Source organism: Rhyacophila brunnea, unplaced genomic scaffold (genome assembly GCF_057557595.1).
Source record: "Rhyacophila brunnea isolate RB1 unplaced genomic scaffold, BYU_Rbru_1.0 scaffold_20, whole genome shotgun sequence".
Lineage (NCBI taxonomy): Eukaryota > Metazoa > Arthropoda > Insecta > Trichoptera > Rhyacophilidae > Rhyacophila > Rhyacophila brunnea.
In genome coordinates, this window is record NW_028232860.1 from 25,963,495 (window position 1) to 26,024,442 (window position 60,948).

The following is a 60,948-nucleotide window of genomic DNA, read 5'->3' on the forward strand; positions in this document are numbered from 1 at the left end:
TAAAATATGACGATATTGTCAAGATCGGACCATACATAAAATGTACCGACATTCTCCATTTCACAAGACACTCTTGCAAACATGCCTTACAAATTACCGCTTATAGAATGAAAATTAAGAAAATACGTGATAATCTAACGATAATTTAAGCATAAACATAACCATACAATTTATTGTAAATATTATGTTAAATAAGGTAATATTCTCTCACCCCATTGGCATTGGAGGCCCCCATCGTAAGCGTGCTAACCTATCGACGTGTAACAAATAGCTGGAATGCAAATTTCTATTCGAACATTATTTGACATTGACAACTTGTTATCATTTCAATTTTCTACGGTACGGAAATATGGTACGAAAGACAACTTTCACCTGTGCGAATTGCTAATATAATGTTGCCATACGGGAAACGAACTCACGCATAGAGATACTTGAAGCAATAGTTATACTCAGACATAAATTTAAAATGTCATTTTCATAATGAAAGGAGTTTTACCTACCAATAAAACACTTATTATTCATGTTGACTTTGAAGTCCTTGAGATAGGGTTTGCTCTTCCTTCTTCGCGTGAGGTGTTATTCTAATTATGTAGGATGGTAGGATGCGAAGTTAAGTCGACCCAAAAGGGATTGAACATGTGCCTATCTGAGGGACCAACTGCCTTTTTGTACCTGTATTGTCGTCGCTATAGGATTTGTTTCCCGAATATCCATTTTTGTCGAAATCGACATTTCAAAACAATCACGCCCACTTTCATAATATGTTTCGGCCGTCCGGAGACTTCTTTCAAATTTCGTCTTATTGATATTGTTTTTAACGTTACTATTGTTTTAATAGTGAATTCATCAAATTTGAAGAGATCATTCATAGCTGATACATCACCAGTTTGCCCTGAACTTACAGTAGAGTTGTGGAAGTGACTATTTTAACCTAAATAACTGCATTTTGTTTTGATAAATGACACAAAATCCCAACGGTTATATGAATTCTACAGTATGACCCGGCAACTACTATGACGTAAAAAATAATTATTATTTCAAATTATTATTAATCAAACATTGTTTGTCTTTATTTTACTTTTAATCTAGGTATTTCTATGAAAATAAAGGCGATGCTATTATTTATTTTTGAATGCGCTGATAGTTAATTTAATTTAATATGTATGTTAGTAACTATTTATTTGGTGGATATTATATACTAAGGATATTGGTACCTACCTAATATTAGCAGCTAATGGTAATTAATTTATACATGCTATTATTTTGTGTTGTTATTCCTTGCAATAGTAAATATATAATATTTATTTGGTGGTTTGTAATAAGTTTAATTGTCAATTATAGAAATATATAGATATAATAATATACAGATATATATAAATAGATTTTTTTTTTTTTGGAAAAAGTATTAATATAAAATTGTTAGCAAGTACGAGTAAGTACCATCATAAAATATTGGAGAAATGACCGTGACGGCGGTTAATAATTGAAGTAGTAGATACCTTATAATATATTTTCTCAGAAGTTATTTTAAAAAATTATGTAAGTATGTTCAATTATTAGAATGGTACATTCTTAAATCTTGTGAATTATTCGTTCAATAAAAAAATAGTTAATTACTTAAAAACTATTTTATTACTTAATCCGAAAAAAACCGAAAAAGCGATTACCGCATGTTATTATTACATACGAACTTGGGTAATTACGATCATTAAGTATTTAAATAGTAGAGGTAATTATTAACAATTATCGTGTAAATATATATAACATTTGAGGCGCGTACTTTTTGACCACTCAGTAATCTGTGGGCCGTGCAGCAATACGCTACGGTTTTAAATCCCGAACGTCCATGTTTTGTCCCGAATATCCATTATTCTGAGAGAGCGCTAAAAATTTCCCGAATATCCACAGTGAATACTTGTAAATAAAACGCATTTTCTGTGCATTTAATGATTTATACCAGTATATTACTCTTGGAATCTATTCTTAGATAATTTTGCAATCATACAGTATTGAAAGAATGATTGATACATCTACTGATATTAAAATATACGACAATGAAATTTGTTTTTCGTCTCCTGTAAAATTGACATTTGGTCTATTCGGGAAACAAATCCTATAGCGACGTTGTGTCAAATCTGAGGATCTTATCGCCTAGAGCCACCACATGATGTCCTGTTGGGTCTGTGGTGGGATTGTCATCAAATGGCGAGGATGGGACCTCTGCCATATTGATGACTGGAACGTTGTAGCCGTCGGCAATACAACCTTCCTCGTGGAGGTAGGATGTGAAGTTGAGTTGCCCCAGAAGGGATTGGATATGTGCCTGTCTGAGGGACCAACTGCCTTTTTGTACCTGCGTTGTGTCAATTCTGAGGATCCTATCGCCTAGAGCCACCACATGATGAAGACAAAGGAGTCCCAAACTCCCTACATAAAAAATGAACGCGCGGGTATGACCAGTAAACAAAAAAGGAGGAATGACCAATGACAAGAAAAGGGAAATTAAATTAGTAGAATAACACCTCACGCGAAGAAGGAAGAGCAAGCCCTATCTCAAGGACTTCAAAGTCAAATTCGAATAATATAATATTATTGAAGGTTATAACAATAAAAAAATATATAACTATGCCAACTTTTACAAACTTAATTATTGCATCTATCCAGAATAAGTATGTAGGTTGGTAGGTAGGTACTGTCATTTCCCTCCATTTTCGAAAGTGAGAAGCACGCTGTCACTTTTATTTTGGTATGGTTTTTCGTCTGGATTCGAGATGTGGAGGTGGACAATTAACACACCGGAATTGTAATGGAAGCGGGGAGGTTTATTTAAGTTAATATTATATTATAATTGTTACATTTTTAGTAATCTATTTTACGGAGGACGAAATGTGCGTGTTTACTGTTTGGCTGTTTGAAGCGGATTACCCGCCATCTTGTGTTTCGCTTTCAACGAGAGCGTTGTCGAAAAACGGCGACGTTGCAAATATTTTCAACGGTCGTAATCTACGGCATTGTCGGCTCTATTATTATTTATTTTCATAATCAGCCATTACTATTTGTTGGATTTGATACCGACTCGGGCCTCTCCAGATACACAGAGACATCCCCAAATGGGGACCATTCGGGGGTGTAACAGTACCTAGTTAGTTTATAATACCTATGAGAATATTTTTTACGGCGACGTCGGACTGGTCATGGTCGCAACAAGTATTCGTCTGCTTCCTTTCTCAACGTCCAACATTGTCAAACCATAAGCATCCCGTTATAATGGGATTGTTTCGTTGATTGGCATAATATCCTAAAGAGATTGACCTAGGTACCGTTCAACTTAGGTATTCTTAATTTAATATGACAACAAGCATGTTCACACCGTTCATACAATGAAACAGGGGCATATGTTTTGATGAAAAGTTTATGAAGGCCCACTCACATTGAGGTGCATGTCACGGTGCTTGTCGCCTGCTGTCAAGGGCTGCCGCTACGGGGAAAAGTGTGTAATGTCGTAGTTCTTGGTGATTAAAATATTATCAGACTGATGCTACCATCCCGTAGCACATTTTGAAGTGAAGTGCGCTCATTCTTATGAAGGCCCACTCACATTGAGGTGCATGTCACGGTGCTTGTCGCCTGCTGTCAAGGGCTGCCGCTACGGGAAAAAGTGTGTAATGTCGTAGTTCTTGATGTTTAAAATATTATCAGACTGTTGCTACCATCCCGTAGCACATTTTGAAGTGAAGTGCGCTCATTCTTGTTTTAATGATTACGGCAGATTTTTCCAACTGACAATGTTCGTTTAAAGGTTCAAATATGCTACGAGATGGGAACATCAGTTTGATAAGATTTTAAACATCAGGAACAACGACATTACACACTTTTTTCCCCACTCTATGACGAAAAACCCATTTCTTATGTTGGCGTCCAGTGTCACAGAGTGTAAATACGATGTCATAGCTGTCATACAATATGTATGTATAATATGTCGGAATAGCGGCCTTTACACACACATTCTTTATCGCATGCTCAGGAGCATACGCGCCAGAACTCGGTATTGAGCGCGTAATATCACACGTGTCAGATGTCTGCTGCCACAATTTACATTACGTGATTACGGAGTGATCGTGGAAATCGTTGGAGCGTACAACAATAATTCAACGGTTTTAGTAAGAGTGTATGTGTGAGTGTGTTATTTAGACACACTGCATTTTGACATATAGCTCATAATACAGTTTCGTAAACAAACCATTCTTGTGATAAAACAATTCAATCAAATCCTCCGCACACCACATAACCAACATATAACGAGTGAACAAGTTTAGCTTTATTTTTATACTTTTGTACACACTTAATTTGTACATTATAAATGGATATACAAAGAAGAAATATTCTACTAGCTGAGCTTGTGCAGGCGCAAGTATAAGTTTAAGGCAATTTAAGTCAAAACAAAAAGTCTGGGTTAAAGACTATAGACTAGGTATATAAGGTAAATGTACCAGTAGTTGACCATGCACCAGTAGTTGACCTTGTTTCAATAAAATGCTCAAAATAAGAAACGTAGACATGGGATTGCTCTAAATTGTAAAGTTGAGACAAGTGAAGCCATCTGTGGTCGGATTGAAGAACTAACACATCACCATATGTCATAGGAGCGTCATAGCAGCTATTTGAAAACAACACATCACGCCGTAAGCATTTTATTTTTAATTTCTTAAGTAAATTGTTAAGGATATCAGTGGATGTAAGCATATGGCAATTTAATATTTTTAACTTCATAATATCAAGTTAATGGATTACGGGCAGTCATAATATTGAAGTATCGATATCATTTGTAATTTTTAAGTTATATTTACAAGGAAGCAAGTTTGTGGGGGGGTCAACTACTCAAACTTTTTTTTATACTTTTTCAGTAGTTGACCAGGGTGGTCAACTACTAGATAAATTAAATAAAATTATTTCACTTAGTTTTGAACAATTTTTACATTCATAAGTATGGAACGATGATTATTTATTAATTAGAAGTGTCTAGGGTGGTTCTGTCCAGTAGATGACCTAGGCGTCAACTTTTTTTTTTGGTTTGTGTATTTTTTCTTCGGAAAACAAAAATTTCTTGAATTATAGCCCTGAATATATAGCAACTGAATGAAGCAGGCCAACAATAACCGACAGCCTACGAGAAATAGCGACGCGATAAAAAAAATGCAGGGCATCACGGAGGATTTACTTTGGTCATTATAACGTACCCATATAATTAATAATGTTAACGTTAGTTTTGCCGCAAATTGTTTATCAGCCTACCTCACCATACTTTTTTATATAACCTGCCTGCTTCACCATACTTTCATACAACCTGCCGCCCCTAGGGGAGCAGGGTCTTAGCCAAAAAAGGAATGGAGACAGTGTACCAGCAGGTAAATGCCGACGATAAAGAATGCATAACATAGTAACAGGGAGTGTCGGTGGGGCTGTCACACCAACGACAGTCCTCTACAAGTACAAAAGAATTCCTCAAGAAATTTCCGAAAATGTGGACTTTGTCCATGGAGCCCTTATGCTGTAACAGCACCAGGAGAATCGTAAAGGTTGCCTTCAATGGTTACATCAGAGGAACCCAAGCGGTATTTAGAGAGAGTTTCTGAGTAAAAACATTGATGAGGAAAATCTTGAATCATTCCGCAAAAACAACGAACCTGATAAAGATGATAAGTCACTGTTCGCACTGTGATGAAAAGTAAAAAATGAGTTGGAAAATATCACTCCACCTGACCCGGTCAGACTGATCGATGAGGCATTGCAAGAAGAGGAATCCGATGATATGATGTCTTTGGCCGCCTGGAATACTATAATTATTATGATGTTTCATCTCCAATTGCTAGGGCACCTGTGGCTGGTCTAACGACTTGTGATAGTGATTCGTCTCCAATCGCCAGTGCACCCAAGGCTGGTATAAGGATTTGTAATGATACTTCGTCTCCAATCGCCAGTGAACCCGTGGCTGGTCCATCAAATATTCTTAGTCCATTCAAGAGAAATTTTTTCTTCCCCGGTGAAGGGGAAGAAAAATTCAAGAAGAAAGCAAAAAAGGGAAAAAACCCCCGCCCCACTTGCCAGGAGTATTTCCTAAACAAAAAGAGGAAGAAAAAAGAAATGGAACGGTTGAAAAAAGAACGAGCTGCAGAGAGGCAAAGAAAGAAAGAACTAAATGAGCAAGCAAAGGAAGAAAAAAAATTGGGGAATTGAAAGCAGTCAAGAAGAAAATGCGTTTTTCTTCTGAGTCTTCTAACCCAAGTGTTGACATTTCAGACTCAGCGGAGAGTGAATGGCATAAGTCTAGTGATGAAAGCTTTAAGCCTAAAACTCGATGGCTGCCCGTTATGAAAGTCATTAATGAACATTATATTATAATACTTCCCGGGGAAAATCGTCCATATTTCTTAAGTAAAAGCTACTATTTCATCGATGCAAAAGTACGGGAGACTATAGAAATGGCCAGATCGACCCGATGTACTTAGCCATGAATGGAAGGCGGTAGTATCCCACATAAATGACCCGACACAAGTAAGCAAAACTCGTAATGTTTATTTAGTTCCAGAATTGGACTTTATTTGGAATATCTAAGGATTTTTATGTTAAGTTTTATTTTGGTAAGTACTGAGCCTATGCATTACTATGCAGTATGTATGTACTTAGTTGCTAAAATAAATATATTTTTGTATTTTTAGTTTGAAGTAACTAATTTTGCACCTTTTGTTACCCGAACATAGCTGATGATTGGCTGTCAAACAAAATCCTCTCCTATGTAACTTGTTACTGAACCGGCCATTGCTACCAAGTTGATTCAAGTAGCTATGTGTTAGAGTGGTCTGACAGGAAGCCCTGAGGCAACTCTGATGAATACTTCCCGGGGAAAATCGTCCATATTTCTTAAGTAAAAGCTACTATTTCATCGATGCAAAAGTACGGGAGACTATAGAAATGGCCAGATCGACCCGATGTACTTAGCCATGAATGGAAGGCGGTAGTATCCCACATAAATGACCCGACACAAGTAAGCAAAACTCGTAATGTTTATTTAGTTCCAGAATTGGACTTTATTTGGAATATCTAAGGATTTTTATGTTAAGTTTTATTTTGGTAAGTACTGAGCCTATGCATTACTATGCAGTATGTATGTACTTAGTTGCTAAAATAAATATATTTTTGTATTTTTAGTTTGAAGTAACTAATTTTGCACCTTTTGTTACCCGAACATAGCTGATGATTGGCTATCAAACAAAATCCTCTCCTATGTAACTTGTTACTGAACCGCCCATTGCTACCAAGTTGATTCAAGTAGCTATGGGCTAGAGTGGTCTGACAGGAAGCCCTGAGGCAACTCTGATGACAGATTTGCCATAAAGCCTTCTGATTAGACATGGTCAACTACTGAAAAATATAGTGGTCAACTACTGGAACCCCTGATTAGACATGGTCAACTACTGAAACATATAGTGGTCAACTACTGGAACTCTCAATTTTTTGGATGGTCAACTACTGGAACAAAAACATGGTCTTGAAAAATTGAACACAATTTTTTTGTAACAGACCCTTTCTTAATTTTTGTCTTGTCATATTAATTAAGACATTTGATCCATTATGAGTAGACTTGCTTTGCCAACATTCGGTGTAATGCTAAACATTAATCGTTATTTTTGTTGAATTTTTTTCTTAAATGGTCAACTACTGGTACGTTTACCTTAGGTGTTATGGTCACCTATCCGTAATTCGTGACTATCCCGATGATTTTAAAAATTATTTAAGAATGAACAGTAGTTCGTCATTCGATTACAGATTCATCCTCAATATCCCCGATCTCCTAATCCATATTTGACATGTTTGCCGTTGGAAGCTCTTGATCCTTCGTGAAGAACAGCAGATCGTAATACCACAATGATACCTACCTATACCTACTTCATCTCTTCCGCTACCGCTACGTCGACTTTCCTCTACTTTTTTAAACTCTTTCCGAAAAGAACCCCTAAGGCTTTGATTTTTTTTTTACTACAAAGTCTCTATTAGCCTCAGGAAATCATCTCTCTTTGAAGAAATTAATTATTTTTGCATACCCCACATCGCGTAGGTAAATTTATATTTTCATATGCCGCCGATTTGATTCTCCACAAACATGGGAATATTAAATTTTATACACGTCCATAAGGTCCGTAATAAATTGGCGAGAGAAATTGCGAACTTCCATTTATTTTGTGACGAACGTAGTAAAACGATTTGACGTACGGCACACGTGAAAGATTAAACGTGGTAAAATGTGTTCAAAAGCGACTTGACGTACGGCACGCGTGAAATATTGGACGCGACCAACCTCACTCTTTCCGCTGTTCGCTACGCGACTAGACACACGATCATTCCCGTGCGACATCGCGCACATGAGGCTTTCACGCAGACAAGATTGTGTGTAGACACCGCTCTTATGCCAGCGCTCCATTGTCGAGCCAAAATTCCGAGGACAATAAATCGTCCGATTTGTCTATGCTCTGCTACTGATCCACGAACGAATAAAAAGTCGAGATGTCAAAGTCAAAAGTTGCGATTATCGTAATGTCTTCCGATAATCCTAAAATTTTGTGTTATTTATATGTAGACTTGCATAAAATAATATTGCAGTGAAAACAACACAAGTTTAACGTTTTCTTTTATGAATTTCATCAATACAAATAAAAAAATAATTGGTAAATCTCTCATTTTCTAATGTGTAAAATAACAAATTAATCCATGAAAATGTTTAAACCAATTACAGATTTTTTTCGGTCCGAATGGTCGCGTATTAAATGTCACATTTAACTAGCATAGGGTTCGACGGACGAAGTCTGGCAACTCGGAGAGTAAAATATCAAACATGTTTTGCCAGCGCTCCATTGGCGAGCCAAAAGTCCGACGACAATAAGTCTTCAGATTTTTCTACGTTCTGCTACTGGCCAATAGACGTTCAACGAAACGAGTATATAATTAATTTGACGAGTAAAACAGTCGACTTTGACAGCATAGATAATATACGTATATCTGACAGTTAAATCGTGATGGCGTTAAATGATACCGACGTTTTATGTTTTTTGGGTTATTGGGTGGCAGATAATGTAATAACGAAGCAAAGGGTACACAAATACTGGGTGAAACATTGGATAAGGAAACGAACGACATTATCCCACACAAATTTAATACGAGAATTGCGTTTGCAACCGAGCGATTTCCGCAATTATTTACGAATGTCGGAGGATGTATACACAGAACTGTATAATTTGGTCTCCCCATTTATTAAAAAAAAAAATACTATGATGAGGGAAGCTATTTCTCCTCATGATAGATTATGTGCAACCCTGCGATTTTTGGCTGCCGGCGGAACATTCACTGACTTGCATTATAGAACTGCGATTGGAAGACAAACTCTGGGCAAGATAATTCCCGAAACTTGCCAAGTCATCATTGACGTTTTGAAAGGAGAATATTTCAAGGTGTGTATTATATTATACGTCATCTAATAAAGTTGGGCAAATTTACAAATATATCATTAACAAGTAGACATTGGTTGGTCTTATAAAGTGAACGTTTAGTGGATTGTTTTACCTATATAAATCATAGACGGCAACATCATAAGAATGGCAGACAAGATGCATTTGAGATAGGTATATATATAGTCACAAATAAGGCCATCGTTGACATGCTAAATATTCAATAGACCATTAGAATGCTGTACCTAGCCAGGACTCTCCATATAGGCTGTAAGCAAGCTGCTTAATTATTCCTGTTGAATGTATTGTAATACTAGTCATATTCTTCGAAAAGCAAGCATGGAATTTGATTTCTAAATGAGGCCACATAATAATATAGGTTTGCTAACATAGCTCAAATACTTACCATTTGTTGTATCGCTTAAGCTAAGGTTTATAGGCATAAAAACAAACAAAAAAACAAATATTTTTACAAGATATTTATTCATACAAAAAACATTAATTTATTATACCGGCTTTTGTACATTTTTGCTTAATATACGATAAACTGGTTGAGTATGAACAGTAGTTGCTGGCATTATTTTGTCACTTTGTCCCATAAAGGCAACTTCATGCATCAGCTTCTCGGCCAGCAATCTTTGTCCCTGTGACATCGATCGTAGTTTCATGGCCATCATTTTGCCAAAAACATCAAATTCATCTTCAGTCTTGCTTAGTTTGTCGGTGATTAATTCTAACACTTTGTTGGCGCTATCATTCGATTTTTTTCGTTTGAACGATGGGGGTTCTGGTGCTCTATTGAGATTCTACCTTGGAGTAGTCGACAACGTGGATGTTGAAGGCGAATATTCTATCTGTAAATAAAATGTTGATTATTTTTTGTTGCAGTTCCCTGATACGCACGAAGAAATGGAGACGATTGCAGAAGAATTTAATAGTAAATGGCAATTTCCAAATTGCCTGGGCGCAGTTGATGGGAAACACATTGCAATCGTGCCACCTGCAGGCGCCGGCTCCCACTTTTATAATTACAAACATTTCCACAGCATTGTTTTGATGGCGATTGCAAATGCTAATTATGAATTTATTTATGTTGATGTTGGAACAAATGGACGTATTTCTGATGGAGGCGTACTGAGAAAATCTGATTTTTTCAAACGTTTAGACGAAGGCAGATTAAAAATACCTGCACCAAAAAAACCTACTGCTAATTCTGATGCACTGCCATTTGTTTATATTGGCGATGAAGCCTTTGCATTACGTAACGATTTCATAAAGCCGTATTCACAAAGGCAATTAAATCACAGTAAAAGAATATATAATTATCGGACATGCAGAGCCAGGCGAATTATAGAAAATGTTTTTGGCATTTTAGCTGCTAGATTCCGCATTTTTCAAGCTCCAATAAACATGAAAATTGAAAATATCAATACAGTTGTATTAAATTGCTGTGTGCTGCACAACTTTCTTCGTCGCAAATCAACACATACTTATACTCCTTCTCATGACCTTGATAGGGAAAATCCTGAGACAGGTTTAATAGAGCTCGGACTGAGGTTACAGGACACCTTAGCGCCTTTGGAAGCAACGACTAATCGGAACTCGACTGCCAATGCTAAGAAAGCGCGAGGAGATTTCGAAAAATATTTTAATACTACCGGGGCTGTCACATGGCAAGAAAGTATGATAAGCAATAGATAAATTAAACCAATGTAACAATTTAGTTAAAATGTTTTACCTCAATACAATCTTCGTTGTTTAACGAGTTGGAGTAACTCTCATCAGGAGACATGTTTTCCAAATCGTCCACCATGCTGGATATTGAGCTCGATTCTGTAAAACAAAATGTAAATTGTTAAAATACAACATAATACTCAAACTTGTTTTTTATTATCTCTCCCCTAAGTACCCATTCCTTCATACGGTTAATATTGATATTGGTATAATTGGTGTAATCCAGTATATCGGGTATTTTCAAAATGTGTTTTCCGCTGTATTCCTCATAACCAAACTGTACCATTAATTTTGATTGATGATTGACGATTTATTGATTGTCTCTGAAGGAACCTAACTCGAGCGATTTTTGATTTTATGATCATTTCTTTTCTTCTTCTTTCGACCATGTCCGATCATAATATGGACCTCCACGGAGTGGAGGTTTGTATTGACAGATTTTGTTTTTACGAGAAATGGATGTCAGCCACTTGCTCAACATATTAGGTCCATACTCTGACTCATACACAAATTCAATGTGTACTTGTCAGACCCAGGATTTGAACCTGGGACCCGACCACGACTCAATAAGCCGCGCTTCCACCGCCATGATCGTACCTATATATTATTATTTCTTACCTACCTCAGCAAAGAATAAATAATTTTATTGTGACTAGAAATGATTCATAGCTGTATGTTTTAATTGCTTAATAGTAGTTAATCTAATGCGATGTCACTTTCAGAGATACGACAATGTCATAGTCTGCACGTGTATAATAAATAGCTTTAAAGCATTCCCTCGTACCTATATATTATTATTATTTATTACCTACCTCGGCAAAGAATAAGAAATTTTATTGTGACTAGAAATGATTCATAGCTGTATGTTTTAATTGCTTAATAGTAGCTAATCTAATGCGATGTCACTTTCAGAGCTAGGTACGACAATTTCATAATCTGCACGTGTATAATAAATAGCTTTAAAGCATTCCTACGTACCTTCCATTTGGTCGTTCAAGAACTCCAAATTTTTATAGTACCACAGTTTGGGTAGATAAACTGCGTCTGTGCCGGCTCCGCTTCGATATGATGTCCTTACTTTATTTCTCTCCTTTCTGTAACCCGACCTCAATGTCTGTATTTTCTTTTTAACATCGTCGACCCTTGCCTGCGGCTCCACCTTGATTAAAATCTCCAAAAGTTCCGCATACGCCAAGGACTTGGCATCACGATTCTTGTATAGTGGGCTGGTCGTCTTCCACAACGATGGGTTGTCTTTAAAACAACTAATAAAATCTTCCAAGAAACTTTTCGAATGCACTCGTAGATCTACCATTGTTGTTATCGATGTGAGATGTCCGAACACTTTGAATGACAGTAAAATAATGATGGCGCTGTCGTCCGTCGGCATAGATATAAATAATGTGACGGTAAAGCGTGGTGAACGTACGAATTTCAGCGGCTCGGCGAGTAAAATATCAAACATGTTTGAAATCCAACGAGCCTGGTCTGCGGATTAAAAAGTCCGCAGACCTGGGGTGCTCCACGCGAAAAAAAAGTCCGAAGACTGTAAATCGTCTGACTTGCGTGCCAATGGAGCGCCGGCATTCGAAATCCAACGAGCCTGGTCTGCGGATTAAAAAGTCCGCAGATCTGAGGTGCTCCACGCGAAAAAAAAGTCCGAAGACTGTAAATCGTCTGACTTGCGTGTCAATGGAGCGCCGGCATAAGCGTATGTGGGACGTTGGATCGCGTCAAGATTTCTCCATACAAAATCTCATCTTTTTCCAATCTTGTGGCGGCTGAGTAGTACACGTCTACCTCCCGCTACCCCCTTTAATAATTTCAAATACCTAAACTTTGACTTAGCTAATTCCACGAGAATTTTTTGAGATAAATACCTACCTGGTACTAAGCATTTGGAACGCGAAAGTTTTAGTTTTGTACAGCGGTTCTTCAACGGAGGCCCCGAAATTTTCCGGACTTTTATTTCTATTGATCATCGGTTTCTAAAGCTCATTAGTGGCGACTCCGCGTGCTCCTTAAGAATAATTGTGTATTTTCAATAATAATTTATTTTGAATTACCTACGTGAGCTTTTGATTGATTGTGAACTTTGTGGATTTTGACATTTGTTTTGACGTTGTGTAATAATATAGGTAATAATTAATTCTGTGAACTATAAACATACTTTCTGACTATAAATAAACTAAATTGTGAACCAAGTGTAATGAGAACAATATATGGACCTATTTTAAATTTTCGAAGAATTTTATTTTGAAGACCTATATGGTCGCCCCCTTCTACGAGACCATGGCCTGCTACTCCTCAATGATGGACCTCCACTTCCAAACCCCAGAGCTAGCCGAGGAATTCGGAGGCACCTCATCTGGCATCTGGCCATTTTCAGCTAATTCTATGGGTACCTACAAAAATTACATCTAATCTATGTCTAGATTCATCTTATGGCTTAGATTATTTCAATATTACGTTATGATTATCATTATTATTCTATACATTAACGCCCGTCTATATTCCACACACTGATACCTATCTATTCATTGCAATACATTTGACATAATTTCAAATTACATTACATTACATTGTTATTATTATTATTCAAAGCCCAATACATGATTATTCTATTCTTAATATCTATATACCTATCGCCTATAGGTATACCTAACATCAAAATACCTATTAACTAACATCCTATTTAATCGAAGTTTACTTATTGAATTGTATATTTACTTTTTATACTAGAATTACGCTAATTTTTATTATTATTACGCCGCTGCCGTATACATCATTACCTTTACATTTCTTGGTCATCATGACCGACTTATATCATCCACAGTTTACCCTGAGAGGCGGTGGGACCTGTCAAGGTAAACTATGGGACTCTTATACATATTTATATGCTGCTCTGCGTTGTCGATGGTCGTAGTCTTATAACCAGTGGCAGATTGACTATTAGGATCAGACCGCATGATTGGCTCGGCACTACTCCCTAGGGGAGCACCCTACAAGGGGTTTCAAATTAGGTGCGCGACAAATGCCCCTCTCCAAAAGAGACGCCAACCGTAAGCATCTGATCTCAATGTGCCAGCGGCCACCCTCGACTCTGCATAGACAACAACTGACAGTTCATGCAAAACTTAAAATTATTTACTAAAATAATGAACACCTACACGTGCACATAGACAACAATTTTTTTATTTTTTTTATTTGGACTTTGCCCAGCGTCGGGACTATAACTAAAATATTGTTTGGCAAAAAGACTATATAATGCAAATATTGGTTAGATAAATATCATTCCCAGGTCTTTGGTGACTGAAATGGTCTGGCTTCTCACCTCCTCGCGAGGAATGTTATATAGGATGAGGCTTTGTAGAAGTACCTCTCTATCAATCCATCGTCAAGGTTTAGTGGATAGCTTTCCCGTTGTGAGCCAAGCAGCCTGTTCTGTGAGAATCGTTGACGACACGCCGGGAAGCTTACCCCAGAATGTTTGCAACGTGTTTGTCTTGACAATGTTGTTCAATGACAAAACTCAACAATGTTTATCTTAAATTGGCAGAATACCAATCTATATCCTTCTTACATAAAAAATTACTATCTCGTTAACCCGTTAATTAAAGTTACGTGTATGAAAAGACAATGCACGTTGCATATATACATATTTTTGTAGTTATAAAAGAAATGAAGAATTAATTATTGAAAACTAATTATGATTATGTTTGAGTTTTTATTCTATAGGTGTTGCGACGATGGCCGACGTCGGGACGCCCGCATAAGGGTATTGCTTGTATTCTGATTATGATAATTTTATATAATATCATGCAGCGGAGTAGCTTCCGTCGATGTGACAATTGGTGGATGTATTATTATGCTTTTTACTTTCGGATTATAAGATTGGTAACCTTCTATTGATATGTACGTCTTTGTAATCGACGTTTCTAAGTTAATTTGAACACCCGCAACATAACAATTCGAACGTCGCTCCTGAGTTACGTGCAATGGCCGTCCACCCCCGCCGTCCAGTGTCATCCCTATAAAGTTTTAGTTTATTATATAAATATGGAATTACTCATGGTTTGATCACGAGAAGGGGGACCTAAAACTGTCGAAGGACAGTGATTTTGACCTTTTCTCGCTGATTACGAATCTGTCGAGGACAATTTTAGCACTCTTTGAAAAACGCAGTCAAGTCGGAAAAATGAGGGCCAAAACGGTAAGACCCATAAAATTGTATTCATAGATAAAATAAAGACCGTATAATTTTACACGAATAAGGTATCTTGCATATTTGCGGTAAGTTTGACAGTTTTATCACAATGTGAGAAATTAATCTTAGCATTAATTCATAGTAATACTATCGACCGATGGAACTTGATGTAATTTGAATTTAAATTCTAATGGAATTCCATTTGAGTCATTTTTTTGCGACTAATTAATAAAATTGCAGTAATTCCCAATACGTTACAATTGTTCCCAGAATGAACGATTTTACACCTCTTGAGTGTAGTATTTTTATTGTTTATAATTACTTATATTATATTAATTTATATTATATTAATTATAATTTGTTTGTTATATATATTTTTTTATTATGATCCTTGACTTAATATGTAGGTGATAAAGTTTTTACCGACTTCATTGTATTGATTTGTTACATAAGTTAGAGTTAGAGTTAAAACTTTTATTTAATTCTTTAGTTCGAAGCAGACTTGAGAGTGGGTCTATTGTTTGGGCACCGCATCGGTTGAAGTATGGCCTTATGGTGGAGAGGGTTCAGAAGAAATTCTTGAGACTCCTTTATTTGAGGTTGTACGGATACTATCCGTGGCTTTATCCAACTGACTTTCTCTTAGGCATGCTTACATACTGCAGTTTGCAATTTAGAAGAAATCTTTATTTAGCTATGTATTTTTTCGACTTATACGAGGTATAAATGAGAACTCTGCTATTCTGGTCAGTGTTGACCTGTGTGTCCCTGATAACTGTCACTGGTAATGCCAATTGGGAGGGCGATAACTATGTTCAACGAAATTGCTTCGGGTGTTTATATATTCCACCTACGTGAGGATGAGTATAGGTGGACGTTATTTTATAAATTTTTAAAATAGGGTCTGCTTAACTCATCCGGTGTATTTCCATGTACCTATATAATTAATATTTTTGTATGTACTTACATATTTCTACTGTTTAATAACATATTATCTATCTCTTTTTTTATGTCATGTTGTGAACGTCTTAAACTTATAATTTGTAATGTCCACAATATGTAAAAATAAATAAATTGAAATTGAAATTGAAATTAATTGTATTCGTTGTCAGTATATATTATTTGCCTTTTGATGAGTGTATATAGTGTCTGAAGATGCCGAAAGGCGAAACCCGGGTAGCAAAAGACGACTCAAATAGAATAGTACAAAACTTAAATCCATTAATTTGAATTTAAATTCAAATTTCATCTAGTACCTTCGGTCGATAGTATTAATATTTTTTTTAACTTTGACAAATTGCAATATTAAATTTATTCATGCAATTCCCTCCCCTCTTCCTCTTCAAACGCATGAACGAATTATCCAAACATTCCAAAATCTCATAATACGTTACTAACTATCACACTTTCATATTGCTAATTTAAAATAATTAATAAACTAAACTAATCAATAAAAATAATTAAAGAACTTTTTATATACGTTTTTAAATTTTCTGTTGAATCATAATATAAACTTGACAATTATATGTATTAATAATTTAGGACAAATAAGGTAATTTTCAACAAATCATTTTATTGCTATTTTGCAACAAACAAACAAATATAGAATACTGAAATGTCATTTTGATTTCCATAGTAACACACGTATATATTAATAATTTAATTGCTAGGACCACCCCCTTAGCACCAATAATAGTGGATTGGATTACGAATTTCTTCCGAAATAACTTTTCATACAAGAATTAACTGAAAATGAATTCAATTCTACTTAAAGATGGCTAAAAGTATCAAAAGAATGCATTGGCATCGTGTTCTGGTATATTCTAAAAGTTTCAAATGTCTAGCTAGTCGGGAAGTTAGTTAAAAATCGATTGAAATATTTGTACTGGATAAACAACCACTGGTCAAACAAGAATACGAGCTAAGAAAAACGTGGTAATAAATGTCAATTTATATAATGCAATTAATTGTTAATATAATTAGATTAAAGAAATAATGTAATTTTGACATGTCATATTGATTTCCATAGTAACGCACGTATATATTAATAATTTAGTTGCTAGGACCCCAGACCCCAGCAACCAATAATGGTGTCGAAATAACCTTTCATACGAAACAGAATTAACTGAAAATGAATTCAATTCTACTTAAAGATGGCTAAAAACGCATTGGCATCGTGTTCTGATATATTCTCAAAGTTTCAAATGTCTAGCTAGTCGGGAAGTTAGTTAAAAATCGATTGCTAAGCTAAGCTAAGAAAAACGTGGTTAAAATTAACCAACACCATCTGTAAATTGTAGTCTTATTTCAATGTACGTATGACCGGCAAAGTTTAGTGTGCAGTATTTATGGCGGATCTTAACAGTTTACCTCCATCCTTCGCCACTAATAGATAACCATAACAATCATAATCAATGAGAAATTCTATACAAGTGTAGTTAAAGTAAACATTCAATCAATTACTTACTGTTTTGCTAACATTGCAAACTATACAAAGACAACTTTGTCGCATTTGTGGCAAACATAGAAATAGTTTCTAAGTGCACAATAATAGCGCAAATGCATTGAATGTCAATGTTGGCTGTATGAGATTAATATGTATGTACGATTGTAATTTTATTTGAAAGAAGCTTTTTCTAACCTTGACCGTTCAATTCGAATTACCTTAATTGCCTTTTGATTCGGTATAACTTGTAGGTGCAAACAGATTTCACATTAACAAACACGGTACCTACCTACCGGATTCATAAGATTATAAAGAAGGAACAAAATTTAAAAAAAAACTTAAAAGTCACTTATTTACATATTTATTTATATATGTTACGCCGAATGTGCGAAATTGACTATTACATGAAATGGGCTAAATTTTGCCTAAATCATGAAAAATGCAAGCCCGTTGCCTTATTCATGAATTAGACAAAATATCTGGTGAGTGCATGAATTCGGCAGTAATTTTTCTGCCTTCATGCATTGGACAAATTAGATAGTAGCGCTACTGTGGTATTTTTTGCAACTTAACTAAATGTGTGAAATGCTCGTGGATTGGTCAAAATGTACGTATATTATCTATGGTCAAAATAGGTGGTCGCGCTCCGGTGGTGTTTTTTGCAACTAATCAAACTAACCAAATGTGTCAAATGTCATTGATTATAATATAAAAATATACCAATCAATAACTACTACAATGACGTTCATATCCATTTACTATGCGCAAAAAAACTAGAACTATATATGATAACGGATGAATTTTATTAAAAGGTATTTTCGCAATTTGATTCGTGCTTGGGTATCGATCGTGCAATGGTCGATTGTATGTTTTTGATAGTTTGTTGACACTTGTTAGCTAACCTCAAAATGGACATTCAGTTGAATAATTCAGAATTTCAAAACCTAATCTTACCTAACCTAACCTAACCTAATAATATTATATTATGTCCAATTATAACTAATAAAACCATCCGTATTAAATTTACTTTTTCTACTGTCATGTTGACAGTTTAAGAATTCCATGCCTTGATGAATTCATGTACTCGGCAGAAAATTTACCTAATTCATGAATAAGGCAACAGGCTTGACTATTACATGAATTAGCCAAAATTTAGCCCATTTCATGTAATAGCTAATTTCGCACATTCGGTGTAACATATATATACCTATAAATATTGTTAAATTATCCGAAGATCGAAGAAGAGTCGGTGGACACACAGATACATAAGATGTATGTGTATATTATATAGAATACAACAGGGATAGCGAACCTATGGCACGCGTGCCACCAGTGGCACGCGAAATGATTTTGCACGGCACGCGAATGTTTTATTTTGAAGAGAAAAGAAATATTACTATTTTATATACATTTAAAAAATGTTTTTTTTTATAAAAAAAGTTTTACAAATAAATATAAGTATAAGCAGGTACTTACGTAGGTACTTACTTATATTATAATATTAAAAAAATAATTACGACATAGCAATGCGTATTTTCATCGGTTTTTCCTATTATGTTGAGGTACCAATCTATGCGCAAATGGAAACGACGAAATTCATGCATAAACAATGACAAATCGCATTGTATAAAAAATTGCAGGCAAATCATTTTAAAGATTTATCATTACGTTTAATGTAAATATACGATTGCATAGGTCGGTCCTTAGGACCAGGGAATTAAAAATAAAAATATACAATCAACAAACTTTATAACATACTTATCGGCAGTCATTCAAAAATAATAACTGCTTGTTATTTTACCTCAAACATAATCTCTAAAAATGGAAAACCGCTCAGTGATGGAGAATATAATATGAAAGAAGAGTGGTTTGAATGCTTCCACGATCGCTTTGATTAATTTGGAAACAAGGAAAAAATATTCAAAGAATAAAAGATATGCATTCGGCTAGAAATACGGTGAAAGATAGAATATCAATAACTCAATTGTAATTTTAAACCTTTTTAATAGAATTCTTAAGTATTTTTTTAAAAAACTTAAAAAAAAAAATCGCCCTAAAAAAACTGCTTGGCACGCGTACGAAAAAAGGTTCGCCATCCCTGGAATATAACATTAATGGATTTTCATAGATCGTAATAATACCTACTATGCAGTATGCACTAACTCTTAATGCAAAATTGGGTTTTTAATATATGTACCTACGCAATTTCAATAATGCAACTTCAGCTAATAAAAAATATGTTTTTAATATTTACACAATAAATATTATACTAACGGTTGGGTCAATATGCTATGAATGACAATTAGTTATGAATAAATGGTAAGAATAAATATTTAATTTTTTTAATGCCTGTGACACATGGGCGACATTTGGCGGTAGATACAGGCCGCAGAATGAAGTGGGAACATGCAGTAGATACATACACGGGGTTTTTTTAGATGGCAACATTGATTCTATTTTCCCAAGGAAGGTATATACATATTCAGGACGTCAGTCTCAAGAACATCCTCAACCATTTGGATTTATTCGTAATCAACGGAGATAAAGGAGTGGAATTTAATCCTTATGCATATTATATGTAGGTACCTACATCAAGTATGCCTGCAGCATATGTAGTATGGCCCCCAGAAGGAAGGGGGTGACAGGGCTCTAGCCTGGGAGCCCGGGCTTAATCGGGCGGATCGACCAGCCAAGTGAGATAAACAGACATAAGAAATAGCACTAATAGTAAAAAAATGTTACCTGCGCGCTATTTCACGTCTAGCTTAAGTACTAACCACAGAACAGATAATAAATAGAATACCGATAGGCTATATTCAATACGCCGCATGGTGAAGCAGGCTTTTGAATGTGTGAGTGTCCTACGAAAATGAAGCACGCATTATGCACGTGCAATAGTGTGTGTAATACACCAACATTAAATGAGCGTAAATGCATAAACCGAGAGCAGTTTTCAGTATTCGACGCAAAACGTATTCTAGACACGTGTGTAAGTTTAAGCCGGATTCTTCCTTACTCTAGTTGGTTACCTGCTATCGCCTTACCCGTTGTATATTTCAGTTCCCAGTTCGCTGGTACTAACATTTAAAAATATGTGGTTATGCGATGAAATTTTTGATTCTTGTTGGTCGATATTCGATAACTCCATAATTCAAGTGAGTGCATTCAAAAATACAATAAAAATTTAAAAAAAACCCGCGAAAATATACACTGAATTAATTTTACGTCGAACGCTATTTGGAATACGCACCTGTAGTCGGCAGGCTGCCTTTAAATAATCTTGGCGATAGGTAGGGGGGCCCGTCAAAGATCCTAGCCTAGGGGCCCGCTGCAGAATGTGGGGGGCATGATATGCAGTGTAGGCTTACGATGTAATTTAGGGGGAATATGACTCCTATAACAAAAGTCAAATACTCATGCCGATTGCCGCAATCGTGAAATATCACTGGATTGTTTTCTGTAGTTAAGGCCAAAATACAATAATTCCTATTTTGCGGTCACGACTCAATCAACGATCGGTGACAGTTGGGTCAACGATTACCGTACGATCTCAGTAACCGTCGATCTAACTGAAACTGATCGTCGATTGACTTGTGATGATTCTCTTTTTCCACGACTTCAATGAAAGATCTTAAGGGGGGGCATGCTCAGCGAAGGTCAAAACGGAGCTTTTATTCAATTTTCAAAGCATGATCCTGGACATTCCTTAAACGTTGTAGATAATCTATTTATATAATTTTGTAGCATTATTATCCATTATATTTATTTTAAACATTTGATGACTGCATAAAGTATTTTTATTACATAAAATAGTATTCTTTTAAACCTCTCGCTCTAATGTTTTAGAATATAGTCATATTTCAGTACATAAATGTGCAGTGCTGTTAAGATTTTTTACATTTATTAATTTTTAAACGCATTTATAAAACCATCAGTATAATTGATGTCGACATTATTATAGTGAAATATTTATGATAAAAAATTATATTGATAATCTCTGTGATTCCAAATTTTAAAAAGAATTAGGCATTTTACTATTCAAAAAATGGGCAAGATTAACACATTTGAAGATAATTCTAAAGATAATGATTATAAGCTATGTCTTTGACCATTCAAATGTGATAAACATCCTAAGAATAATGATTGCTTTATAATAATTATTGACATAAGAATAAGGTAGTGTTTTTTTTAAATACGCCATTTCTTTTCGCATTCCCCAGTGGTTAAGCTACAACATACGGCCGTAGCCATAAATTGACAAACTAAAACTGAAGTAGGGAGTAAGAAAATGTTACCGCGCGTGTTTGAACATGTAACTAACCGAAAAAAAAATCTTTTTTTGAAAATGGTACATGTTCAAACACGCAAGTTATCATGATCATAGAAAAAAAGCTCAATTTTGACCCACGCTGAGCACGTCCGCTCTTAAGTGACATTTCACGATATACGGCAATTAGTGCACACGATAAGTTAAGAAACTGCTGGTGTAGTTTGAGCTTTATACCATTGGGTATATCACCAAATGGGAGTTATAAACTGCATAATATGCATGCCATACATGGCGCAAAACAAGGTCCGTGTAGAGCAGGGGGGGGCAAACTTTTTGGATGGAGGGCCAAATTCAAGAATTCAAAATGAGTGGCGGGCCGCAAGTAAAATACCATTTTTAGATATACACTATTTATTATCACGAAAAATAAACATTACAAAAAAAATAATTAGAAGAACGAAACTGTTTTTTTTAACATTTTTTAAATTCAGGTGTTAATTTTGTAGTTGATATTCTCAAAACTGCTTGTAAATGGGCATCGGAGATATTTGATCGTAAAGAATTTTTATTGAGGTTCATGATCGAAAATGTTTGTTCACATATATAGGTTGATCCAAAAATAACGAACATTTTTCTTGCATAATCTTTAAGTTGGTCGAATTTGTCTGAATTAAGGGCTTTGTAAAATTTGGAGATTTCTTCACGACGATGCAATTCTCTTAAATCAGTGTCACACTGCAGATCAATAATCTTAAGTTGTAGCTCTGTCGGTACACCATGCCCCCCACATCTTGACGCGGGCCCCGAAGCCAGGGTCTTGGGCGGGCCCCCTACCTATCGCTATGGTTAAAGGCAGTCTGATGCTCTCCAGTATTGTTTTTCAAATGGTGTTCGAGGTCAAATAAAATTCAGTGTAATTTAGCGATTTTTTAACACAGTATTTCTCAACACGTCCCAACAACTATATGTTTTAAAATGGTAATAAGTTAGAAGTAAGCTAGCGCCGCAGGCGACTTTTTTTTGCTATTAGAGCAAAATTAAGATGTGTGTTTATCTCATTTATCTGGTCGACCCGTCACGCTGGGCCCCCCCTGAGCCCGGGCCCCTAGGCTAGAGCCCTGTCAGCTCCCCCCTTGTGGGGGCCATGCGGTACACTATCAATATCTATTGAAAATGGATTGCGTACTATTGCTAAACTTGTCTCAATTTTTTGGAAGTCACCAAATCTTTGTGAAAAATCGTCATTCAGAGCTTTAATAATTTTACCATATTATTCAAATTTATATTCTGGTATATTCAGCAACTTCAAAGTTGGAAAGTGGTCCACGTTGTTATTCGATATTTGTCGAAGGATTAACTTGAGTTTTAATTGAAATCCAATCAAACTTTTTACCATATCATGGGCATATATTTTTTTTCCTTGCAACGCGGAGTTAAAAGTATTTAAATATGTCACGATGTTCAACGTCGAAAATATTGGTTACATAGTGTGAGACGAGACGCAAGGAAGACGTACCTACTGAGATAACACATTTACGAAACAACAAATTCTTCAAATTTTAATCTATTGTCAATATTTCTTAAAAAATTATAAAAAAGTTATTCGTAATCAGAAGTACAATTAATGATGGCGGGCCGCAAAAAAATACCCGGCGGGCCGCAGTTTTCCCCCCCTGCTATAAAGCGTCCATGGCTACCGCACGCTTCCGCGGCGCTCTGTCCTGGGCGTGATCGTTCCAACGACCCAGGATTCCGCCTACCCTCGCCACGGCAGACTCCGGCGATACTCGAAATAAGAATATCTAAAAGATAAGGTAGGTAGATGGACTTCAATGAATCGAAGGCTACGCCTTGAAAATATATGCAGCGTCGGGTGGCTGGTGGAACATATGGCCCGACCAGGGAACTCAGAAATAATTATTTTCTGTGGGCCCGACCCAAAACTGCTACCTGGCATCCACGATCGGATAGTTTTGCGCAATTTGCGAGTTCGCTGGGCTTATGCATCTCCTACCTAATAAAATGTGACATAATTTGAACTCATATTTGAGTAAGCTCGTGGTTTCCTAGTAAGTACCTAGTTAAAATTGGACATGGCATATGGGCATTTTCGCCAAAGTTTGTACATTGCGTTTTTGGCATGTACCATGACTTCGATTGATTTTTTCATAGTTATTATATTATAGAATATTGGAAAGTTATGTATTTTTAACATGCAAATTTATTAATTTACATTATTTGGTCAGTTAAATACAACTGTCTGACCTGTATATATTTTAAATTGATTATTTAGATCGAAAGGTAGTGTGTTTTTACCTTGTCCCACCCCTAAATTCAAATAAACAGTCTGATTTCGTCATTAATTTTGAGTGTGTAAAATTAAATTAGTCAACAGCTTACATTATATATTTTTGGAAAATATACAGTTTTTCTGTGAATTTGGACCAATATTGAAAAAAATCACGTTTAAAGTGTGTCCCAGGATATTTGAAAAAGTGGAATTCCACATTCCGTTACCACGATTTTAGCATGACTGCGAAAAAAATCCACTATAAATATGTATTTTTTTAATGTAGCAACACTATTGTATAACTATCGCCATTTACAATTTAAATTGTTGGTGTGTGTCGGTATCGCTATCGGAACAGGTTGCTTTCTGGGTTGGTCATTTAAGAAGTTCCACTACTGTTACCACGATTTGTAAGGTAAGAAATCACATATTTCTATTTCACATACCTACTATACACATGGAGTTTATCTTTCATACTACAGATATAATAAAACATATCGCAGGTTTAACAATAAAACTAAGCTAAATTTTGGCTTCTAACACTTCTGAAACAGAATCCGTTACTTCCATTCCGAAACTATATTGGTGGTAACGTATATGTGGAATGTAAAAGTAACGAAATGGAATGCATAAAGTTGGGTTTACATTGTGTGTTTAGTTCTTCATAGATTATAAAAAGTTTTACTTTGTCTGTTCGTATGAAAAACAAAAATATTTTCAGTAAAAAATATAGAAAATAACCTGACGATATAATAGATATGCATTATTTTCTCTTTAAAAATGATTTTTTTTATTTAGTTGTGCCAATTCATTTTTTTAGAGCCGCTCACTCCCACTCAGAAAATGAGAATTTATATGAAGAGATTAAAACGCGATCCAGCAAAATATGAGGAATATAAAAAAAATATTTAAAAAGAATTAAACCGAAGATTAAAAAAGTACTTATGTCTGAATACGCAAAACTAGAGCAGATAAAAGTATGGAGAGATAGAAAACAACAGAAGGAAAAGAAAAAAACACCAGACTGAAATAATTGCGAGACAGGCACTGGCTCTGTCATACTCTTTCTGTTTTTATTAACATAATAATTTTAAAACTTCTCCATACATTTTAGACATAGAAATTTATAAAAATGTATGAAAAAGTATTTTTTTTGTCACGTTTAACAGAAATGTGTACCTTATTAGATTTAATAGCTGGAACTGTAGGTATTCGCGAAACGTCATAAAAGTACGTCTTGATTACAATCAACATGTATAGCTACATTTTATGTTGATGAATACAAGTCAATCTCAAGACAACATACAGTCGAACTTGGTTATTACGAGGAAGATGGGACCGACTGAATTTGCTTGTTATAAGAGTTACTCGTTATATCAGAGAATAGGTATTTTTAAATGAGCATGTCACATTACACAAAAAGTCGAAAATAAAAAATCTGGAAACCATCGTAAAAATCCCCGAAACAAGCATGGCATTCATAAACTACAAAAGAAGTTGTTTATTGTAATGAACGCTGATAGGTACCTACGGACTTCACAAACCTTGGATTTTTCAACCATATGCGTGAATACTTTTTTATTATCATCGGCGAAACACCAATAAGGTAGGTACTTAGACACTTTACTAGTGTCATAAACGTAATCCGACCCCAGCGGCATCCTGTCCAATCGGATTTTATTGCTTAGGGTCGAAATGTTTTTAAACGATCGACACATTAACAGTATTTTAGCTCGGTATATCCGACAAGTTGCTCGTTATAAAAGTGAATAAATTAACTGTGTGGCGAAAATCATAAACCAAATGTCAACAAATGTTTCCTTATTACATTCGAGATCTCGCTATGTCCGAGATCGTAATAACCGAGTTCGACTGTAATTATTTTCGTAAAAGTTATAAACTCCGTGCCGCGCTAGGAACTCGCGTCCGAATCCCTTGGTGATTTCATTTTTTCATAAATATTGTTAATTTGCTTTAAAATATTTTTGATCTGAGTTACAAATAATATAAATGCCAAATAAAAGTTATGGTTATGTATGTGTGTCAAAATTATTACCTTTGTTACCTACCTTATTTTACTAGTATTGTGAAATTTATTATAAAATATGTCTATATTAGTGATTAAGTTTGATTTGTTTTGTTATTGTGACGCACGTTGAATATATATCTGACTATCAAAAAATTCAAATAAACTTCATAAAACAAAAATTTGTTTTTATGGTACGAGTAACATGTAACTTTAGCTTTACAAATTACATTCCGTTACCATTTCGTTCCATTCCGAAAATGTCCCAAAAAAAGTTGAACGTTAACTATTTTTCATATGATTATTAAATAACGAAACTTGTGCATTTTTCCAATAAAATTTAGTAAAAGTGATTACTGTTAAAATAGCAGAACGATTGGTTTTTTCAAATACTAAAGGAAAAATGCTCTGCGATTATAGACATCTCAAGGACTTCAAAGTCAAATTCGAATAATACCGGAATATTAATATTCTTCTGATTCTGAGACTTGGTCAAAAGTTTTTTTTTTTTTTTTTTCTTTATTTCGTCACCGTTTTAGCAAAACCATCTATGTGCACTTTCTCAAATTGTGCAGGAGAAGGATAAAACTGAATAAAAAAATAATGTTACATTTAAACATTAAAATTATGAAGAATGCTTTATTATAATCAGAAAATGGTCTAAGATTATTATTTTGTTTACAAAAATCTTTTATTTTTAATACAAAAATAATAAAAATACAGTTTGTGATGTCACATAAGTTGTTTTGACCGTTTTGTAAATACACATAGTTTAATTTATTCATCAAAATGTGAATAATAATAAATTCATGAAAAACTGTTACATAAATAATAGTTGAAATATACATAGTGCGTTAGTGATAAATTGCAATATCATTTTATTAATTATTAATGCAATAGTGAGATGATATTATATTTATAAGTTCGTTTACTTTCTATTAGCAGGTTTAAATGTTAGGTTATCGTAGAAATAGTGGTGATCTTTCTCTATTACACTTTTTAATTCCTGAAGATGTATGTATTTCGACTGTGATATTGGCAATGATTCATTATATATATTATAAAAGCTGTTGAATCTCGATGTTTTTTCTCTCTAAAGATATAACTTAGAGCAGTAGCGAATAATTTATTTCGGTTTTGATATCCACACCCATCCGATATTAGAATTATTTCATTGTATTGTCCTGCTTTCGATGAGATGAGACAAATTCATTAGAAGATACATTATGAAGAATGTATATGGTGAAATTGTGTAGTTGCAGCTTTTGTTTATAATACATTTGTGCCTGTGTTTTGGACATAGCAGCACACTTTGGAGATCCATTGTGATTACTAACCGTCCAGTAATACTTCTGGTACTCTCCTTCATTTCATTTTTGGTCTTCTAGCATCTTTTTTTTTTTTAATAATGTGGCTATTGTATTCCATTTCTGAAACATTCTTCATTTTATAACTACAGCAGATGGCAGTGATGGCACACTGATCTTTACGTGGTTGGTGGATACTGATTTTTTGGTGGTAAATATACTGGAGTATATTCAGCTGCTTTATGACCATTTTCCAGAGACCATTTTTTATATTCATCATGCATTTGTATTTTGGATCGGAAACACGATTCCACATACACCCTGGAGGTATTTTCTCTGCAATAATGGGTGGGAACTTTGGAATTAGATCCAACCATAATGTAACATTTTTCCACAAATCTCTCCGTTTTGATTTTTGGTTGCACTACCAATTATTTATCTTCAGTCAGATTATTATTACTTGTCATTGTTGCTTTCAATTGGCCACTGTCATCGAGGCGTTTGTAGTTGTTTATCCAACTTTTAAATTAATTCTCGCCTATACCCTATTGACCATGTAGGCATCTTCCAGAAATTATTGAATATTTCCTGTCTCTCTTTTTGAGAAAGCATCTTTCAAACCGTCGTGCAAGACCATAATGCATAGCATATAACATAGAAACAAACAATGTGTAGCCAAACTGTAAAAAAACATTACACTCTCGATATCAAAATACCATCTTACTTATATGTTACTATAATATACACATAGTTGTTTTTGTGAACCGTGGTTTTTGAACCTTACACATAGCTGTTTTTTATTTTTTGAAATAACTTCGGAGCGAGTTTACCCAACACATAGATCATTTTACTGGCCTATAGAGAAAAAAATAAGGAATGACGTGGTATTTAAAAGTCATTTTTGATAAAAGTGACACATAGATGGTTTTGCTAAAACGGTGACGATTTGGAAAAGTATATTCAGTATATTAGTCTATGGTCTATGGTACTGTCCAGTGTTGCCAACCGTACTATAATTATAGTATTTGTACTATAATTTTCGTCTGCGTACTATGTACGATATAAAACAGGTATAGTACGCCCAAAATACTATAATTTTGAGAAATGGGAAAAAAGTTGCTAATAGAAGAAAAACAACGCCAAAATAATCCGTGAGAAGCAAAAAAAAAATAATCCCCATGTCTAAAAGAAGGTGACGTTAATTACTTAACATAGCGATTTCCAAACTAGGAGGCGCGGAGTGTGGCAAGGAGGCGCGAAAAGTTTAACACAATTAATGTAGCCACAGGTTTGCAGTTTGCAAATGCATAGTTTATAAAACGGCCACTAGTTATAAACTATACAAAAAAACAGTCCTATAAAAGTATAAGTCCTATAAATAATGTTGAAATTTGAGGCAAATTTGTTTAGGAACGATAATTTTGTTGTTAAATTTGTCTATTTGGTTGAAATTTAAAAAAAATGAGTGAATAAATCAATCCAAGGATCACTAAAATGCATTCACTAATTTAAAAAGACAAAGTGAAGGCATTCATAAAAAATTGGAGCTTAAGAAATCAAAATGACAAAAAAGTTGACGTTAATTAAGTACTTAACACAGCGATTTCCAAACTGGGAGGCACGGAGTGTTGCAAAGGGAGACGCGAAAAGTTTAACACAATATTACTGTAGCCACAGGTTTGCAGTTTGCAAATTCATAGTTTATAAAACGGCCGCTAGTTATAAACTACACAAAAAACAGTCCTATAAAAGGTTGGTTTGCAAACCTTTCTGCAAATATGGAGACTAATTTTATAATCCCTCACTTCTATACTATTGTGAAGCGCAATGGCTAATGAAATAAAAGGTTCAAATTAATCATAATGTTGAAATTTAAGGCAAATTTATTTAGGAACGATAATTTTGTTGTTAAACTTGTCTATTTGGTTGAAATTTTTAAAAAATAAGTGAATAAATCAATGCAAGGACCACTAATGCATTCATTGATTTAAAACGACAAAGTGAAGGCACTCATAAAAAATTGGAGCTTAGGAAATCAAAATGACGAAAAAAAAAGTTTGCCATGTCTCCACATTTAAATGATTTCTACGCCAGATATATTGAAGCAAACAAAAATCTATTTACCGAGTTCTTGGTTAGTTTGCTAATGCATTTTTCACATTATTTTATTAATGGCAAACAAAGTCGCTGACGCTCCTTTGTTTCTGAACTATCCAATGTTTTAAATATGTGGTTGAAAAATCCTGACCCGGGGGGTCCGCTTCAGGATGTGGGGTCCATGATAAAATCCATTTGTCAATGAACGAAGATGAATTTGGATTAGCTACTATTGAAATTGATTGTGCTAATAAACAAGCACATTTATGAAAAATTAATGTAATATGAGTAATAAAACCTTGTTTATTTCCTTTTCATTTTTGTATTCGGAAGTAGGTACATTGTTTATTTAAAAAGGTGTCTGTATTGTTTAATGAAATAAGGGGGGAGGGAGCCTAGATTAGATTTTTTTTAAAGGGAGGCGTAGTAACATAAATTTTGGAAACTACTGACTTAACATTTGAATTTTGTCTAAAAAAAACAAGACGTTAATTACTTACCCCACGTTTAATTTTTTGAAAATGCAGAAAATTATTGGTCATTCAACGCGTACTATATTTTTGGCCGAAATACTATAATTTTGAAGGCACTGTACTATAATATAATTCCACTTTCAAAATATGGCAACACTGGTACTGTCAGTGACTGCTACTAGGTTATGTTTTATAAAATAGTGTTTATGTTCGAGAATTAGATTCTTCCGTTAAGACTATCTTAATTAAAAGCCTATTTTTAAAATGTTTCCTTCTATATTTGGAAACTTGTTCAATTTGCAATATCGGCTTCCCTCCAAAGTGAACAGAGCTGTTTATTCCAACTATTGTTCAATCTCATCCATTCAGAGGATTCCAAAAAAATATTCAAAACGTTCAACTTTATTGCATATAAAACCAACCCCGCAGTCGCATACCACAGCTGCTTATCACATGTTTTGGGAAAAGGATAGGAAAGGAGGCTACGATACCAAAGGGAAAGAAAAAGTTACAACCTTACAAAACATTCGAAGCGGTCTTAAATTGCTGAAAGATGAAATTGGTGTTTGGACAGACGAAGTGAAGGAAGGAGCATACATTGATCCGTTTTATTACGCTAGTCACGGTTCGTACTACTGAGACAGATTCATCATTATACCAATCTAATAGACATGGGAACCGGGTCACTATTATAGATACCTAAGGATCTGTTTGGACAGATTTGTTCAATTGAGTCATTGGTAAATATGCCGCAAAGGTGGCCATGAGATTTTACAACATTCTTTTTAGACCAAACCAAACCTAATCCTAACGTAATCTAACCTACCCCAACTTAATATTATCTCATATAATCTTAGTTTGTGATAATGGTGCATCAAAATGTATGAAAATTTCAAATTTTCAATCAACGATAATTGGATCGAAAAGCCAATGCGCCGACAGAAAAACGTATTTATTATAATTGTCTAAGTAAATACATCGAATAAACTGTTTTCATAAAAAAAAAAATTATAAAAGCTCGCAATTACCGAGTCATTTGTTGCTGTATTATTAATAATTATTTAAAAAAAGGTGTCTCGTTAAACTATGCAAATTAACACAAGTATTTGTGAAATAGATATAAATGTGTGTTTTAAATACAATATATTTCATCACATCATTGTGCCTTCAGACCAGCTACATACTTATTTTTAACGACATGATTTATTCCACTCATTTCTAATCTGTCAAACTATACAAAAAAAGTGCACCGTGGATCACAACCGATATTTTTTATTTAAGAAAACAAAATGTTGTGATCATAACAAATCAAAATTCAGGAAGTTCACAACATGAGATTTACATTATAACAAATATTACCTCAATAATTATTATTCACACTCTATTACTCACAAGAGAAGAATAACATTAATAATAATAATAATTATAAAAAACAATTTTATACAATAAAATAAAGTTTCAAAAACAAAATGCAAAGTACATCATTGAAAATGTTTATGTCTTTAGGGAGCGCATTTACTAACCTTGCACCCCTCGCTAATGGTGCCTGATAGAGTTTGACTCGAGGAAACAGTTCTGACCCAGAATAGGTCATGGCTGCGACCACGTAGGTAATTGACAGGCATATATAAATTAAAATTCTTTAGGACGCCAGGATTAGAAACCATCCCTCGTGATATATATCCGATTGTAGGCATGATAGGGTAGGGTGACGAGGATCCGGAAACTGAAGGAGTCATTCGATTATATAACATAAGCTCCTGATGGTGAGAGGTTGATTAGCGATTAGTATCGGCGGTCTTCATAGTTCAATGCGTAAGGCCCTGGCCTTTCATCCAGAGGCTCCGAGTTCGATTCTCAAGGAGGCAATAATATGTGATTTTCTCAAAGGCTGGGTGTTTCTGATTGTTTCTATTCTGTTACTAAATACACTACTGTTTCACTGCACTACTGTCATTGGGCGTCATAGCCTGATGTAGTGTTGAAAAGAATATATTATGTTTATAGGATCGAGGATCCGTTATCGTACATTTGGATTAGGTTGTTTTGAACAACCCATGTTTACAATATTAACTGCTGTATTGATAGGAAAAACAAATAAAAACATATTATTTTTGAACAGAAACTTTTTTACACCAAAATCACCTGTAAAGTGAATCTGCGGGTCTATTCTATACAAAAGGCGACTATCGACCGCTAACGTGCTAACGTGATAATGTGTTAGTATTTGTTACATACATTTTATATTGAAATATTATAATTGTAATTGTATTGTAATCAGTTAATAAGTCGAAACTGTCTCTCTCTCGCTCTCTCTCTATCGCTCATGTTCTAAATTTTAGCACAGGCAGGGGGCATGCCGTTAAAATATATCATTTATTGCAACAATTAATACCGGCTAATTATAATTGTTACAATACGTGTTAATAATTTGATACAAACATACCCTAGTTAGCGGTTTTAGCGGACGAAAGCAGTCTTTCGTATAAAATAGACCCGATGGTTGATGCACAATGATAAAACGTCACAGCTGGTGAGAAAACTTAAAAAAAGTTCTTGACTCTGATTGTTAATGGAATTTCGTAAATTTCTGGATAAAAAATTAGTTTTAAGTGAGTTGATGTTTTTTTTACTGAGATTTACAAAGACTATATTTCATAAGTTCAGATATTTCACTTGTGTCAAGTATGTTTGAATTCAATAAATCTCTTCTGCACAGCTATTCTTAACAGTTAACACTTTAGCACGTTTAATTGTTTTTATTGGTCATAATTAACATAGAAGCAATTCCATACACAAGGGGGTCATCAGCGGTTATCTACAATAATAATTGGTAACTTCGTAATACGGCGAAAATTTAAGTTGGTAGACATGTTGTGTGAAATAAGTCTCTAATTTGCGGACCTTTTTAAATTTGGGTATGTTCGTGCTGGCGTATCTACGGTTTTTCCACCCGAACCTTGAGATGCTCAAAACTTGTATTAAAACGTCAAAAAAGATTTGAACACATCGACATAACCTACAATTTTATTAGTCATTTTATTGCAGTATGTATTAAAAAAAATACGTTACTACTTGGCACTCGATATTTGATAGCTCGCGGGGAACTATACATTGAGGCGGCGGCCGTGACCCGTGACGTAGATTATTTTTCAAAATACTCACATCTCGCTAATATTATATAATTGACATACTCTATCTTGCTCTAAAAGTTAACACAGTCAAGAGAGTGGATGTTAAAAGATAGCACTTTTGACAGTTAACTTCTTGTACTAATTAACTGCCTGAATACATAAGTGATAATATGTTAGAATAGCCTTTCTGAAAGATGTTTCCTCCACGATCAAATAAGTGTTACTGGTTTTATTTTGAACCAAGATCGAGTTTCTCCATGTATGTATAGCATCCAGTATTGCAAATTTTTACCAGAATTTAATTACTTAAGTCCTTATCTTTGTTAAAAGTATGCTGTATTTCTGAATTTTTTGAAGTCCAAAAGGCAGAGATAAAAGTTGCCTAAATGGTAGTGAAAAAAATATGGTGAGTCAAAACGTTTAAGAAACTATGTTTTATAAGGTTTGTTTATTAACTGGTGTTTAATTATTCCACAGGAGAAACAGATCTACTGTGGTGCTTTGACAAACAGGAAGTACTGGACAAGTTTGTTGTCACCAGTGACAGTGATCACAACGAAGGATTCAGTAAATGCTCTTTTGTACTCAGCAAAGCAGGACGAGGACTATTCTCTGGAAAATTAGAATCAAGAGTACCGCTAGATGGACGTATTAAGAGAGCCGGGTATTGTGGCATGCGTTCCATACGCATTCAAGTAAGTATGTTGTAAATCATCAAAACACATCTGCATCTTGTTTATAGACACCACCTTTTAATTTGTTGACGTCTTCTTCTTCGACTATGTCCGTGCTTGAGTTGGAGCATATGGTCACCACACGGTGCCTCCAAGAATCCATCACTCGCCAGTCTTTTTGCACCGCAGCTCTACTGTTTACACTTTGTGGATAGTTTATGATGTTGTAATATTAATTTTTATACGGCTACCAATTCGTCCATACTAAAAACCTTCCAGAGGTTTAATTGAATTTTAAAACTAACCAACACTATTTGCAATAATTGTAGTCATACGGTTCTTTCACACTATACGGCTTTGGCCGATACATGCTTTCCCCTCCACCACCCGCCACGTCTCAACACCCTTTCAGGCATATACCGTGGCGTAACGAACAAGAAGTGTCCTTCAAAATTGTGCTGGGAGCATTCCCTTTCATCCGATGAATGGGAACACTACCAGAGGACCTTCTTATTATATCAATCCATCTCTCTTGATTAACAGCATCTCTAGGGAATCTAAAAAATAAGAACAACTTATAACAACATACTTACGGTGATATGAATACGATAAATAAGTGAGAAACAATATTTAAAAACTACCGCTATATTTTATACACCAGCAGCCGATGCTCGATCTTTTGCAGTCGACTCGTGTTTTGACTAAATTGTGAAAGTTCAAAAATAATTCACGCGGACTTCATAATTATCACTTTACTTACAATTTTTTGGAACGACGAAATATCAGTAGATTTTATAAAATATCAGTAGATTCACTATATTGCCAAAAAATATCAGTAGATCTACTGAAATTTCAGTAGACATGGCAACACTGCTCGTGAGTTATGACGGTAAAAAGCCGTGCATAAACCGTATGTGAGAAAAAGAGCCATTTCGGATTTTGACCGTTCGATTTTCTGCCGTGACGGCCAAAACTGTATAATGTGAAAGGAGGGTTAGTTCAATGAAAACAAATACGTATGACTGACAAAGTTTAGTGTACACTATTTATGTTGAATCTGGTTGTATCTTAACAGCCTACCTCCACCCCTCGCCAATGCTATTTATATATTATCTTCATAATAATAGTGCATCATCAGAGCTTTTAAGTTGATGTATTATTGTGATAAAAATTTTAATTGATCTAAACAAGGCCCTGTTAATTTTATGAATTTGTATTTTGGCACCATTTGCACTGAGTGAAATAGTACAAAATAACACTGAAAGGACGAGTATACCTTTTTCTCAGGTACCGAAGATCAGTCTGTTGCACGCCGTCCTTAGTAATTTATCTCGTCAGAAAATATTATTTAAAAAATTTAGACAGTCGTTTCTTATAATATAGTATGAGCCAAAGAAAACTATTAAATTAAGCCATGAAACCCTACCCTGTAACCTAATTTAATTTGTGTTACAGTCTTGCTTACTGTGAAATATTTGTGTGAATAAATTTAAATGACATTTGTGAAAAATCGTCTATTATGATTTACCACTCATCTTTCTAAAGAAATCCTAACTCCCAGTCTCTGTCGTCCGGCAAGTGACCTTAAAGCGTAAGGTATCAATATGTACAATATTTTTATTATTCGCATTACAGAAATCATTTAAAAGGGACTCGTTTTATGACTGGACTAACTACAATACGCTCGTCATGAAAGTTCGAGGAGATGGCAGGCCATATGTGTTAAATATTTCCGCCGAGGGCTATTTTGATATATCATGGAACGATATTTTTCACTATGTACTCTACACAAGGGGTGGTCCATACTGGCAAATGGTGAAGGTATTGTTTTCAATAATGATATTATATTGACATTATGGTTTATGATCTTAGAGAAGACTAACTAACTACTAGAGAAGCAATTCGTTTGACTGTGGAAGGTAATTTTAATTTTAATTCTCTTCTGTCATGTCCACTCAGGTAGTGCATATAGAGACCACACAGCGCTAACAAGAATCTGGTTAAATTTAAAGCAGGCTAGGTTTGAGATTCTTTTGAGTTATCCGTAGCACATACCCGAGCTCCAAGAAGTTGAACATCGTTTCTGCATCTTCAAAGTGATAAAAGCTACATTTCCTTGTTACTATTAATTAAGCTCATACTTCTGCCATAAACATCTTTTCCCTTTAGGTCAGTATACCGATGTTCTGAGACTTTGCAAGATTGCTATCGTAAACCAGCACCATCAAAATGGGATAGTCGAACACTTGGCATTTAGTTTTCACTGAGAACTCCCATGAGTCCCAGACATTCCGCAACAAATTGAATATTGCTTCTATTGAAGTCTGAAGTATGATAAAACTCAATTCGTCAGCTTATTTCCCGATTTTAGGATAATAATATGTAAGTACATTATTATTATCCTAAAATCTCTTGGAAAACAAACAAAAAAATGTGTAAATGCCACTATCTTGTAAAACTCATTGCAATTCCTGACAGTTCATAAAGCATTTGGGGTTGTTGATTGACGTACTTATTGCTATTAAACGGTAAGGTGTCGACTGATTATTATGGACCAGTTTTCAGCCAATAAAACTTTTATTTTATATCGCTTAATACTACGCTACGATTAATATCTTTAAGTACCAATGTACGACTTTCATTTGTTAGGGTGTCCCCGTGACTGTAGCATACTTCATTGGTATAGAGTTTGCCCTTTTTTTATTTTTTAAATTTTGAAACTCCTTTTCACTTTTTCTATGCCCCATGATATTACTATGGCAGTATCTGACAAGCCGCAGATATTTAACGATACACGTTAATTGTAGAGCGAAGCTCTTACTAAAATCACTGTAATACCATTAATTTGTGGCTTAGTATTTCAAAATTATTCAAACAGATGTCACCTTGTGTTTAATTTTTTAGATTATGAAAATCAATCGACAGTGGTTAGTAATTTGAGTTTAAAGTCGGATGAGAAAACTCGCGAAATTTTTATGTGCGGCCTGTCGATCATGGCCTCATAGAGCGAGAAAACTCGCTGAAGGCATAGTCATTCACAGTCTATTAAAAAAAAAGTTATTTTGAATTTATAAGGTTTGTAAGATTGGTATAAAAATCAATTCCGAATATCAGAATTGATGGATTGACCAAAATCCTGGGATCGCAAACCATAATGCTATGGAACTATATAGCCATGAGCCATTTTATTTATTTTCATTTCGTCATGCTTTTTCAGATTCCATTTTCAAAATTCTTAATGGCGTCCAAAGGCAGAGTACAAGACAAACAAGGGCGTCTGCCGCTTGAAAGACTGACTCACTTTGGAGTGTCTTGCGGGGAAAAGGTTGATGGGCCATTCGCATTAGAAATCGAATATATAGGTAAGTACATATTCAACAATATTCTTCATACTATATTTATCACTAGCAATAAAATAAGCCCATATGAAATACAGAAATAAAAAGTTGAGATTGACAATAGTTATCAGAAAATCAAGGCGCGTGCCCCTCAAATGGCACCTCATCACTCCACGGTTGCTATTTGATCATTTAACCTACTCGTGATGAATTGTTGCAAGTGTAATATTTTCAAGAAGTTTTATATTAACATCGGAACTTTCTGAGATATCGAGACGAAACTCTACCAAAGCGGTACCAACGATCTGTTCTATAAGTTGTGCAAATTTCATAGTTTTTGAGTCATCACGGAAGAAGCAGAAGATAGACAGATTTATATATATTATTATACTATATTTTGTTCTTAGGTGTCACGGTAAAGCGCCGGCTAAACGCTCATGGTTTACCATAAGCTTACCGGTTTGTATCGGGAAGCCCGTGTGTATGGACGGGAAAACTGTAGCTCGCGAAAACCGAAAAGCGCAGTAATGTGTTCCGTATTTTTTGCACAAACTATACTGCGCAGGCAAGTCGCTGCCGTCTAGCTAGCGCATAAGTTAGTCTGATCAAAAGGCAAATATTTCAAAATCACAGACAGCACTTCAATATAGTTATTAGACTTATTAGTAAGGATTCTTTCAATTTCATAGTTGTAAAAAACATAAATATTACTGAATTACGGGAATAAAAGAGACATGTTTACACATTACCACATACATAGTTCTTCTTTGTGTGAAAAAGCTATAAGTACGCATGTTATTTCTAATATTCAATTACTGTGTAAAGATTGTTATTATTTTTATACTGATGTATATAATTGGAATGTATTGAGCTTCTGCTTGCCGCTTCTGAAAATTTATTGTTTTATTTCAGGTGTTGAATTTGACCCGAATCATGATGAAGAGTTCGCTTATGAATCATATATTACACCACAATTCATGGTGAATGTCTAGTATTGTCATGATATCTACCATAAATATTTATTAAAATCTTAGCACTCTAGTTATGTTAAAGTTTAAATGTATTAAATTGTTTTAAAAAACTATTCGGTTGTTTTTATGTTGTTTATTGTTCATATTATTACGCTAAGACATTTTGAAGAATTTTACACAAGAATGAACTGGCGAGTCAATTTAATCACTCTAGAGCAGTGGTTCTTAACCTTGTTGGAGGTACTGACGCCCACCAGTTTCATATGCGCATCCACCGAACCCTTCTTAATTGGAAAAATAAAATATGATTTTTTTTCAAATTCAAAACATAGGTATATATTTTATTGGTGCACAAAATGAACCGTGCATCAATCATCACTGTGCTGCATTGTCAAGCAATCTGCATGACAATGTTGGTGCTCTTGCAAAAACAGGGCTAATTCCACACGCACAGCAAAAACACGATTCAGCACCTGTCCCTGGGATAACCACCGATTGTTAGAATGGTACAGAAGTACCTCAAATTCAGAACCCATTACTTTACACAGCTCACTGAAGATGCAGTGCCTCAGATCACTATTTTGCACATAGTTCACGCATTCCACTACAATTTTTAATACTTCTGCCAGTTTTGGAGGCCAAGCGGGGCATGTCATCACGAATCATATGAGTCGGGTGCGTGTCTTGACTCCGCCGAACCCCTGAGACTCGGTCAGTCGATCGAACCCAGGTTAAGAACCACTGCTCTAGAGTCTAGACTCATTGTTGACTCTAGTAAGTTTTTAACTCTTTTCACTAAGTACACTACTCGACCTGTCCTCTTGTTTGGTTTTGTTACCCGTTCAACATGTCGCATGTGGCGGAGAAATACAGGATGCAAACCACATCCTCTGCGAATGCTCTGAAATGTGTACGGAAAGGGAAGAGCTGCTCAAGTTGGTTCGACCAGGTGTTAGGCCCATCGGATCGTCCGACCTGGTTGTCACAAAGTAGTTGGATTTAGAAAATTTGCGGTATCATACTGCCAACGTGAAGATTGTTCAGCAGTTTTGTATTATCTTTTGTTACCTATTACAATTTTTTTCATTTTACCTCTACGTGCTCCTTTCTCTAATGGGCACAACCCGTTAGTGACCAACTTTATTTTTGTATACAGAATACAAAATTGACTTCCAACAATCAAATATTAATAATTCAAAAAGTATGTGTTTAAATTATTTGATTTTTTGTACATAAATAAAAAAAGGATTATTTAATATGATTTAAAAGACAGAAAAGAAAAAAAAATATATTCAAAGCGAGATAGGGAGGTTCAAAGTTCAATAAATAAAGACTTTGTTTATTTTTCTTCAGAATTTTAAGTTTGGTGCTAAATAAAAAACCAATTATACCCTAAATATTAAAAAAAAACTGCTTGTATTGTATAGCATAATATATTTTCATATGATAACCCATAAAATATCTGAAAATTATTGACAAATGCCGATGTTTTCGCATTTCTAGCAATAAGTGTAATTTTGCGAATTTTCAAGTTACGATTTTTTGTTCCGAAACTTCAAAATACAAATGATAATTTGTAATAAAATGGTTCCCTGTATTATCCTGTATCTAAAATCGCTTCCAAGGTTTGTAAATATTTTAACAGATGTTCATTGTTAACACCGATAAAAAAAGGTCAATAACCTTGTTAGTATTCATTTTTAAGTGGTTTCCATCACGGAAACATAAATACATACATCATTTTATTCTGTGCAGTGAACTATTTTACTAGATATTGGACTCAAGGTTCAATCAACAGATGTCACAAATGGAAAATTAAAAAAAATATTTACATAATATGCTGTAGTGTTTTTTTTTTGTACTTGTATGATATTTTTTAAATCCAATATTTTATACTGGTTGGTAAGAATCCCTGTAATCTAATATATTCACCTTGTAGCGAATTTATTTATAAACACATTTAATACAAGAAATTTTCAATAGATGCCCTAATATAGTGTAAAAAAAAACATTACCAAGTACCTGTTCTAACAGAGAATTTCTCGAGTTTGGTCACAATGGGTTAGTCATGTAAATTCAGTCAAAGCACATATAAGTGCATGGCGACCTTATTCTTGAATAACTGCACCTGAGACATTCCTAGTCATAAAAAAATGATGCTACACATCAAATGTAAGGTCCCGTGATGATTAAGACCAGGTGTAGTGTGGGGCTGTTGTGGTTTGCTGGGGCCATTAACTTCAAAAATTATTCCTCTCACAGGCTAATAAACATTTCCAAACAATAATAAGTAGGGCCCGGATTTGTATGCAACAAAAAACATGATAATATGCATGCACGTATGCACTTAAAATCAATAAAATATGCACTAAAACCGAAGAAATATGCAGTTAAAAATTGACATTTTTTGTGTGAAAAAATTGTAAATACCCACTTTACCCAATATTACTGACAAACAATCGAATAACTAGTTAATAATTTTTCAACATAATACGATATCAGAACAAAAAACACAAACAAAGAATATAAAGTTAATCAATTACAATTTTCAAAATAGTTTTTTCACAAATACCTACAAATAATTGAATAATAAATGCAATGTAAGCCAAACATAACTTAAAAAACAAAAACGACACACTTAACTATTCCTAAATACTATTTTCTGTTTTTTGCCCGAAAAAAAATACATTATTTTTTTCAATATTATGCTCTGGCATTAAATTTTTCCGCATAGGTATCTGTCAGTATTTTGTTTACTAACTACCACTACTACCACTACCACTCAACGTCCACTTGGGCAAACATTAAATAATAGTGCCCGGGTTGACTTCATTTTTTTCACTGATAAATCCACAGCTCGGAGATGGCATTCAAATGCAAGTGTATCTAAACTATCTTCCTTCCTAACTTAGTTATATTTCAATAAAATAATTTAAATAAACTAGAATTATAAATTCAAAAGCTCTAAAATATGCATTTATTTATGAAATATGCACTAATGTCTCAAATATGCTCTAACGTCGCAAATATGCATTTATATGCACAATAAAATTTTATTTTTGGATTCTGTGTCTTTCAAAACAGATTTCTGTGCATACACCCTAACAAAACATGCACTAGCATATAAATCCGGGCCCTAATAATAAGTATTGTGTGCACTCCAAACAAGTTATGAAAACAAAAAACTTCACCAGCAAGTGCTTATATTTAACCAAAGATGTTGAAGAAAACCTTTTAAAGAGATAGATGGAGCTAGATGTATGAAATTGAAGCAAAAAAAAATAATATATATTCTTAGTTTAATGAAAACAAATACGTATGAATGACAAAGCTTAGTGGGCACTATTTATGTCGGATCTTCACAGCCTACATCCACCCTTTGCCACTGGTATTTAATCATGAATGTTTACAATCTTTGTAAACCTCTTTAAAAGGTTGGGTTAATACCTCTTACATTGCCATATGCTCCACCTGGAATGGAAACGGTGACTTACAAGAGATTATCATTGTTATTCCGAAACGAATATGTATCAAATTTGATACTTTTCAGCTAAGTCCAACTCTGCCGCATTCCGGTAAAGCAACCGACTTTAGTGACCACACACCACGGTACTGTAAATTTTTCATGTAAGTATATGAAGTGTAGTTTTTATATTCTACAAATGAAAAAAAAAATTAGGCAATATGCAGATTCAAATCTCGGATTTAAAGATTACCAATTGCGTATACTACCAACACACTATTGCCGACATCGCATTATAACATAATCAGTGCTCGAAGTAGAAAATTTTACGAACCGGAACACTCAATATTTTTTCAAAAAATATGTGCAATATTCGATATAATAACTGTAATACAAAAAATATCACTGCATAATGTACAAAACATTTTCATCACCACATTCGCCCGAATCAGTTGTTTGTGACATCAAAATATATAATAATATAAGTTTACGAAATCGTTTACAAAATCATAACATCAATGTACAAATATAAATATCTAAATGTATATGAATCTAATTGGAGTAGGAAACATAAAAATACATGAAATAATGGACAAACCAATACAATTTCCCCTTGGTTTCGTTGGCCCAGTTCATTATAAGTTATGATTTATCAACGATTGGACGATACTTCCACAGAGGAGAAACAAAAGCATTTCACCAATAACTTTATGCGATTTGCCAAGCCGTTACCCATCTAGATTGAAAATTAAGAAAAGAAAATACACAGATCTTCAAAAACTTAAAAATACCATGCCTGTTGATTTTCACAATTAGTACGACAATATACCATAATATGAAAATGAGTAGATTGATGTCATCGTTACTTTGTTGCATGTTTTTTAATATAACATAATCACAACTTACGATGTAAATGCCATTATTATTACTTTTTATCATTTTCCTGCGCTAAATAGTATCATGATACATACTTTTGTATTTCATAAACCATCTACTACCTACACTCTACAGGAATTTTATAGGAACCAAATACATTCGCCTAGTAAGAATGTGAAAATTCTAAAAGAAATTGCCATTACCATGTAGGTACTATTAAAAAATAATCAAAAACGATTTTCTTTAATTGATTATAAAGCAATATACCTACATAAGTTTATGACTGCCTAATATATTTTCCAGTGCAACAATGATAAGAATGTAGTGAATATCTGAAAAGTAGATTACATACAAACAATCTACCTTATCTATGAGCTCTATATTATGAGAGCCTAATACGATTTTTTTTAAATATGGAATATCAACATTATTTTAATCGTAGTAATAAATAGGTGAAAATTGTAGAAGGCATTGCCATTTTTTGATGAACAATCTACCTGCAGGGGTCTATGAGAGCCTGATACATTTTTGTCAAAATATGCAATATGAACATTATTTTAAGCTTAGTAATAAATAGGTGAAAATTCTAGAAGGCATTGTCATTTTTCATAAACAATCTACCTGCAGGGTTTTATGAGAGCCTAATACATTTTTTTTTAAATATGCAATATCGATATTATTTTAAGTTAGTAATAAATAGCTGAAAATTGTAGAAGGCATTGCCATTTCTTCATAAACAATTTACCTGTAGGGTTTTATAAGAGCCTAATATATATTTTTTTAAATATGCAATATCGATATTATTTTAAGCTAGTAATAGGTGAAAATTGTAGAAGGCATCGCCATTTCTTCATAAGCAATTATTTACCTGCAGGGTTTTATGAGAGCCTAATACATTTTTTTTTAAATATGCAATATCGATATTATTTTAAGCTTAGTAATAAATAGCTGAAAATTGTAGAAGGCATTGCCATTTCTTCATAAACAATTTACCTGCAGGGTTTTATGAGAGCCTACTACATTTTTTTTTAAATATGCAATATCGATATTATTTTAAGCTTAGTAATAAATAGGTGAAAATTGTAGAAGGCATTGCCATTTTTCATAAACAATCTACCTGCAGGGGTCTATGAGAGCCTAATACATTTTTTTTAAATATACAATAAGTATCAATATTATTTTAAGCTTAGAAAATTTTAGAAGGGATTGCCATTACCATGATAATTTTTAAATAATAATAAAAAACTATGTTCATTAATTGATTAAATATACCAATATACAACCTACCTGCAATGATTTATGAGTGCCTAATACATTTTCCATTGTATATAATTATTATTATTATAAGAATGACGTGAATATTCGAAAATTTACAAGACTTTTACAAGACATCTTGCTATCTTCTATGATTCCACGAGAAGGAACAGTATATTCGAGGATTCCACGAGACGGAACGGTATTCTCGAGGAATTCACAAACCGGAACGGCGCTCCAGGGCATTCTGCTCCATTCTGAGCGCTGAATATAATATGATAATTTTACATGTATTCAAATCCAGAATGTATTTTTTAAATGCTTTGATCTGTACTATGACCGGTCATGCGTATATAAATCACACAACTTATCATAATCAAATAAAAGTCAAAATCTAATAAAAGAAAACATTTGTTTTTACTTATATAATTAAGTAATAAAAATGAATATTTAAATAACACGTAAGTATATACATTTCAAACATTAATCGATAAAATAAAAAACAACAAAATGCAAAAAGCAAATATTATTATACACATTATCATGAAAGCAAATTTCATTAAAAAATTGTTTAACTTACAGAATATCAGTTCCTATAAACCTAAAGTTTGTATAAAATGTAGGTATTTCATAATATCATTTTGTTTTTTTAATATATTTATAAGTATTTCTAGAAACTACATAACTCAATCCAGCGATGATAGTCGATATAGCTGTGACAGTCCACAACCCTTGCAGAATGGGGTGGTCTACATATCCAAATACTGGCGCAGCGAGGGTACTTCCAACCTGAATTCACAAAACAAAAAATAATATATTATTACATATTATAACCAAGTGTGAAGATTGAATCTAAATATATGGATGTTGATATCATCATCATCAGCCGGGGTCGATCCACTAGTTCTTAGTGCTTAGTACTTAGTTCCCTCCACTCTTCTCGGTCTCTAGTTCTTTGTTGCCATACACATCCACCAAACTTTATGAGTTCGTTTATCCAGCGGATTTTAGGGCATCCCTATGGACGTTTAGTGCCCCTTGGGTACCACTGTATGACAGCATTTGTCCAGTGGTCGTCCCCTCGTCAAGCGACATGTCCAGCCCATCGCCATTTCATCTGCTTAGCAACCTCTATTATGTCGGTCGCATACTGTTGTCTGCTTCCTTATACATTGGTTTATTTTGTGATAATGATGATTTTTGGATTTCTCTTACATTAAGAGTCCATGTTTCACACGCATATGTGAGCGTTGGTAGCACACATTGGTTGAACACTTTACGATTAAGACACAATGGGAGGTCGCTTTTGAAGATACTATTCTGGTTATCAAATGCACTCCTTGCCAGTTTGGTTCTGCGGGCAATTTTGTCATACATACCACCATCAATTGACGTTTGTTATCCAAGATAGACGTAGTTGTTGACCCGCTCGATTTGAGTGCCATTGATGATCGCTTTTGGGTCAGCAAAGCAGTTTATCATTACTTTTGTCTACGAGATATTTATCATTAAACTTGCTTTGCGGCTTTCATTTGCAAGCTCCTGCATCAGGATGCAAGATGTTGATATATACGGTGGTATTCCGGGTAGCATAGACATAAGCCAATTGATAATATAAGGCAAAAACATACTGAAGAGAAACCAAAAAAACACATTAGTGATAACTGATCACAATTCAGTCATTTTCCCCTTACAACAAGTTAGCATTGGAATGACGACATTATAGATCCAATAGTATAAGTTGTCCGCTGAGTGAGGGCGCCACATGCTAGCATTTGACATATCATACATAACATACATAACACTTTTTACACTGTGATGAGCATAGTTATAAATTCGAACACCTGGCGATTTATGATGGTAGATTATTTACCAACCATTATTTATGTATATAAACAAAGTTCATAAAATGAATGAATTCCTCAACAACTCTTTGGTGAAATTGGCTTTAAGACAGTATAAAAAAACTTCAATGAACTATATCGAGGGTATACTGACAGAAAGCATTAACTCAATAAAACAAGTTCTGAGATAATCGCAAAAAGGACTTATTTTTTTTTCAAAGCGTTCTCCCACGTAGATTTTTTTATGATTTAAAAACATTTTTTCTACATTATAAAGACTAACCTTTATGGCAAACACAATATACGACATGTTACAAGTCCTGTATTTTGTATATGCAGAACGCATTAGGTCATTATCATGCTTTCTATCAGAATGAAAAAATAACAATATGATTTAATAATGTTTCTATTTTCTCACCATTATATCCTATGCCTTTGTGCGTTTTACCAGGACGTAGAGCGTAAAATTGTATACATTTTGGCATTTAAAACAGAAAAACAGCAAAAACTGAGTTAATGCGTTCTGTCAGTATACCCTCGAATGTTATGTATAAGGATAAGCATTAAAATTTTTACATGATGAGAGTGTTGATATATTGACGCAATAATAAAGGTAAACCTTACCAACAGTAGTTGGACAGCAGTGTTCACTTTACTAATGAATGTGGGTGCCAATTGCGCAGTCACATGAGTAACATCAAAGTAGCGGCTCAATGTCCTCTGTGGTGAAAAAATTTAAAGCAATGGTTAGTTAAAGATACATACGGACGCCATAGAGCAACAGAAACACAAACTTATCCAATATTTTTTGAGTGGAGAAGAATGCACATTGAGATGATAATAATATATTAAAATCATCATAAAATGCATTATTATGGCAAATACGACATAAAAAATGTGGCAATTTCTCCAAAATTAAGAGTCAAAGTCCAATGGAATTGAAAAATCAACGAAACAGAAACGTGGCTGGCAGAAAGTCACGCAGGATGCAGGTTTGTGGTTTTGATTTCTCCGTTATTTACCGCCAGATTTAATTGTAACTTATGGATGTTATATACACATGGCATATGTTCACAGGATCGGATGCGTATTCCTCACTTCAGATGCATGACATTCACAGCGCCAGAATTCTCTAAGCTCATTGATACTCTCGACGACCTCTTCTACTGTCCGGAAAGTAATGATTTTAATACAGGCAGCAAGACATAGTGAAACAGGAATTTCGAATTTTAAAAATGATTTTTACCTTTCTTCGATTCACTGTGTCACAACTGAATTTTGGTGGGGAAGACTATGGCAATCCTCATAGTTTAATGCATAAGGCATTGGTTTCTCATACCGGGACACGACACTGTAAATTTTTTTCAAGCTCGGTTCTTTCTGTGATTGTTTCACTACTACTATTGGTCTCATCATGTCCTGTTGTGGTATTAAATACTTATTTATAAAATGTCTTAATACAGTAGCAGCATAGAAAAGAATTTAAAACAGTGTATGGCAATAAGTATGTATTTTATAATCACCGGTGGCGACAAGCTATTATATCTAATGACGAATCCGGCCGCTACCAATAGAATATCACGGCCCACAATCAGGCAGGTCAGAGGCAGAGGGATCAGTCCTTGCCAGGTCAGAGTGAGAAATAAGGTGCCCACTAGAACTTTATCAGCCATGGGATCCAAGAATGAACCCATTTTTGTTGACTGACTTGTCCATTTTCGGGCAATCCATCCGTCAAGCTAAAAAGAATATAAGATAATATGATTAAAAAATTAGTTGAATAATATTATCAATTTTGCATTTTAACTCTGCTAGGGAAGTGGTATTCAAACTGTGCACCGTGACAAGCTCCCAAGAACGCTGCAGGCTGTCACTTATTTAATAATTCCAGACAATTGATGCATGCCACACGGTCACAGTGCTACAGCTGTACCTTAGAGCTGAAATTGCAGAACTCACATTTTTAAGTAAGTATCCAGATTTAAATGTGTATTCACGTTCTCTTAATACTGAAAATTTGGGAATCCAATGTCATATGGTTTTCAAAATACTTACTTCTAAAATGACGGTAGTCAAATTATTTTACTTTAGAGCGGAAAGAGTGGATGTCTAATTTAAGTCATTTTCCTTTAAGCTATAGCAAAAAGTTCGCGAGCGAGTATTTTACCTAGATTAGATTAACTATGTTAAAACTGCTCTCCTGCAAAATATTGAATATGCGACTTTCAGCTCTAAGGTCCTATTGTTGCATGAGTTTGTGACATCTAATGATGTAGTTTTCTGATGCTATATAAAAATTGCTTTTGAAAAGCATATATTTTAAGCTTATCTGGTTTCAAGAAAATGTGGAATCATGAAAATGACAGCAGTTATATCTAGTTTGATTCCAAGATTTGAGAAAATGTGTGGTGAACAACAGGCTCACCCAGTGACGTCCTGTGTGGGTATGCAGGTTATAATATAATATAAATAACGGAATAATAAATAACACAACTTTTGAAAATAGGTTTCGTGGAATGTAGATTTTTTCCGCCTGAGGCACTGAGAGGCTGTATCTGCTCTAAACATCAGTGTTGTGCATATCAGAACTTTACAGATTTTTATTATTTTTTGACATTTCGGATAGCTGAGAAGAATGATAAAATACATTAGGTAAGAAGGTAATGTATGTACATACAATTTTAGACAAAACATGTAAGAAAACAGTGTTTTTATTCTGCTGAGAAGGGATCTAGCTAAGTTGAAAACCAAAGAATTAGGGTTTAATATGTACTTCCTGAAGATGCCGAAAAACAAGACTCGGGTTGCTAAAACCAATTCCTATAGAATAGTACCAAACTCATCAGTCACAATTCGGCTCATTAGGGTCAAAGAAATGTATCTAAATTTTTAGCAATTTTGAGTTGCTACTGGACAAGGATTTTTCTACTGGACAAGGACTTTTCAAAAAATTCAGCAGATAAATAGTTCAATGCGTATCTCTTGAAAATACAATCTTGTTAATGTCAGTGGAATGTAAATTTACTTCTGTTTGGGGTCTTAAAGTAGAGAAAAATTAGATAATATGTTTCTTTGACCCTAAAGCGCCGGCGACTAGACGCTCATGCTTTACGACAAGCTTACCTGCACAAACCGGTTTGTATCGAGAAGCCTGTGTGTATGGACAGAAAACTAAAGCGCGCGCAAACCGAAAAGCGCTATAAAAGTCTATATCGCACAGGCAAGTCGTTATACCGCGCAGGCAAGTCGCTGTCGTGTAGCCGGCGCATAAGGGGCAAATTTAAATACTACCTATTTAGTGATTTTCTTTCGAAGAATTATATTATTCTATCTTATGTCGAATACATTGATAGGGTTTATTTTTAAATACAGTAGAATCTCGATTATCCAGACTGATTGGGGATGAAGATAATCCAAATAATTTTCACTCTTCTTTTCTAAATCAAACATTATTCATAATCTTACAAAACTGATGATAATTATAAAATTTCCGATAATCGAGGTTCTACTGTATACATAACAATATGAAGCTATGAATGAATAATTCATCGACTTACCAGGTCAGTGATACCAGCAAAAACCCATAAACCAAGGGCCAAATTATAATTTTCTTGGATTATAACATATCCTAAATAGGGAGACATCGCGATTCGGGCAACACAAAGTAAGTTGGGAATGGTGTATACATTTTCCCTCTGAAATAAAAAGATAAGAAATTAGAGTACGGATAGTAGATATATATCATTAGCATTGGATTCATAATCCAATGTGAATCTTGGCCGCCTCCTGAGGTTTCTTAACAGATTTGCACAATAAAAACAGTCATTCACTAAACCGATTAGATCCATTTTTTAATCAAAACAAATATTGTAAACAAAGCGATATGTGAATTTGTCAGATGAGGGAATTGAACAACACTACAAAACTCTACTCACCAGTTCGGCACTGGCGGATAACAAAATAAACTTGGTGAGTGAATAACTCCATGATATAATTCTAAGCCTGGTAAATATGTGAGTAGGTTGGACTTTTAGTAGGTATGCGGTACACTTATACTTCACTATACGGCCTACCACTATTCAATTGAAGTTGCAATTCTAGTGCAACTTCAATTAAGGCCTGTAGCAATTTGACTCGCACGCATTTAAGGTACATGTGACCTTGACACATCGAGAGCGTCGACAGCTTCAAGTACCTGGGGGTACACATCACGGGAGATGGCATTTTGCAGAAAGAGCTCGCTATTCGAATGGGAATGGCTGGAGCAACATTCAACTCGATGCGAAATGTCTGGGACTCACGATTGTACTCGGTCAAAACCTAATGCCGCCTATTCGACGCTTGCATTCTGACAGTGCTGCTTTACGGTAGCGAATCATGGCACCTTACGAAGGCTCAGAGCAACCGTATACTTAGTTTTTACTCTCTATACTGAGATGTTTGCGACGAATACTGGGTGTGCGGTGGTATGACTTTAGGAGCAACGAGGAGATAACACTCTCATCACGCTGAAAGTGAAGAGGCGACGTTGGACCTGGCTCGGCCACGTGCTGCGGATGCCAGAAGAGAACTTTAACCTGGCTTGCCTGTTCTTCAGGCTGACCGGATTCCGGCGACCTGGAAGGCCGCTAAATACAATCTACAGAGTGTATACGGCGGAGCTACGGGATGCTGGTCTGACCTGGAACGAAGCAAGAAGACTGGCGAGCGACAGGGATTCTTGGAGGCGCCGCGTGGTGTCCATATGCTCCAGTTAAGGGGCGGATATGGCTAAAGAAGAAGAAGAAGAAGACCTCATTGAACCGTCCACATGCACTCGTGGCTGTTGGGCGACAAGCGCAAGCACTTGCTAGATTCTCGACTACGCAACGCTTTTATCGCCATTCCAAAATGAATTACATCACCTAGCTTGTACACTGCCAAGAATACATCTTACCAGTTATCGCGACATTTAAAATCTCAAAGGAACCGTGTACGAGCGACAGGGATTCTTGGAGGCGCCGCGTGGTGTCCATATGCTCCAGTTAAGGGGCGGATATGGCTAAAGAAGAAGAAGAAGAAGACCTCATTGAACCGTCCACATGCACTCGTGGCTGTTGGGCGACAAGCGCAAGCACTTGCTAGATTCTCGACTACGCAACGCTTTTATCGCCATTCCAAAATGAATTACATCACCTAGCTTGTACACTGCCAAGAATACATCTTACCAGTTATCGCGACATTTAAAATCTCAAAGGAACCGTGTACCACGATTGAGTTACTAGTCTTTATTTTTGCACTCGCGCTTGTTTTTTATGCCCATTCAAAAATGAATTATGTCACCTAACTTGTTCCCTGCCAAATGAAACGCGTTATATGGCCGCAGCACATTTTTGGTACTCCCGAGTAAAGCGGGGTGAGACACGCGCCATCTGGACAAGGCCCAACTGCCCAATATTTTTTGGTATATGGCCAAAAAAAATATCAGGAAAATCTCTATGTATATACATAAAAGTTTTTGCCCAAATAAACAATTGGAGATAAAAATATTTAGACCAGATGCAAAACAATAACAAGTCATGAACACCTGTATCATAAAATTCGACAAAATAATGACACATGACGAAAACTATTCTGTTCACGGTAAATCTCGAAGGATTTGTCCGCTTCCTCATTTCGAACAAGGAATAAACATCCTATTTCAAATTGATAAATGACACAATTTTTTAATTAATAATATGCAATTGCGAATTTGCCTCTCATGGGTGGGGCTTTGTTCCGGATCCTTTCTCTGCCGTCACGGTCATGGGAAGTGTAAATCTGATTATATTTTATACTGATTCGAGAGTTGGATTTGAACCCACGGCTTCGAAAGCACACATTCTTTCCCTAGTCCACTGCAGGCCCCCACCCATGACCATGTCCGATCCTAATAAGATCATATGGGCCTCCACAGAGTGAAGGTTTGTATTAACAGATTTTGTTTTTACGAGAAATGGATGTCAGCCACTAGCTCAACCTATTAGGTCCATACTCTGACTCATACACAAATTGAAAAACAATATGTGTACTTGTCCGACCAATAGACGCTTAAGCCGCGCGGCCATCGTGGGACTGTTGACGTGGGCAGTTGACGGTAATATTACAAACAAATATTCAACTGTCAGAATTTATATCTTTATTACCAATTCGTCATCGAGCGCCATTGCAAATGTATAGATTAATATGATTTATACAACACGGATAAGATTCACTGGTTAAGTAATTTAATTTAATGTATATATTATATGCCACATATTTTGTTATATATTTATTATACACACTTATATTAATTTATATACTTCAGATGAAAAATTTGAATCCAAATAAAGTAACAATGTCTAATTTGACACAACAATCAAGAAGAAAAGGCAAAATACTTATTCTATTGGTTTCTATTTACAGGTGAAAATATTGCATTAAACATTTTATAATTCGAAAGTATTTTACCAGGGGTTCTCAAATTTTCTCTGATAGTAACATATATGTAGGGATGTCTTTAGGGATGGGATATTTCAGGGAAAATGTTTGTATCTCAGTACTTCAGATTTACATACTTTTTATATGATTTTTGACAAAACTGTTTTTGTCGACTAAAAAAAAGTGAATTATGATGAGATGATAGAAGATTGTAGGCTTGTAGGTTGAGATGAGAGTTTATTAGTTGATACAAGAATACACTCAATACAATAATAGGGATGATTACGTGAGATTATAATCGCGAATAATGATGTATTGATGAGATTTATATGATGAAGAGATTAATTATAAGAATGCACTGAGACTTGATTCGAGTGGAATAACAGATGTCCAATGTTGAGTGAAGAAGTCGTGACAGTAGAAGTTCCTACGGCACGTGACGGACTCGATGAGTGGAGTGAGTATTCATAGATTTTTTTTTTCATTATATTAATGCAGTACATATATTACCATAGACATTGTCGTAATTTTCAATCAAAACAAACACTACTGGTCTAGTTATGATTGAGGAAACGCTGACAATTATTATTGCTAATGTGCTGTTCTAATAACAAAACCTACATATTAAAGTGTGTCACTAATTTAATGCAGAGTAACATGATCACTACATATATAAATAATAAACATTATGAAATCCCACAAAAATACCATGTTCACAGGATTATAGGTTAGAAAATATTATGTAGAATTATATAACCTTATATAAGTAAAACCTTTCTAAACATTGCTACTAAATGCGAGATTTCTGGTATGTTTTTTTGTTAATATAAATTCATAATATTACGGCCAAAATTTACCCAATTAATTGAGAAAGCATTTACTTGATGATGGTGTTACAAACGAAACAGCCATTGAATAAAAAACCTAATATGTGGAATAAAATATTACAGTAGAATCCACTATTCTGGCATTATTTATACATACCGGATGGTGTCGTATTTAGAAAACTGAAAAATAAAAATAATATTTAAGGGCCTAGGTACCGTGTAAAGGTCGAAAATAATAATTGGAGTATCTTTGCGAGCTAATCCTGAATAATATATAGATTTTGTTGAAATATGTAAAAGTCATCACTACTCCCTGTCTTTTTACACTTTAGATCAGATGTCCATGGTTTTACCACTTTCTCAAATTACTGTTTTGTCAACATATTGCATTAAGTATATCATGTAATTTTAGTGACCAAACGACTATTTATTATTTACGAAAATAATCTCTTATCGATGATTATTCCCTCACATTCAAGCCCTGCCTCAAATTGTGCTGGGTTACTAAACGCGCCGGACCTCTGAAGTGACGGATTAGTGAGATTTCAGAATTTCAATCCCTAATTCCGACACACTTGCAGAGTCAATTAAAAAAAACCAATATGACACAATGGCTTCTGCCATCATTGACTGCACCACCGCATAATTTTATTGAATATCAGAGAACAGTTTAATATTTCTTAGAAACTACCACCGAGAAAGCAGTTGAGAATGGCTGTTTTACCTAAATAACCTGGTAAATATTTCATGTAAAATTAATTAGGTTTGTACATAGGTAGTTCAATAAAAACCCAGTCAAAAATTTCATAACAATCACTTTAAACAGGTATTTAAGTAAGGTAATTAAATAGCCATTGAGTGGATATTAAGTACCGAACCTGTCCATTGGGTAATGCCATGGAGATATTTTGCTATTTCTTAATTTTTCAATAGGTCATATAACATGATCTTCAATATTTGAATATTATATATTGAAATAAGTGATAAATGGCAATGGGCTGAACATGTCACTCGGCGAGTGGACAACCACTGGACCAATGCCGTCATACAGTGGTACCCAAGAGGCACTAAACGTCCCAGGGATGCCCTAAAACCCGCTGGGTGAACGAACTCACAAAGTTCGGTGGATATATGTAGCAACAAAGAACTAAGGACTGAGAAGAATGGGGGGAGCTAGGGGAGGCCTTCATCCACCAATGGATTGATCACAGCTAATGATGATGATGATGATATTAAAATAAGATCATGATATATTATGACCTATTGAAAAATTATCAGCTACTAAGGGGGTACACTGATGTTAATAACTTGCTTGTCCTGAGTTTTGGCATGAAACGATCATCCATACATTTGGAGCACGTTATGTATTTCTCAGTGGCAAATACTGCCTGCTGGATGGAGAATAAACAAAAGAATAATAATACACATTTTGACAGTGATCAATGTAATATAATATAAGAAACGTCAAATGCTTTCACGGAGAGGGGAATGAATAGGGAAGCGCGAGTGGCAATTATAATACACCTAACATTTTGCATTCTAGTAATGCCAAATAACACGCATCAATTAGTTATGTTATAATGCAATTGTGGTGCAACTTTGTGGTGGAATCCATAGCTCATGAAACCAACATAAGAGGATGGGTAGATAATAGTACAACGCAGATGTGCGCTTATGCTGACGACATAGTAATTACAAGCTGATCCAAACAGAGGATGATCGACCATGGTGGCACTATGAAAATAAAAGCAGAAAACGCTGGGCTGCAAATAAACCAGTCAAAAACTAAGTATCTGGTCAGCACACGCGATCAGGTACCGCTGCAGAATATAGACATAGGACAGCATGCATATGAAGGGGTGGACAAGTTCACGTATCTCGGATCCAGCCTAAATACACAAAATAAGACAGCAGAGGAGATAAAAATCCGCCTTATCTCCGGGAATAAATGCTGGCATGCCTGCAAGCGACTGGTGGGGTCGAAAATTCTAGGCCGAAGAAGTAAACTTCTAATTTATAAAACAATTATAAGGCCAGTGGTCACTTATGGCTGTGAGACTTGGTGCTTAACTCAAAACGAGGAAAACAAATAAGCTGTCTTCGAGCGCAAAATACTCCGCAAAATCTTTGGACCCACATTGGAAAATGGGAACTACAGAATAAAAATGAACCACGAGTTGGAAGAGCTGATTGAACAGCAAAAAATCATAAGATACTGTAAGTCCCAAAGACTACGATGGGCGGGACATGTGGAGAGAATGCCTGAAGTTAGAGCGCCAAGGATCATGACGAAGTGGCTACCCCAACGGAAAAGACCCAGAGGCCGTCCAAGAAGGAGATGGGCTGACGCCGTAGAAGTGGACTGGCTTCATATAGGAAGACCCGGTAACTGGAGAAGTGTGGCGAGAGACCGGAGTGAGTGGAGAGCGGTTGTGGAGGAGGCCAAATCCCACCCCGGGATGTAGCGCCATGGAAGAAGAAGAAGAGATAATGCAATTATTTTAAATTAACTATAGCCCGCAACTTCATCCATGTGAAATACAGAAATAAAAAGTAAACAGACATACAGAATGAAGAAATAGACAAATTCGATTTGTTTTTACTTCAAATCAAATTTGATGACGGTTGACATAAGAATTAACGGTGCCAAGTGGCAACGATCCACTTGGTAAGTTAAGGGTCTCAGGTTTAAAATACGGATCCAGCAAAATTGACATGTAATTTTTTTTACCCAGAGCATGGATCCAATAGGTTTAGCAAGCAGCTAACATCAAGACTGTCGGCCTATAACATCGTGGGTCCCAGGCATTGGCGGCTCTTTGCTAGATAATTTGGTAGGTCAGTTTTAAATAATTTTATATTATTTTAATTTGCCTTTTCGTTGTACACTTAAAAGACGTAAGTATAGCAAATTGGCTTTTTATACATTATAAAAGAAGTGCTATAAATTGTTAGATAGTTAGATTAAAAAGATAGGTACCTACTTACCCTTCAAAAAAATGTCTATTTTCACGTCAAACAATCAAAAATATTTAATAAAAACTCCGTAGCTTTTTAGCTTCATTTTTCATTAAACTGTCACTATCAGAAAAAAGTGTTGTGTACTGTTATGAAATGGCGGGATCATTTATATATAAACACTTTTTATATTTCCACTGATTTTATTAGAAGGTAACTTTTATGATTGATATAGCAGATTACATTTTAAAGGGTAACATTTATACAATGATTTAACTGTTTAACACAATGAATGCAGTCGATGCGTTTTAGTCAAAGGTTGTATTTAAACTAAACTACAAAGCTATTTTTGGTTGAGTACTATAATATTACAAAACAAACAATGACATTGCATATGAAACTTTCAGACAATTTCAGAAATAATAAAAATATAAAAAGGTTAACCAGATAAAAATAATAAGGTTGAAACAATGCTTAGTAGGTAATACAGTACATGCTCGATGAAATCGCGAGGCAATAATAATTAATAACAGAACAACGTTTTATACCTGTTTCCTTTAACACACTGAAAAATGTATTGTTATCTCTTTCTCGGACAATGACGAAAATCTTGCCTATGCTGCGTCAAAACAAATTTTAAAAAAAACTGGCGAAATGTTTGCTTTCTCCGTTTCACATATGGAAAATGAGAGAGAAAGAGAAATATTTAGAAATATTTTATCCCGGCGTATTCCCAAATGACCCAAGGTATAGCGACCGAGCGGATTCCGTTTGTTTGATTTTTATACCCACAGTTCGTCCGTCCGTGTGCGTCTCGCCTTGACGTGTTAGCCGATAATTATTATAATACATTGTACCTACATCTTAGATTATAACCTACATAGATTGTAAGATGTTTATTTTTGGAGGGTCATTGACCAAATGACCTAATGGACCAGCCGCCATTGGTCCCAGGTTCGAATCCTGGGTCTGGCAAGAACACATATTGTTTTTCAATTTGTGTATGAGTCAGAGTATGCACCTAATAGGTTGAGCAAGTGGCTAACATCCATTTCTCGTAAAAACTAAATCTATTGATACAAAACCTCCACTCTGTGAAGGCCCATACGATCTTATTAGGATTGGACACGGTAAAAAAAAAACATTAATTTCTCACAAAAAAATCAGTTACGAAACCTTTTTGTGAGGCGGCCAAGATTCACAATGGATTGTAGAGCTAATGAAATAAAAAGATATACAGAATGAAGAATAAAATAAAATGGAAGAAAATTCGATTTGTTTTTTTTTTCAATTCAAATTTCAGTTATAAAAATAAAATACCTAATACTTAACACATTTTTTGATCAAACATTCTTAAATGTTTTCTGTATCTTTCTACATCCTACAGAAAGTTGGGAGAGAGAGGGATTACTGTATTAAGATTTTAAATATACTGCACCGTGTGCAAAACAACTGATGCTCTTTAGGAAGTTTATGGCTTTGTCACCTATCAAACAGATGCTAGAATAGATACCTACTCATCTTATTCTATGGGTCGCAAATTATTCAATATGGGGGCTAAATTCACATGTAATTTTTTCACATAGTATACATGCACGTTTAGCAAATGAAAAACAACCAATTCTCAGTTGACCATTGCGAAGTACAAATTCTCAGCCGTAGAGCGGATATGATGATTCATATTATTTGTTTTAATTGTTAATTACCTACCTCTATCGCTTCATCAATCTTCTCCTTGACCTTAGACTTGGTTTCTAAAATATCTTTGATGATAAATTCTTTTTTTTCTCTTATCTTTAGCTCTGTAACATGCTTTTGGTGCCGTAGATCTTTCGCAAGGTTCTCTCCCTTGAGTCGCAACTTTCGTTCTGTGTGACGCAGTTTTTCCTTGTTCTTCTCGATGACATCTTTCAAAATCTGGGTCTGTTTTTGAAATTCCGAAATATGCTTCTTTTCGTCTGAAGAATGAGTTCTCGCGAGTAGATTTCCGCCGAACGCACAGGAATACAAAAGTCTGGGTCGTCTGACATCTGGATTAATGAATGTCCTCGTCTTTCTCAGTGATACAATAGAAATATTAGATATCTTAAAAAAGAGACTCCTAAATCCACATAATTTCGTAAAAGAATTCATAATAATGTTGACAGTTCTATAACCTAGATATAAATTTTCACATTAATTTTGACATGTTATGCAAAATTCATGATTGTATTATCTATGGCCACACAACGACAAACTGGCAAAAAAACGTATCTTCGCGATAAAAAAAATGGGCTGGAATTAATTATTGCACATTGCAATAATCAAAATTCACAAAAAAAACAATTGGGCAGTAGTTTTCACAAATAAATAAATGAAATCACATAAAATAGTGTGTTTCACAAAACAAAAATCATACATCACTCATTGTAAAATATATAAGTTAACTAAATTTTGACAACTGCACACATTGGTAAAATTGTTTTCACCGATAAAATAATATATCGCACAAAGAAAAGGTATAAAATCACAAATGTCAAAGAATAATATTCTAGCGGCATTATAATATGACTATTGTCAAAGAAAATATATATAAACTAGGGTTCATTTGGTTTTAAACAATATTATTTATTGATATCTTGATATTTTAATACTTGGGCCGCTGAAATTCTGTGAGCTTGAGCCATTCACGGTAGGTACGATATGGGTACGATCATTCAAACCGAAAACACTACCTAGGGATCAGTTGTCGATTTTTTCGTTGGTTGTTTAATTATATTTAAAAAAAAAAAAAAATAGGATGGGGATATTCATGCTGCTATCTTTCATATAATATTTGATGTAAATCTACAACAAGCTAGGTATATATTTTTCGGTTCATCGATATAAGTTTTGGTAAATGTGCCACAGATGCCGTCATGAGATTTTATAACTTTCTTTTTAGACCAAACCAGACCTAACCTAACATAACCCAACCTAACCTACCCCACCCCAACCTAATATTACCTATTAATTATAATCTTAGTTTGTGATAATGATGCATCAAAATGTATGAAAATTTTAAATTTAACAATTATTGGACCGAAAAACTTATACGCCGACAGAAAAGGGTATTCATTATAATTGTCTACATGGAATAAACTGTTTTCGTAAAAAAAATAATATAAAAGCTCATGACGGCATCTGCGGCACAATTACCGTGTTGGGAATGGTTTATTTGTACGTTTTAATTAACGTCACTTTTTAAATACCTACCTACTAGGGATTCCAATCCCGGGATACCGAATACCGAGATATTTTCGATACCTATGAATCCCGGGATTGGTAAACATAATTTAAAAAAACATAATAGATTTTTTTTATTAATTTTTATGGAAAATAAAATAAAAACGAAAATATAACAGAAAAAAAACTTTTAATAACAAATAACTACATTAGAAATAAACTGAGTTTGAATGAAGTTTGATTTATACCCATGTGTAAGTTGCCGATTCATTTAATTTTTTCATATAAATTAATAAAAATGAGAAAGATTGAAACAATGCTTTGCACTTTTCACAAAGTAATTCCACCATGATCTCATATGTTTTATGGTAGTTTCATATTTGGCTGACCAATTAGATATATGAAGCGGAAAGGCCATAAATACACCATGATTATTTGCTTAAGTATTTAAAATCTCGCTAATCCATGCATTTAGTATTTACTGTCTGAAACAGTAATCTCATATTAAATTCACATTATTATTTATATTGAATATTATTTACTCCATTAAACTTCTGTATTTCCAAGATTGAACGTAGATATACAATATTAACAATAAATGTCTTAAATAGTATAAATTATACCTACTAGATTTATTTTTGACCGATTTTATCAATGTTATTTGTGATTTTTTTTTTTATATTAACGATGGAAAAAATATGCCAATCCGAGACCAGTCCCGGGATCCCGAGATTGTCAAATTGTAATCCCGAAATCCCGGGATCAGAATTTTGGCTCGGGATTGGATTCCCTACTACCTACCTATAGTATTATTTGAATCTGAAAGTAGGTAAGGTGGTCGGGGTAAGTGTGACATATAATTCAATGAGATGAATTTCAACGTGGTTCATGATGAATAGGTGAGTTTTAAACAGTTGAAAACTTTATCGTAGGATCTACAAAAGCATTACAAATAATATGTACAGAAGGAACCCACTGTATATCTTACTATAATACGACATTTTAATATTTTTTGATCACTAGTCAGTTTGTTACACTTACCCCAATATTGGGGTAAGTGTAACAAACTAAATTTATCTTTATTCCAAAAGTACTTCAAAACCATAATGTATTATATGCAAAGAAAGGTAATATTTCATGTAATGGATATTGATTCTTGAGTTAAAACTACAGTATAGAATTTCAACAAAATGGACTAAAACATTTTTTTTGGGGTAAGTGTGTCATACTAATGTATGAAGCGCTAGTGATGTCCCGAAAGAAAAATGAAGTATTTTTTATTAATTAACGTAAGCAGTTGCCGGAAATCCGATGACACTAACGAGTTTACTTTTTGAAGAATCATGGGAAAAACTTGTTATGTCAAATTGACAGTCTACATTATATATCCACTGTGGACAATCCTTTAAATTCAGGTTGATGATTGTACTGTTTAATAAGACAAGTTATAGTACCAATTGGTTACAAAAGGATCATAAACTTTTTTCAAACATAGGTATTCTACGGCTTGCGGTTTTTAGCATGGAACATGCTTTTGTCTTGACCACCCGGCCGGATTTGTTACGAAAACATCGCACAGGCAGCGGTAACGAAAACAAAAAATAAGTCACTGAAAGTAGC

The 60,948-nt window shown here is 34.6% G+C and overlaps 3 protein-coding genes across 3 annotated transcripts in view; 1 reads left to right on the plus strand and 2 right to left on the minus strand.

The window, feature by feature from the left end:
• Gnpnat (glucosamine 6-phosphate N-acetyltransferase) overlaps window positions 1–278 on the minus strand; it is a 16,657-nt gene extending 16,379 nt beyond the window's left edge. Inside the window, exon 1 of the mRNA XM_085948366.1 lies at window positions 212–278. Within this exon, the coding sequence (XP_085804492.1) occupies window positions 212–235 (24 nt within the window). The 5' untranslated portion in view covers window positions 236–278. The remainder of the gene's footprint in view (window positions 1–211) is intronic.
• Window positions 279–30,508: 30,230 nt separating this feature from the next.
• CIA30 (complex I intermediate-associated protein 30) lies at window positions 30,509–38,577 on the plus strand. Its single transcript, XM_085948174.1, has 5 exons — window positions 30,509–30,972; window positions 33,959–34,176; window positions 35,791–35,976; window positions 37,373–37,517; window positions 38,406–38,577. The coding sequence occupies exons 1-5, from the start codon at window positions 30,612–30,614 to the stop codon at window positions 38,483–38,485; spliced, it is 990 nt and encodes a 329-aa protein (XP_085804300.1). The 5' UTR covers window positions 30,509–30,611; the 3' UTR covers window positions 38,486–38,577.
• Window positions 38,578–44,467: 5,890 nt separating this feature from the next.
• On the minus strand, window positions 44,468–58,301 carry CLS (cardiolipin synthase). The gene is made up of 5 exons (XM_085948028.1): window positions 57,835–58,301; window positions 49,459–49,596; window positions 47,425–47,640; window positions 46,526–46,621; window positions 44,468–44,846 (listed from the first exon to the last, which is right to left on the minus strand). Exons 1-5 carry the CDS (start codon window positions 58,255–58,257, stop codon window positions 44,694–44,696), a joined length of 1,026 nt encoding a protein of 341 aa, XP_085804154.1. The 5' UTR covers window positions 58,258–58,301; the 3' UTR covers window positions 44,468–44,693.
• Between the last annotated feature and the right edge of the window lie 2,647 nt (window positions 58,302–60,948).

Coding starts and splice junctions, on each gene's coding strand:
- CIA30 (XM_085948174.1), top strand. CDS start 30,612: ATGTTTCCTTCTATATTTGGAAACTTGTTCAATTTGCAATATCGGCTT. Junction 30,973..33,958: donor GTTTTATTACGCTAGTCACG/GTTCGTACTACT, acceptor ATTATTCCACAG/GAGAAACAGATCTACTGTGG. Junction 37,518..38,405: donor ATTAGAAATCGAATATATAG/GTAAGTACATAT, acceptor GTTTTATTTCAG/GTGTTGAATTTGACCCGAAT.
- CLS (XM_085948028.1), bottom strand. CDS start 58,257: ATGAATTCTTTTACGAAATTATGTGGATTTAGGAGTCTCTTTTTTAAG. Junction 49,597..57,834: donor AGATTGATGAAGCGATAGAG/GTAGGTAATTAA, acceptor TTTTTATTTCAG/AGGGAAAATGTATACACCAT. Junction 47,641..49,458: donor TTGCTGGTATCACTGACCTG/GTAAGTCGATGA, acceptor TATTCTTTTTAG/CTTGACGGATGGATTGCCCG.